We start from the raw sequence: 72,089 nt of genomic DNA on the forward strand, positions 1-72,089 counted from the left end.
CAGTCATTAAAAGTGAGCATCTTGGGTTTGGTGTGATCTGGTCTAATTGGAGTTATTTTGCGTGGGTGGAGAGGATCGTTTTAAGATTTTTCTTAACAGATGGAAGTTTCCTATCAAAAGGTTCTGTTTTTCCAGCAGGCACAGGGCCCAGGCCCACGTGCTGGAAAACACCCTTCCTGTGCACCTTCTCTGCCAGACTGGATCAATGACTTCCTCTCGGTGAGTTCCCCTTTTTGCTTATGCTGGTAGGGTACCCAGGGTGACCCATTCATTTTTGGGGCTTTCCACTGAACTTGCACATCCATGTTCACCGTGACTATACTCACAAAAGTTAAATGGAATCAAACTAGATTAGATGTTCATCAATAGTTAGATGAATAATCAAACTGAGATATATATGTATGTGTGTGTATGTATGTATGTATACACATATACGGGCGGGGGCGGGTTGAGAGAGAGATTTTATTCAGTTGTAAAGTAAGTATAAGATTTGCAGGACATGTTCAGTCACCCCAGTCAGGATATAGCTGAGGAACCCATCTTTTATATTTTCAAGTATGCACTTTTACAAAGAGCTTTGTAATTATCATCTTACATGTCACTTATTCTTCCTATATGCCAAGAACTGTGCTGAACACTTTACACAGATTATCTCATTAAAATTCTTAAATCAGCCCTGTGAGACATACAACAAATTGAGGCTAAGGGGAGGTTTCTTTCAAGGTCACACTGTTGGTAAGTGGAAAAGCTGAGATTAGAGACTAGGTAAAGCTCAGAATGTGAATGGTTCATTCATTCCTCTGACCACCCATTTATTATTTAATCCATTCAAGGATTCATTGAATCGATTTTATGGGACAGATACAGTCTAGGAATTAGTTTCAGCGTGGCTGTTTCTGGTGGTGGCTCTATGACTTCTTTCTTAATCAGCCTCCTTTTCCCCAGCATTCAGTTTAGTTTTCCCTTCCTAACTCTGCTCAAGACCCAGCAATACCATTTTTGGGTATATATCCAAAGGATGCTCAATCGTGCCACGAGGACATGTGCTCAACTATGTTCATAGCAGTATTTTTTTGTCATAGCCATATCCTGGGAACAGCCTAAATGCCCCTCAACCAAAGAATGGATAAGGGAAATGTGGTACATTTAAACAATGGAGTACTACACAGCAGAGAAAAATAATGACACCTTGAAATTTGTGGGCAAATAAACGGATCTAGAGACATCATATTGAGTGGGGCAACACAGATCCAGAAAGACAATTATCATATGTACTCACTTATAAGTGGTTTTTAAACATAAAGCAAAGAAAACCAACCTACAAATCACAATCCCAGAGAACCTAGACAACAATGAGGACCCAAAGAGAGACTTACATAGATCTAATCTACATGGGTAGTAGTAAAAGACAAGATTTCATGAGTAAATTGGGAGCAGAATAGGGTTGAACGTGAGGAAAGAGGGAGGGGGGTGGAAAAAATGTATAGCTCAATGAAATCGGTAAAAAAGGAAAAAAATTTGTTTGAGGCTACATTCTTAACCCAATTAAGATTGTTTACAAGATCACATATGGCAACAATACATTGTCCTTATTCTAAAATGGTTTCAGATATTGCCAAGTTTTTTAAAAGTAGTTATTGTTTTCATAGGATGTAAGCAATAATGTGAAAGATAAGAAGAGATTATAAAATGACCATCTGTGACTCAGAAATTGGGGGTTGTTAAGACTAAAATCTAAAAGTTTTTCTACTCAGATGATGACATTTATATGATACTCTAGACTGGGATATACCTTTTTATTTGGTGCCTTTAAAGCCTCCTTGGTCTGAAATATTCATGAGTCAATGAATAATGAACTTTTGAGTAATTTTTCTGTATAGAAGATCATCCCAAGGTTCATCATTGTGATAGCCCCTGATGGGTTCAGAATATAAAAACAACATATGCTTGTTGTTTGACTTTGGATACTTTCTTCTGTTTTGTGACAGGATCATTTGTCACCATATAATAGGCTGGCCCAGAACTCATGATCCTCTTGCCTCAGTTCCCTCACAGCTTTTGTTAGCATTATATATTATAAACCCTTTTCAGCACACCCAGAGGAAACAATAGGTCCTTAGTCAAATAATGATCTGAATTTTATTCCAACCTTAGACCTTACTTACTTTTTACATTATAGTAACCTATTTCTTTAAAATTTATTAATTCTGTAATTTAGTTTCTTCGTCTTTGTCCATATTCTGCTACCTTACTTCTACTTTTTACTTCTTAATATTGAGAATTGGACCCAGGACCTTGGACAGCATGAGCCCACAATCTTTCACTGAGACACAACCCTTTCCTGTCTTTCCAGTTTTTCAACTGACTCACTTGCTCCCAAGCATAGGTATATGACTTTCAGAAAAATCAACTAGAAAAGTCAGTAATTTTTAGTTTACTGTCATTTATGATCTTCTAAAACTGTGCCCACTAATAAATAAATTCTAAAACTTATATTAGAATGCTATTTTAGTATGGTAAAGACAGGTTACATTATGATCAAGAATTATGTTTTTGGTTCCAAGTTTTATTTTTTGTTAAGAATCATAAAAAATAAAAGGAAGAAAGAAAAACATAAGTCAAAAATAACAAAAAAAAAAAGAAAATGTCTAAGTAAGAGAGTGGCCTGTGTTGTGGATTCTCTGTTATTTAAAAAAAAAAGACTTTGTATTATTTAACCCTTTAATAAAGACAATTTGCCTTATTCGCATTTCCCACAATCCCACCAAGCTGTGGTTCCAGTTGCAGAAATGATTGTACTACTCAGAGCTGGAAACCTCAGGCTAGGCAATTCTGAGACCTGAGTCCTGAGCTTCTCTTCAAGAAAAAGGAAGCATTTGTGTAACTAACAAGATTTAAGATCCTTACGCATTTTTTGTTTATTTATTTATTTATTTGTTTATTTTGGTTTTTTTGAGACAGGGTTTCTCTGTGGCTTTGGAGCCTGTTCCTGGAACTAGCTCTGTAGACCAGGCTGGTCTCAAACTCACAGAGATCCGCCTGCCTCTGCCTCCCTAGTGCTGGGATTAAAGGCATGCGCCACCATCGCCCGGCTCGCATTTTTTATTTTGACGCAGGCTTTCACGCTGCAGCCCAGATATGCCTTGAACTCGTGCAATCTTTCTGCCTCATCCTCCCATAGTCTGATATTACAAACATGAGCCACCACACTTGGTTTAAGGTCAGGGACCATCTTAAATGCAGAATGCCTAGCATACCCAGTCTTTAATGGTGGTTCAATAAATTCTAGCAAGAAAAATTAACACAATAATGGTTATAAGAAATCCTTGATATGATATTCAATGTTAACAACTTGGGCCTTTGGTGTTATATATAGTTAGTCATCACAATGTTTCTTAAATTGTTAGCATAATTACTACCATTTTAGAAGTAAGAACACGGAGATTCAGAGAGGTTGAGTAACTTGCTCACAGTCACACTGCTGTGAAGTGGAAGGGCTGAGATTCAAATTCATGAAATCTGGCTTTAAAACCTGCCCTCTTAAGCTTGCTACCATAACCAGAGCAATGCAAAACTAAAATTATACCTCCACTGCTTCAGGTCTCAGTTACTATGTTCATCATATGTGAATAACAATGCTACATGCTTGCACAGCATTATGAGACATAGTAGCTAGCATGTAAGAAAGTATCTGTCACATAGTGGGCATTAATGTCATCTGCCTTTCCTTTCACACCAATCAGAACAGGGAGGAATGAGGGGACGTGGAATGAAGGCATAGTGGTAGTGGAGCTAAACACCAAAGTTTCAGGGTCAGATACTTCTGTTCCAGAAACTAGCCATGAACAGTCTGCAGATAGGTGGTCAGCATCGGGAAGACTTGAGTCATGGCCTCAGCCACCACATTCCTGAGTCTAAGGTCGGGAAGGTCCATAGGCAATGACCAGGACTCTTGAGTCAAATCAGAGGTTCCAACCCTCTATTCAATTTCTATATCGCTTGGAGCTGATCGTCTGACTCTGGATACAATTCCTATAGCTGAGGGGGTGGGTGCCTTGCCTGGTGTCCAGGAGCTTTCTTTAGCTGACTACATATGGCTCCCGGTCTCAGAGATAGACTTCAGCTCCTTTCAAGGAAGGATTTCCCAGTAGAAGGGAAGGAGTCTGAATCTGATGGGGAGCTCTCCATTTTTTTTTAAAGTGTGTTCAGGTACTGTTAAACACAGGCAGAGGCCCACTGCCCCGGCAACCTCCTAAATCCACCGCAGCTATTTATTCAGGATCCATTGGCTGAGGCAGAGTGGAGGGCAGTGGAAAGCACGGAGTATTGTCCTAGTCTCCAGAAAGGGCAGGAAAGGTTTGGAAGGGAAAGCCTCACTACAGGCCTAAGTCTGCATGGTACCAAGAGGAGGTATGTCTCCCATGTTCTGGAAATGATGCAGACTTGAATGTTGACGTCAGAGACCTAGTTACAGACAATTGAGAAGGGGATTAGCAGCACATTGCTCTGTTGAGGTTAGGTAGAGGAGAAAGAACACCAAGAGAAAGGTGCCACTCCTGCCACAGAAAACTCGGTGGAGAAGGGGCATTTAATCCAAGCAGATATATAACAAGTGCGGCCAAGAGGAGTTGGTAACATGGAAGACAGCACCTGGCATACAACAGGCACTTAGTAAGAATAAAGACTTAGCAGGGACTCCCCTCCCCAGTCTATGGAGCGCAAATGGAGGGCCTCACAAAAGAACCATGAGGCTGAGTACCGGAGCAGATACAACATGGCCCATATCTAGCGTGAGCAGACAGATCGGGGTAGAAGAATAACCTACTCATAAACAAAAGCATAGCCTGCTGAAAAGGGCACTGAGAGCCAAGATTAGAAGGCAGAGTCCCAGTATACAGATGGGCCAACTGAGTTCAGCTAATGGAAAAGGACTGGCCCTGGAAATCTCTGCACATGAAGCTAGAGGAAAATGTAGGCCTGGCTACAATGGAGCTAAAATCAAGAGTTAATACACTCAAAATATGCACCAACAACCCAGATAACCTCTTAGTCCCAAAGGGTTCCCAGGCTGTTTGGTGTGGTAAATTGACTCTAGCTGGAAGCCTGACTCTTCCCACTGTCTCCCTCTCCACACCCCCTTCTCTCTCTTTCTCCCTCCTTTCCCCCTTCTCCTCTTTCCCCTCCTTTGCTATCTTCCCAGAACCCTGCCCTGCTAAAGGGAGGAAAGCATCAAAAGTAAATGCCTTATTACAAAGCAGCCTCTGTTCATTGCCTTGGCTGTTGTTAGAGGGGCAGGGAAAGGTTCTGCCTCTGTGCATGCTTGCATGGGCTCAGGAGGGTACCGATGAGGCAAAGTTTGGGACTCAGCTACATATATCTGTCTTCTCTTTGTCTCTTCACATTCAGCATGAAACCTAGAAATTAGAAGTGCACAGTGAGATGCACCATGTTCACCAGCACTGTCAGATAAATAGCAACCGTATTTTCAGGTATGATATATTCCACATGTTGCATGAGATATAGATATATATTTATATGCACTTTATCATTTAGCACAGAAACTTAAATAAGTTTCCTCTAATTTGAAGTCCTACAATGATCTTCTCTTTTTAAAACTTTTCTCCACCCTTTTTATTGAAAACAGATTCTTTTCAAGTTCACTATAATCTGAATACAATTTCTCCTGACTCCCTTTCTCTACTCCCCCCAGCTCCACCCAGTCTCTTTCATCCAGGTCCACTTCCTTTCTTTCTCTCATTTTAAAAAAACAGGCTTCTAAGATATAACAAACCACAACAAAATAAAATATAATAAAACAAAAATAAAGAAAAATAAAAAATAATGTTTATTTTTGTATCTTGCATTCTATTTTCTCCACGTGCTAAGTGCTGAGATTGTAGGCATGAACCACCAGTCTTGGCTAAGAGGATTTGGGGGGTGGGTTCTATTGTTTTTTAAATTGATCAATTTGTTTTGTAAATTTCATTTTACATTCCAACCACAGTTCTCCCTCTGCTCACACTCCCCATGCCTCCCCACAGCAGCCCACACCTTCTCTACTTCTCCAGAGGGGTAAGGACACATTAATTTGGGGCAGTACCAAGTCCCTCTTTCCTGCATTAAGGATAGCATCACATCTCAACACAGAGAATGGGCACCAACAAACAAGGCTGAGCACCAAGGATAGATCCTGATCCCACTGCTGGGGGCCCCCACAGATAGTCCAAACTTCACAACTATCTCTCCACATACAGAAGGCCCATCTGAGTCCATCAATTACTGGAGAAGCCTCTATAATGATAGTTGGGGTAGTAACCAATCTGATAATAGGGGAAGGCTGGTTCAGGAACCCTTTCCACTACTGCTAGGAATCTTAGCTGGGATCATCCTTGTGGATTCTTGGGAATTTCCCTAGCACCAGGTTTCTCCCTAAAACCATAGTGACTCTCTCTATCAAGTTCCCTCTTTCATTGCTTTCCCACTCCATTCTCTATGACCATCCTGTTCCCTCATGTTCTCCTTCCCCATTGCCTCTCCTTCACCACGGCCTCACCCCCAGTTTACCCAGGGGATTTCATCTAATTCCCCTTCCCAGGGCGATCCATGCATCCCTCCTTGGGGCTTCCTTGTTACCTAGCTTCTCTGGAGCTCTGGATGGCAGCCTGGTTACCCTTTGCTTTACATCTAATATACACTTAGAAGTGAGTGCATACTATGTTTGTCTTTCTGAGTCTGGGTTACCTCACTCAGAATTTTTTTTCTAGTTCCATCATTTAAGCTGCAAATATCATGATGTCTTTTTTTCTGAAATAAGAATAATACTCTATTATATAAGTGGACAGCATTTTCTTTATCCATTATTATATTGTGAGACATCTAGGTTGTTTCTAATTTTGGGCTATTGGGAATAGAGTGGAAATGAACATGGAATGGCTAGTGACCTTCTGGGAGGTTGAAGTGTCCTTGGGGTATATGCCCCAAGTGCTATATGTGGAATATGAGGTAGTTTGAGTCCCATCTGGAGTACAAGTATTGAAGAGATCAGGATACAAGGAACCTATTTAAACACAATAAAAACAATTTACAGCAAGCCAACAGCCAGCATCAAATTACACGGAGAGAAACTCAAAGTGATTCCACTAAAATTAGGAAGAATACAAGGATGTCCACTCCCTCCGTATCTTTTCAATATAGTATTAGTTGACCTAGCTAGAGCAATAAGACAACAAAAGGAGATCAAGGGATACAAATTGGAAAGGAAGAAAAGTCAAACTTTCATTATTTGCAGATGATATGATAGTACATATAAGTGACCACAAAAACTCTACCAGAGAACTCCTACAGCAGATAAACACCTTCAGTAATGTGGCAGGATACAAGATCAACACAAAACAATCAGTAGCCCTCCTATATAGAAATGATAAAATAAAGAGAAAGAACTCAGAGAAACATCCCTTTTTGCAAGAGCCACAAATATAAATTATCTTGGGGTAGCTATAACTAAACAACTGAAACACCTATATGACAAGAACTTTAAGTCTCTAAAGAAAGAAACTGAAGAAGATATCAGAAAATGGAAAGATCTCCCACGCTCATGGATGCTCTTGCATAGGTAGGACCAACATAATATAAATGGCAATCTTACCAAAAACATTCTAGAGATTCAAAGAAATGCCCATCAAAATCCAAACACAATTTCTCACAGACTAATAGAACAATATTCAACTTCATGTGAAAAAAAATTACAATAGTTAAAACAATCCTGTACAATAAAGGAACTTCCAGAGGCATCACCATCCCTGAATTAAAACTTCACCATAGCGCTGTAGTGATGAAAACAGTTTGGTATTGGCATAAAAGCAGACACATGGACCAATGAATTAAATTAAAACCCCAGGTATTAATTCCTCTGGGCAATGTGCCTTGCCTTCTCTGAGGAGTAGATGAAGGTTGTGGGGACGGGTAAGAAGAGGGAATGGTCTGAGGAGAGGGAATAGAAACTTGGATGGTATGTAAATGAAAAAAATAGATTGTTTTCTTTTTAAAAATACTCACTTTTCTAACTCATCTGAACATACATGAAATATTTATTTAATGATTTTGTATATTGAGACATATACTAGGTGATGTATGAAAAGAGGACATATTTCAGAAAACCTCTCATTTTTGAAACTTACAAAGCATGCGGTGAGATACATAAACATGCAGAAAGTGACAGCACCTTAGGGTTTTGTGAACCAATAGCTACCGCACATTTAGTTATTGCCGTAAATGGAGTGATGGACAGTATTGGCAACGTTAAGAAACAAAATGAGCAGCCTGACCAAGATTATAAAAACTGCCTTTCAAGCCCGGAAACTAAGGCGTCTTTTAAAAGAGAAAGGAGGTATGCTAGAGAGGGTTTCAGGAAGCTACTCATACTCTCAAATATGACCGCATATCAGCAACATATTATTATTAATTCCCCATGATACTGGCATGTTGAACCACCTGCAGGTAAAGTTGAAGTAAAATTGATGGGACTGAGTAATTCAAAGTATCATTCATTGTTAGCTTACCATGCTTCAAAGAATATAAGGTTTGTTCTTATAATTGTTGTTGTTATTATTTTTATTGTTATTATTTTTCCTTTGATTGAAAATAGATTGTTTTCTCATGCAACAAATGTCCCAAGAATCCTATCAAAGCACTAAACTCAACCTGGAATCCAGTATGCTCAAAGGACCTGATGCAGACCCTTTGCAGAGACTCTGAACGTTGGCGCGGTTCCTCTGACTTCACAAGGGCTTTGATGAAGCTGTTACCAGGTGTGGGGATGTAGCTCAGAGGTAGAGCACATGTTTCGCATATATGAGGCCCCGGGTTCGAGCCCCAGCATCTCCAAAACAATACTTTCAACCTTTGATTTTCTTTTTTCAGGATGTTTCTGTACAAGGTGTCCCAGAATTTAAAGTCCCGTGATGAGGTTATATATGCATAGCTAATTATTGGATAAAATTGCTCATTTGTCACCGTGACAGCAATGTTCATCTTTGTGACGACATTTCCATAGATACCACCATGGTCTGGTGAGTACAATGTGGTCGGGCTTTTAGGGATATGCTTTGTTCACAGAGCGGAAAAAAAAAAGAAAAGCTCTGCATTCGTAGTGGGGACAGTTTCTCTAATGGGTATGCTTTCTTGGGTGAAAACAAGGGTGAAGAGTTCTTCCTTTGAGAGGAAGTAAGGGAGGGCTGGGCGGAGCCATTCCTGGTTACTAAGGGGGAGGCAGCATTGCGGTTGTCATAGAAACCGGGGTCATTATGGCGACTCTTTTCAAATGGCGACCGGACGATGTCCTGGAAAGGAGCATTCAGTTCCTGGTGTTTGGACTGAGTTGAGCTTATGGATTCCCGGAGGTGAGCACCAGAATCTTTCTGAGGGTTGGGAGGCAGATGCAGGGATTCAAGACCCAAGTAGGACCACTCCTACCTCGGGGTTTGCAGCCTGTGTTTCTCCGGAAGGAGAGAGACTTGGGACCATTCTGCCTCCTCCTGTGCTGTTCTGTACAGGGCTGTGCTGGAGCCATTGTCCAGGAGGGGAGTTGTCGGAGAGTGAGCAGGAGGGAAATGAGGCCAAATGAGCACTCTGTGATCCCGACTTCCCACTCTGTGCGTGAGATTGCTCGCTGACATTTGAGGTTTTCCGTATGTTTCATAGAAATGTTAGAAATGTTTTATCAGATATATGTATTTCTAACTTTTCTCCTAGCCTCAGACTTATCATCTCAATTCTCATCCATGTCTTTGGAAGAGCAGGAGATTTTAAATTGTAAGATCCCACCTTCTCTAGTTCTTCAATTACGGTTTTTATTCGGTGTCTTGTCTGCGATATCTTTGCCTGGCACTCAGTGACAGGGATTTTCTTCTTGTGTTCTGTTTGACATTTATAGGCTGATTTTTATATTTTTACATCTGTAATTTATTTTGAATGGTCTTCACATATGATACGATGTAGGTCCTAGTTTATATTTGTGGGTATGGATATACACTTGCCTCAGTATTGCTTCCTGAAAGGCCATCTTTATGCATCAAATTGCCTTGTTTATTTGTGAAACATCAGTTCTCCAATTATCCAATCATGGTACATATGCCAGTAATCCCAGTGCCTGGGAGGCTGCAGCAGGAGTATGGTCAGTTCTTCTCAGCACACACTACACACACTACACACAAGCTTGATGCCAGCATCAGGTACAGGAAAAATGTTGACTCGATATAGGCAGTGGTCTGTAAATGTGTGGATGTGAGCGTGGAATGTTGGTTTTGGACTTTTTCTTGCCAACTTTGATTCAATAGCATGCTGGTCCAATTACTGTAGGTTCAAACAGAGGTCTCCTATCAGGCAATGCTGTTCTCTAACATTTGTCTGTTTCTAAGGTTTACACAAGCTATATATTTAGTCTACAATGTTTAGAGTTATCCACTCAATTTTTAAAAAGAATAAGTGCTATTTTGTTGTTAGTGCATCGAATCTGTAGCTCAGTTTTGAATCAACAGACATCTTACTAATAATGAATTGTTTGAGCCGCGAACATAGTTGTCCTTCATTAAGACAGGTTGTCTCCAATTCAGCAATGTTTGGAAATCTCTCGGCCTATCAGCACTATGGATCTATCTGTCGGGATAATGCACAAATATTTGTACTTTTTGATTCATCTATAACTGCTATTATTTTTTAAACAAATTTATACATATTGTTTTTTCTGTGAACAAATTATTAAATCTTCTGTAAACTGTCAGGAAACAAGTGTCAATGAAACTTACAAAGGATATTTTTTGTTGAAAGCATGGATTATCCCATGATGAAAACGTTATTTGATGTGTAATGCAGTTTGTCGTTAAATTCTTATCGGCATTTACAGGTTATTATTGACAGTCTGAAACAAATGAGAGAAATGTCCCAGAGACAAATCCATGGCCATCGTCACAGGAATCTCATTCAGACCACATAATTTAGTAGCTCTCACCATCCTGTGTGTGGTCAGAGATGAGTCTGTTGTAACGTGATTGTAGCCCTTGAGCTCTCAGTAAATACCAGGAAGCTAGGAGAGTGAGAATGAGAGGTGTCTGTGTGTGTGTGTACAGGAATTCCTTGGCAGAGGCTGGTCTGCAAAGCCTGGTTGATTGACTCTTAGACCTGCAGTGATATGGAGATGGTGGAAGTCGCAGTCCCAATGCCTAATTACAGTTTCCTTTGTGTTCTCTTGAGCCCATGAGTAGCCACTCCTTGGGCCCCCTGTGTTGGACTTACCTAACACCTTGTCACTAACAGATGACGTTGGACCTGACATTTAAAATATCAGAATATGTCTCCTTAACAAAGCTCTAAGCTTCTGCGAGTCAAAGTACTGCGTGTCATCACATAGCAGCTAGAAGCTGAGGTTTCTCTGCTTTACCATAATAGTCTACTTAATATTATCTCCAATGCACTGAAGGAGAGTCTATAGTTTCTTCATTCTGTTATTATAAAAACTTCATGAAACTGTTTCCACATTGTAACATGCAATTTGTACTAACATAAACCTGTCTCAATCATGTTTATTCACAGATATTTGATTCCAGAATGAACTCACTTCTTCCTTCGAGGTGAGAGCTGTGTGTTTACATTGACAATTGTTAGTGTGTGTTGTGTATATGCTCATGCTTGTGCAGATATCTCCCTGGATATATATGTGTGAATGTTAGTTAATCACTTACTGCTGTGATAGGTTATGTGTTATAATTCTCCTGGTCCTCTTCAATGATGACCTGGTGTGTAGTACACTGCTTACTTATCTCCATATTTCTTTACTCATGTGCTGACTTATATCAGTATGGCTCAACACCCATTTTCCTAAACTGTTTTCATCTATTGCCGTTCTCTATTTCCATGCTCCATTTGTCCCAGTATTGGCTAGAGGAATCCATTTAAGATGGCATCAATGAATACTGCAAATTCACCTTAAGCTTAGGAGCTCACAGCCCTGCTTCAGGGAAAGTTTGCCCCAAATTAACAGGTCTGCTCTGGTAGGGGAGGGTTACCCCAACCAGGTTGTTACAGCTCTGCTTAGATCCTCAGAAGAGTAACAACTCTGCTCTGCTAAGAGAAACTTTTCCAGGTCTGCTCCCCTCTCCTCCGCTTGACTCCAGTTGAAGTCATTGCTTCTCTGTTCTTCTTAGGCAAAGAAGGTCTTACCCAAGCCTCATTCAAGAGATTCACTGGGAGGGAAGAGTCCAGGAGGTGGCTGACCCTGCAAGAGTGTGAAAGGCAGCTACCAACTGAACAGGTACAGGGTGGTTTCATGCTCAGTGATTAGCTTGTTTTCCTGCTCTGGGATTGGTTCCTTTTATGCTGAGAGATTGGTTAGTTTGTTTCGCTGAATTGGTAAGTGGAAGAGTGTGTTTCTGTGGCTTTGGTTTCAGGGGCAAAGTGTGTTTATTTCACTGGCCTTTTTAAAACGTTGGGCTCTGGTTTCAGGGCCAGTGAATTGATTCTAGTCTCAGGGTCAGTGTATGTTTCTTTTGCTCTGGTTTCAGGATCAGGGTGTGCTGCCTTGGACAGAAAGGGGTGTTGTTTCCCCTAGAAACAGATATGCAGTCCATTGTGGGCCAGCAAGTGAGTGCTGAGAACCCAGCCCAGGTCTTCTGTAAGAACAGCAAGTCCTGTTAACCATGGGGCAATCTCTGAAGTCCAAGTCACCAAATATAAAACGTAATTTGTATTTTTCCACTTTTCCCCATAATGACAATAGACATCTTCTTATACTCAGGTAGGTATAAGTTTCATTATTATTTACCAATCCATAAAGTTTCTTTATGTTACTTATGTTCTCATACCCAACCACTGCCATACCCTGTCTGCAGAAAACTACACAATCTGATATTATAGACAAATTTATATATGCTGGAATGTATTAGGATAGAACCAGAGTTTAGAGACATCTGGCCTTCATTTATCTTGAATATATGTTTAAATTTATCTCTTTTGTTTCCCATGATAATTGTTCATTCTTAATATTAAATAGTGTAGCATTGTATAGCTACACGGCAAGTTTTATAATTTAGTTTATTTCATGTGTATATATGCTTGCCTACATATAGGTATGAAGAGCGCATGCATGCCTGTTGCCCATGGAAGCCAAGAGAGGACATTGAATCCCTTGGCACTGGAGTTAACAGTTGAAAACTGCCATGCTGGTTTTGGGAAATGAGTCTTTGCCTGTTGTCTGTTGCTGAGGTTGTTTTCAATTTCAGTGCCTTGTATATAAAGCTGTTGTGAACTGAAATAAATTAGTCTTTAAAAGAAAATATGTCCTCTTTCTCCAGGTCATATATTTGGGTTGTGATGGCCAGATGACAATTAACATATGAAGAAACAGAAAAAGATTTTTCCAAGTTATCATCCTGTTTTCCATGGCCACCAGCAGTGGGTATGGGAGAGTCATCCTCCACAAACTTGCCAGGTCTTTGTATGACAAGTCTTTATTTCTGAGTATTTTATGGGGTTGTCTAGAGTCCCCTCAGAGTCACCTGTTGATGGAGGAAGGTCATTGGCTAATAAAGGAACTGCCTTGGCCCATTTTATTGGTTAGAAGATAGGTGGGAGGAGTAAACAGAACAGAACGCTGGGAGGAAGAGGAAGTGAGTTCAGACTCCACAGCTCTCCTCTCGGGGGCAGACGCCTCAGAGAGACGCCATGCCCCGCTCCTGGGCAGACACACGAGATGAAGCTCCGACCTAGAATCTTCCCGGTAAGACTGGTGCTCACAGATTATTAGAGATGGGTTGATCGGGATAACAGAATTAGCCAGTAAGGGCTAGGACTAAAGGGCCAAGCAGTGTTTAAATGAATACAGTTTCCGTGTAATTATTTTGGGTAAAGCTAGCCGTGGGGGCGGCCGGGTGCCGGGGATGCAGCCCCGCCGCCCTTATTACTACAACCTGTCTCTCTTCCCTAAGTGTTAAGGATGTTGCTGCTGTATGTTTCTCTTAGTGGAGCATCTACTCACCCTTCTGGTCAAGTTTTATTTCCTGAATTGTCTATTTTCTTAGTGTCTCCTTTAGAAGCTTTCTGTATTCTGGATACAAGAAGACTGTCATCTGATATACAATTTCCCACATTCATTTTCCCAGGTAAGAAAAATATGTTTCTATCATATATTTGGAAGAATAGATATTTTCTCACTTTATGGAATTCGTAACACTCCAGTTCTTCATTTAATGAAAGGGGGTTTGCCATATCTAAGAAGTTTGTTTGTAATTCATGAACCTGAACATCCAATTGTATTCTGCTACAAGATTCATGTTTAGGTTGTAATTTGGACTTCTTTTAGGTTTATTTTCCCTATTTACTGAGGGTCTGCCTGTATGTCTGTGTGTGCCAAATACACGTTTGAGTGCAGATGCCCACTGAGACCAGAAGAGACTGTCAGTTCCCCTGGATCTGGAGTTACAGACATCTGTCACCCACCATATGGGTGCTGGAAACTGAAGTCAGGTCCTCTGCAATAGCAAAAGGCACTCTTAACTTTTGAGATATCTCTCTAGTCCTGTGTAGATCATTTGTTCATTCTCGATTGACTTTTGTATCCTGCGATATACGATTGTCTATATTTATATTTGTGCATGGGGAGGTCTGCTTGTCCCAAAATAAGACAGAAAGACAGGGCATTGAAGGGGATATGAGAGGGAACACACAACCCCTCACCCTGTAATCATTTTTACATTTTTCTGACATTCAAGACACCTCAAGCCAACTGATAGAGCCAAAATTACCTGCAGATATGATGCAACTATTCCTAAAGACATCCCAAATAATGTTTAAAAATAACAACAAATAAACTAGAGTCTGAAGATAGGGTGTCAGGAGCTGTTTGCTCCTAAAGTCATTACAGGGACCATCACCCTGGGGAGTCTGCAGAGAACCCCACACCCCTAATTGTGTTAGGAATCGTTCTATTGACAGAGCCTACCCCATACCCAAATTGGCTGTTAATGGAGAGCTATCTGTTAGTGGAACCCGCCCCACATTCCAAACTATCTAGAGAACTAGGTGTGTCAACTCCTAGTTGTGAGTTCCCCGCCTATGTGACCTGACAGAATGTAACCTCCTGGCCTAGTGACCAACGTGAACTACGTGAACCATGCGACAAGAGTCCAGGCCCTTGTGCCCCCCCCCCAATTCCTTACCCTATATAAACTGTAATATAAACTGTCTCTAATAAGCGCAGGCTTCGACAAATCTACCTAGCCTTCTTCCTCTTTCCCCCCATATCTTCCAGATAGTGCCTCTCCGGGACCCTGGAATAGCTGAACTGCCAGGTGGGTTACAGACCCTAGACTGAGTAACCCACCCAAAGCGGTTTACAGTGGCGCCCGAACCAGTGACTCGGAGCATGGCCAACTATTGGATGAAGATGCGCGGTCCCGGGACAACAACAAGAAGATAAAAGAAGATTCTGTGGCTGTAGAACTCAGACACATCTGCAGAATGAGGTAGGCGCAGGATCACTGTCGTCCAAAAAGATATGGGACTTTCAAAGGAAGAGAAATTCATACAGGAATTTGCGCACGCCTTTAATCCCAGCACTCGGGAGGCAGAGGCAGGCGGATCTCTGGGAGTTCGAGACCAGCCTGGTCTACAGAGCGAGTTCCAGGACAGGCTCCAAAGCCAGAGAGAAACCCTGTCTCAAAAAAAAAAATCAATCAATCAGGGAGAGAGGAGTAAGAGTCAAAAAGAGAGATTTATGTGTTTGCTTTATGTGTTTGCTTGCGGACTCAAAAGGGAGTCCCTCGAGATGCGAGAAGTTAGGGTACAATCCACACAGCTATGCCTGCCAAGCAGGCTGGCTGCTAGGGCTAGAGAGCCTATGTCTTTAACCCCCTGCCATATGGAGCAAAAGCTGACAGGCAGGTTTGCTATAAAGGAATCTAGACTCAAAAAGCTGCAGCTTCATTTAGGACAGTAAATATGCTTCTTTTCCATTTTTAAAAATCTTGCTTCTTGGTCAAAAATCTTTAGTTTGTAGGTGTCTAAGTTTATATCTAAGGTAGATTAATTTCAGTACTGTGTTTCTGTAAAAAAGTTTTAAAATCAAAGATTGTAATACATTCAGAAAATTTTTAAAATTGTTTAGGCTATCCTGAGTTTTCATTTCTTTCTCATAAAGTTGAGGTTTGTTCTTTCGAGTTCCGTGAAAAGTTTTGCTATAATTTTAATGAACATTTACATTAAAATCTGTATGTGAGTTCTGTGAAAAATGTTGCTATAATTTTTTTTAATTTATTTATTTATTGTGTATACAACATTCTGCCTCCATGTATGCCCACACACTAGAAGAGGGCACCAGATCTCATTACAGATGGTTGTGAGCCACCATGTGGTTGCTGGGAATTGAACTCATGACCTCTGGGAGAGCAGCCGGTGCTCTTAACCACTGAGCCATCTATCCAGCCCGTTGCTATAATTTTTAATGGACATTTACACTGAATCTGTAGATTGCTTTCAGTAAAATTGTCATTTTTGCTGTGTTTCTTCTGCTTTCCCAAGAAAGTAGGGGATCTCTCAAGATTTAAAATTCTCATACAAGTTTTTCCATTTGTACGGCCCGCTCTTGGGTGGGAGTCGTATTGTTTCAGCTTGAGGTTCTTTCCTGCTGACAGGTGTTGCTTCAGGCTAAACTGCTGAGACTCCAGCCTCTCACTAAATTTATCAAGGGCAGGAGTTATACTCTACCAAGTGATAATGGTTAAAAATAAAAAACATTTCTGCCTTCACACGCAGAGATTACGGGACTCAAACTTCTGTCCTGCTTGCTTAAAGTTATTCCAAGATATTTTGTGGTATTCATGGATACTTAAAAGGATGATGTCTCATTTATCCTAGGTGTAAAAGAGGTACATTTGGGTTATTTTCAGATTCTGGCTATGATAAGTAACTCTGCTGTAAGCAAGTCTGAGCCCATGGTCTTATGGTTAAACAACTTTGTATTTAGGCCCAAAAGGGTTATTGCTAAGTTTTGAGGTAAATATTTGCCTAATTTTAAAAAAATAGACATAATGGGGGTCCCCCAGTGCTGGGGAGACTCTCACTCAGGTCTCCCCATGGCTCGCTGGAGGCCGGCCTTGCTGAGGTAGTGCACGTGGCTTTAGTTGGGGGGGGTGGGGGGAGGAGTTCAGCCTCTAGTGACCTAAAGAGAAAATTTTTGAAAAGGGGCCACAGCCCAGTGGTCCAGGAGGGTCATAAATTCCAAAAATACAGTGGTGGTCGCAGGAGGACAGCTGCCTGCCTTGGGACCACTCCCAGGGTCATAATCCACTAGTTCCTAAAACAGTACTGTGATAATTGCAGCTGGAAAACCCGTTTTTCGAGGTAAAGGTCTGGCTTTGTCTTCAGACAGTTCCTGGTACAGGGTCGCTGAACAGGCTAGTCCTGGATTTTTGATCCTTCTCTTCCTGATGAGGGAGTCTGGTTTATCCAGGTTTTTCAATACTATGTGTGATCCAAAGGTGACTGTCAGTTTGCACTTCCAGCAATGGAGTTTTTTCCCTACCCACATTTTCTTAAGCATAAATTGTTAGCAGTAATTTTTAATCTTGGTCATTTTTGCAAGGATAAAATAAAATCTCAGAGTTTTGGTTTGCATTTCTCTGAGGGCTAAAGGATGTTCTGCTTAAACATTTTTTAGGTGTCTCTCATTTTTAAGTTCGTCTGAGAGTTTTCAGATTAGGTCTGTAACAAATATTCTTATTGGATTAATTTTTAATAACTAATTTCCTGAGTTCTTCATATATTTTTGAAAGGGATTTATGGTAAGTAAAGATCTTTTCCCACTCTATAGCCTTGTTATACAAAAGTTTCTCAATTCAAGAGATCTAGTTTATGGTTTCTCACAATGTTTGTGCCACTGAGGCTGTGTTTGAGATGTGGCAAAGTGTACTTCAAAAAATTTTTTCTCTGTGAGGTTCAACATAATTTTTATATGCTGAGGCCTTTGGCTCATTTAAACTTAAGTTTTGTACATGGAGATGAATATGGATCTATTTTCATTCTTCTACATGTTGGTGTCTAATGAGGCCAGCATTATTAGTTAAAATGCTTCCTTTTTCCATTTTCCTATCTGTAAGGCAGACTTAAAACTTAAGAGGAGGATAGCTTGCAAACTTTTGGTTGGATGTCCAATGGTTAAAGCTCTAGTTATAATAGTCTTATGAGGGACCTTGAGCCAATAGATAAAATTCTTACAAAAAAAAAACAGTTTTCAATAGAAAGCTTAAGCAAGCTGCCTAACAGATACTCAAGAAGGTAAAATATAAATCAAAAGGTAAAGTATGCAATAATCAACAAATACAGTATATTAATTATAATTCAGCTATGGCAAGTGTGTATATTAAGTACAAACTTATTCTACAACAGTTTTATAAAAAAATGCTGTTTGTGGCTAAACCTTCCCAGTTTTGCCAGTTAAGATATTAAACTCTTAATTTAAAACAGTAGCCTGTCTGATACAAAAGGACAGGATAAAAGCTGAAAAATTGTTTGACAGAATATTGACTATGATCAGTGTTTCTTATACTAAACAATAGATTCATTGATAATTTTAAGACTGGTTCCTGGACAATTGTCTTTGCTCAATTCAAAGGCAAAAACAATAATCTTTTCCCAGATCATTGCTACAATTCACACAACTGTATTTTGCTAATGTTATAGCAAAAAATCCCTTAAAGAATTTTATGCTAATTTTTAGCACATTTCCCCAAATTTATTTTTGTTTTTATGCTTATATCAAATACAAAAACATTCATAATATTATAGAATATTATACACTCACTAGGAATGTTGATAAAGATATTTGTTTATTCATTCACTTGGAGTTCTTAAGTAAAACAGTATAATAGAAAATAAGTTAGAAAAGACTGTATATTCCAAAATCCTAAAAGTGATCACTTAGGGGCAGTATAAAAATACACAGAGCATTGCTATCATGAAAGTTAACTAAACCGAGGCGCTTGTGTGAGCCCCCATGCTCACATTCTCACTCAGGCTTCCCCCAACGCCTCAGCCACACCCCCTCCCACTACTCCCGCCCCACTCCAGGCCATGTGGGCTAGAAGTTACTTTCTCATACAATCCATTGGGTGTCCACAGTATTGGGGTGGTAGTCCGAGGCCAGCCTGAGACCCTTCCTGTGTACACACAGGACTCACAGACTCCCACTGTCCCACACAGGTCATCTGACTGTGACCTTGTCCAGCTCTTCCCTCTCAATAAGAGAACCAACTACAGAAGCCTGAAAGGTCTGTCAGCTATGAGGAATAGGTTCACAGCAGAGGTCTAAGTGTCACGGTTAGGCCACAGGAGATATCCATTTCAGGACCCTAAGAATATTTTATTAACAATTAACAAGTTTTCCTCTTTTTATGTGTGGTATTAGGGCAAGAACAGGTCTACGTGACTTCCTTCTAAGGGGCAAAAAAAACCCAGTCAAGAACAGCGAAGCTCACGGTCTCTGCCACCAGGTGGCGTCATAGAGCAGTCCACAAGAACCTGGATGGGTGGTGGCAGCCACTCTACCTATCTCCTCCCTCCTCCTGGCTCCACAGCTGTCAACAGCTGACCCAGAAGAGATGAGGTAGGGCAGGAGGGAGTTTTCTTAGCCCTGGCAAGACAGAATGAAGACCCAAACGCCTTTCTTCTTCTCTTTTAATCTCTTTTAATACCTAGATATAAAGATCCCAGAACCGACCACAGTAACAACAGCTGCATGTTGGCAGGTCCCTTCCAGGGCTGTCCTGAGCACCTGCCACGTGCCCAGCTCGCAGGCCCCGTTCTAGGAGGAGCTGGGGCTTGGGACTGCCTTCAGCCCACAGCCTCTCAGACCTCTGTTGGAAATGTGTGGTCCCAGTGGAGGAGGTCTTCCCTTGAACCAAGATGAGGGTTATTACTTGTGGAGAAACTTCATTTTATTGCCCAGACCCTTTAGGAACTTATTGACTCCGCTGTGTTCTCCGCTGGGCAAGGTTTCGAGGTATTCCTGGGCTCGGACCTCAAACAGACCTTTGGCATCCTGCCTGCGTAGTTCCCGCTCCTGGATGAAGCCACGGAAAGTCTGGGTCTCCATGAAGACCTGCAGGAAGCGGCGCAGGCTCTTGGAGGAGACAGCTTTTCTGAAGGCCTCTCGCTGCAGGCTCCTCTCCTCGTCCGAGGTCAGGAACGAGGAATAGTGGCCCACAATCTCCACGAAGAATCGGACAAAGGCTTCAGACGCCACCGCATTCAAGGGGCTGAACTCAGGGCCATGCACGCAGTCCAGTGGGCCTCCATCCTAGTCACAGGCCAGGTCATTCCTCTGCTCCAGAATGTGTTCCAGGGCTACCTGAAGCTTCCGGGGCAGAATGGAATCCTCGTCCTCCATCTGTCTGAGGAACCGATCATTGATGAGATGGACCACAAGGACCTCTTCCAGTGGCAGCTCCCTGAGCAGCGGCAGTGAGCTGGAGAGCAGCCCGATGAGGAAGGGCGTGGGTGAGCACACTATGTCAATCGTGGCGGGTGGCAGCACTGGGATGTAGGTGTGCTGCCAGCTGAAGGGGTAGATGAGCGCCACCACGGCATGGCAGCACTTGGACAGCGTGCTGAGTTTGTCCGCAATGAAGATGACCCTCCTTTCCAGGAGCAGGGAGGCAAAATCACTGATGAGGTGCCAGACGCTGAGGGAGGAGAACAGAGACTCAAAATCCACGTGCTCCAGCCGGGAGTCCAGGGGCCAACACAGCTCAATCACAACAGTCCCCGAGCTTGGCAGGAAGTTCTTGACAACGATGATTTTGCCCAGGACTGGGAAAGGGGCTTCCATGATGCTCCTCATGAGGGGCTGCACCAGAGCAGGGGAAATGCCTCTTCTCTTTTCCACCTCATCCAAGAACTTTGAAAAGAGGCTGAAACATCCCAGATGGCTCACAATGCAATAAACTTCAGGAAGCCTCTTCCCTTTGCCTCCAGGCAGCAATCTTTGGCAATAACCGAACCTTCTGCTCCCGTCTTCTCCAGTTAAGACAAATGAGAATGTTTCACTGGTAAACTCCTGGATGGAAGCCCAGTCCTTGGCGTCAGGAAAGCAGAACTGGGGCATTGCCTTCAGCTGGTCCTCAGCCTCCCTTATGAACTTGAATGACTTTTCTAACTTCAGAGGAAACTGCTGGGTGAGTTCTGGCACATAGGCAGCCCCTGCCTGCTTCTTGTGCAAAGACACGACCACAAAGTACTCGAAGAGTTGCCTCTACTGGTACTCGCTGAGATCCCGGTCAAGCGTGGAGTAGCGAGGGGCCTGCTTCAGGCGGGACTTCACATTGACCAGGCGCTGGCTGTGGGCTTTCAGCTTCTCCTCGGTGTCGCTGTCAGACTCGCTGTTCTTGTCTGTCACTTTTCCTGAGTTGCTCTCCGTGGACTGGGATAGCCTCTTCACCCGTTTCTTTCCTCTCCGGGCCTCATAAAAGGCATTGATCCGCAATACCAGCCTGGGGATCTTTTTCTTCTTCCTGCCATTCTGTAGGTCTCCGAGGTTAAAGAAAGTGTCATCCGGGTTGCTAGCTGTTTAGGGGGGGCTGGCTCTCACTGGGGACCCAGCTCCCTCCCGACTCAGCTTCTGGGTGTCCAGCAGTTTGAAGTTTCTTCTCTCTGAATTTTGCCTGAAAAATGCAGACTTGGACAAGGATTGCTTGGTGAAAGTGTCCGGGATGGAAGAGGTGGGAGATCCAGGGAAAGTCAAGACACACTTCTTGCCCAGGCAGCGGCCATGTAGCTTGATGTCCTCATACGGATTTTCCTTCATAGGTGGATCTAGAATGTCTTCGTAGACGTTCTCCGATAAAGTGCATGTGAGTCCCAGCTTGGTCTGTGCGTACCAGTCCACCCTGCTGCTCTCAGAGGAGGACTGCAGTAGGTCTTCAAACTCATAGGACTTCCTGTGGTCAGCACTGGGTCTCTGCTTCCCAGTCCACAGTCTTCTATTCACAGAAGTAGGAGGCGGGGAGGAGGGTAGCGGTGGGGGAGGGGGAGGTAAAGAGGGCAGGGGAGGCAGGTTTCTCTTCTCTTTCCTGAAGCCAATGCCTGAGCTCCCAGGACTGCTGTCCTTGTCCCCTTCTCCTGCATGTTTGAACGTTCTGCGGGGCTTGGGAAGGGGGTTGATGAAAGGCTTCGGGGACACTGCCTGGAGCCCGGGTATACACTCTCCTGGCCTTTACACTCCTCTGAAGCCTCAGGGCCTGGCTCCTTGTCCTCCAAGGGGTGGGCCCTGCGGCCAGCTGCAAAAGCACCCCCACTTCCAGGACTCTCGGGAATGTGCTGGTCCTCTTCTGCTTTGTCAGGCAGTGTGGGGAATAACGAGTCCCCAGCAACTGGGGGTCCAAGCCAGCAGAGCCATCCTTCAAGGCCTTCTCCAGTCTCCTGACCTGTTTGAGCGCGGAGAGGTGGTCACTCTGAAAACGCAAGTCACTGGGCTTCAGCTCGACACCTCGGCGCTGGCTGGGCTCCGGCTGCCCATCACTCTGCCTCAGGCCTGGCCACCGGTCTGTGTCCTGACACGTGGTCTTTGCTGTCCTTCTGCTGTCATTTTCCAAGCTCTCTGTTTCAAGCCTCAACCCATTCTTTGTTCTGGTGACCTCGCTGCCTCTCCGCTCTACCCCGCAGGGTGGCAAGTAGTTCTCTTGGCCCTCCGTTGGCCTGGCAGGCTCAGGAGTAGGTGGCTCCTTCTTGCCTTCCCACTTGGATATCTTGTCCTTTATGCTGAGGGGCTCGGTCTCGGGTGGATGGCCCAGGCTTCTGGACGCTGCCAGGCTGCTTCTTCGAGGGCCTGCTGGCCTCTTTAGCACCGAGGTCTGCAGCCGGGCCATTGATGATCATACTGGAGCCGAGCATGTCCACTCTTGCCTCCAGCATGAGGTTGTGGGGGTTCCTTGGGGAGCTCCTTCCCAAGGGCAGTGCTGGATTAGACTCTCGAGAAGGAACAGATCTCCCAAGTGGCCGCCTTCCAAGAACTTCCCCAGCCTTTGAACCCTCTGCCTTGATCCTCCCCGCAGGCGGGTTCCTGGGCTCATATTGCTGATGCCCATGGCGGCGGCGGGTGGGGGGGGGCTGGGGCGCCAAGGTCTGCTGCCCTCAGCGCCTTTGTCCTCATGGCCTCCCCCGCTGCCACTAGCCCCTCGGGTCCCTTGCGGGCGTGCCTTTTATGCTAAATTTTACAAATGGCTCTTCCAATGGAAGAACTGCATATAGGGCTAATAAAAAAATTGTGGAGCATAACAAGGTTCCTTCAAAGCAAATCATAAAAGTTGCAAGCACATCCTGATGCAAACAGATCTGGCATGATAACACCAAGCTGATCTTTGCTAGGGAATGGTGGAAAAAGCCCTTACAATGCATTATGAAAAAACCCGACCTATATATATTTTGGGTCGATGATATGTTTATGCTTTTTTCACAGAAAGAAAATAAAATCTGGATCTGGATGATGTCGAGGCTGCAGCCGCCCCACAAAGGAGTTCCAGAGGCAACTGGGGAGAGGTCCTTGGTCCGGCCTTTCCTGCCCCCAAGGAGAGGAGCACCTGATAACAGAACCTGCTGCTCCACTCTGCAGGGTGTCATACTGCCTCTAGAGAGTCAGGGAGACGCGGCTGAGATAAGTGCCAGGATGTGCTCCAGATAGCTGAATCCAGCTCACCTCACTCAGAAATCCCACCTGCCCTGGAGCACAAATGCTAAACTGCTTCTGCAGCTTGAATTCTGGTTTGCTTTGGAGCTAAGGTGCAGACTAAACAATTGTTTTAAACTTTGGGACACAAAACTCATTTTAATTAAAATGTTAACCCTTCTTCACTTAAGAAGGGGGGAAGATTGGGGTTCCTGTCACTGTTGCTCAGAGACTGGAACTGGGTGCTGGAAACTGAAGTCAGGTCCTCTGCAATAGCAAAAGGCACTCTTAACTTCTGAGATGTCTCCCTAGTCCTGTGTAGATCATTTGTTCATTCTAGATTGACTTTTGTATCCTGCGATATATGATTGTCTATATTTATATTTGTGCATGGGGAGGTCTGTTTGTCCCAAAATAGGACAGAAAGACAGGGCATTGAAATGGATATGAGAGGGAACACACAGCCCCTCACCCTGTAATCATTTTTACATTTTTCTGACATTCAAGAAACCTCAAGCCAACTGACAGAGCCAAAATTACCTGCAGATATGATGCAACTATTCCTAAAGACATCCCAAATAATGTTTAAAAATAACAACAAATAAACTAGGGTCTGAAGATAGGGTTCATCCTTTAATATCACTGGATGTCTTCCAGAGGATCCAGGGTTGATACCCAACACCTACCCGATGGTTCACAACTGTCTGTAACTCCAGTTCCGAGAGATCTCATAAAGTCTGGTACTGTCTGTGGGCATTAGGTACTCATGTGGTGCACAGACTTCCCTGAAAAAAGCATTCAAAAGCAGAAAATGAAAAACGCAATTATGCTTACTTAGGGGCAGAGTACTTGTAGCCTTGAGATGGATGATGATAGCACTCTATTCTCTCGCCTAAGTCACATAATACCCTTACAATTTAATTTACTGAAAGAAATTTTAAAAGGAATAAGCACATTTAAAAGCATTGCTTTTTATTTTCATTTTTTACTTTTTAATAACCTATTGAATATTTTTTCCTAATGGAAAAATAGAACCCATTTAAAGAGTAAAAATATTCTTATAGTTAATTTAAAAACCTGAATATAGGCTTTAATGTAATTTAATCTTGAAATTTTCTGAATTACATTCTTTCAGCAATGTAACTTGAGAGCCATAAAAATCCTCCCATGTCTCCCTCTCCCACTGTACCTCCCTCCCTGCCCACCTCACATACCCTTTGCAATGACACCTAATCTCAAGTCTCTCTCCAGTCCACTCTCAGGCCATCATGCAGGAGCCATCCTTATTCTGTGTGAGCTTCTATCCACAGGATTAATAAGCTCACAACCTTTGCTTCATCCTGGCTGTTTCTGAAATTCTTTACTGCATCCTAGATTCATCTTTACCAGGGTCAAGGTCATCAAAGGGACAGGGTGATCCTCAGGCTGCTGGTCACTGTACTGGGCTGTTCCCCCCAACCACCACAGGGAGTCCCAGAAAAACTCGGTGAAGAGCATATGCCTGCTTCACTGAAGTGTCTTTGAGTCTTTGCTAAAGGTGTTCCCTCACACATGTGTGACTCTTCTGTCCCCTTCATATTCTTTTCTGTCTTATTGTCATTTCCAATCAGGCACGCTGTTTACATTTCTCTAGGTTTACAAGGAGTTTGGATGTCAGGTGTTCATCCTCCGAGTTTGTTCCTTTACAAGGTTGTTTCAAGCTGGGGTTTTTCATATTCACTGTGAGTTTCAGATTAAGCCCATTAGTTTATGAAAAGTCTGTTAGAGTTCTGTTGGTATTGCACTGGATCTATAGGACTGTATGAGGAGAACAGACACCTGTATATTCCATCACATGAAGATGATTGTAGCGTGAGTTCTAATTGGTCTTAATAATAAAATCTGGAGTCAGATATTAAGTGGTTGGAGCTATAAGATCAGAACAGCAGAGCAGCCAGACACTAGTTCTTTCCTCGACAAAATCCTCAGACCAAATGGAGCATCCTGTCTCTACAAGACCTCAGACTGACTGCCTGGATCTCCTATCTCCTCCCACCTTATATTCCTCTATTTTCCCAGCCACATTCCTTTCATTCTCCATCTCCCTCGTGCTGAGATTAAAGGTGTGTGACACCAAAGCACTTTGATGAAAGATGTGAGTCACCACTGCCTGAATCTGTTTCTTTTTTAGACTGTATCAATCTAATGTAGCCCAGGATGGCCTTGACTCAGAGTTCTGTTTCTTAAGTGTTGGGAAAGGTGAGTGACAACACTGCCTGTCCTCTCTGGCTAACTAGTGGCTATCTGCACACACTGATTCTCAGGCAAGCTTTATTGTCATGGAAGAAACAAAATATCACCACAGTCAATGAATCTATAGATCTTTACTCTCAGCAATGAGTTGTCCCATTCAGTGTCTAGGCACTACAGAGAAGTGGGCAGAGTTTTCCTAATTATTTCATATTTCCTGATGCTATCTCCAGTGACAGGGATTTTAAATTACAGCTTCCACACATTCATTTCACTGTGGTCAGCTGTCTGTGTTAAATTTAGACAGAGTTATTGATGAATCTTTTAGGTTAAAATATTTAATTACATTCTCTATGATGAAAATGTCTTTGATGCTAACATATATTTGCTGTGTTCAAAATTCAGTACTTTGAAGTTGCAAGTGAATTATGAGAAAAGAAACAAATGTCCAACACCCAGTTTGGGGGAAAATTTCTAAGGCAGCCACAGGTCAAAGGTTTGCCCCAATGGCATCTTTGGAATCATAGAGATAGTCCTTTACCTCCCAGCTAGCTCCATCAGGGAGGTGCTGAGATCACGGTGGAGAGAAAGAAGGGGATACATGTGAAGAATTAGGTATGTATGTGTAACTCCAGAAAGGTTTGTATTATGAAGAATACTTAGGTAATTATTTTCAAAATATCTAATATTATTTTTCCCAACACAAAAAAGAAAAGGTTAGTACTCGTGTGTTTTCCCTCTTGTTTTCCCATCCAGTCATGCAGATTTAGCAGTGTTGCTGTGGACTTGTACAGAGGGGTGTTTTATGTATGGTTCTTTCCATGTTTATTATAACCATGACGCCTGCTAAGTGTTGCTCTGATACCTACTTCCCTGTGCAGTTACTAGTATACAAGCATTGCTTGTCTTTGAGTAAATTTTCCCTTTTATCTTGTTTATTAATGGATTTACTCATGCGTTTGTGTCTACTAAGAAACACCCATTTCTTAAAGGAGTACTCCTTTGTCATCATTATATACTGTGATGCTTAAATTATCCCATAACATGCCCGTGGGAGTACATTCAAGTGGACCTGCTCTTCATTTGTTATCTGTCTAGAATTCTGGATTATCTGACCACCCCTGGGAAGAAAGCCAAAAGCAAATGCTTCTTGTCAGTGATACTTTGTGTCCTCTGTCTATCAATGTCAGGTCTCTTCTATGAGAAGGACAGCAGGACTGCAGAGAGAACACGCAGAATGTTGACAAGAAGCTGACATGAGCCCTTGTTTCCAGTATGTGATTCATCATTGCCACCAATGTCAGTGTGTGTGTGTGTGTGTGTGTGTGTGTGATGTGTTCATGGCTGTGTATAAAGGGTCTGTGAAATGAACAAAGAAGAGGAAGATGTCACTGCACATCTTTGACTTGACTGGATGCAGACAGACTACTCCATCCTTATATTCAGTACAGTAGAGTGACAAGATCATGTGGGACTCACCAGGTCAGTCATTTCCTTTTCTCTTCCCATCTGTGTGACCAGCAGCTGGTCTGTGATGCCTTGTAGGAACACACCCTGTTGAGCAGGTCGCAGCAAACAGCAGCACACTGTGAAACAATGGCATTCATAGTCTCCCCAGATGACTGAACCCTGTAGGGGTCCCTTTAAATGACCAGGACTGAAATGGAAGCAACCCCCATCAGACCATTTCCCCGAATGGGCCATGCATGACTGCATCACATTTGGAGGGATTGCTTATTAAAATGGTAGAAATCTGGGTCCACAACAGACACTGAATCATGCTTATTAAAATGGTAGATATCTGGGTCCACAGCAGACACTGAATCAATACCTGTGATGTGGGGTGTGGCATAGCCACTTCTTTCTGATGGCTGTCCATGTTAAAACGTATTGCTAGTGTGTTTGATATTCTGTCTTCCAGGATATGAAGTCACAGACTGCTTAAGTCCATGCCATGTTCTCTTGTTACTGCCTTAAATACCACTGTGTTGCATGGCATATCAAATAGACAAATCAATTCCTTCGTGTACATTTATCCAGATATTCACATACTGGCCTCTTTTGTGAACACCTTGTTCCTGCACTGTGAAGACTAGCACGGGTCCTTGTATATCGTGTTAGATAGGTAAACTGTCAGGAAGCAGAAGAAATCAGTAATCACAGCAATTCCGTGTAATACTGGCGCTTTAAAGATCATAAAGGGGACAGGAAATAGTTGTGATGGGGATTGTCGTATGTGATGTTACCCCCAAAGGTTTCAGAAGTTAGCATGTGATCTGAGTCCTGAATGGCAAATAGAAGCAAGACCATGCACAAACCAAGTTGTGGGCGTGCTTGCTTCCATGGAGAACAGTGGATCTAAGAGCAGAGAACAAGGCTAGTTGCCAGAACCTTGAAGACAACGTGGACACTGCTTGGGGATAGGACAGAAAGGAAAATGTTGTCATTGTCAGCTGTGTATGACATTTGGATTATATGATCTGTGTGGAAGGTGAGTTATGGAATTGTCATGATATGTTTCCTTTTGGTAGAAGGTGACTTGGCACTGCACAGAGAAAGGCCTGGGGAGGGCGGGATGAGGTAGTGTGTGGAGACAGTGGAGATGGTTCCGAAGACAGGGGAGGGATGGAGGTATGAAAGAGGGATGAAACCATGCTGCAGTGATCAGCAGGAGAGCTGCCCTGTGCAGCCTTGTCTGGGAGAGGGCAGATAGCACCTGGATGCGCTGTGCATTTTCCTTGTGGAGACGTTGCTCTAACATCTCTGGATTTGTCTGACCACATGGAGACACGGTGCTTCCATTTACTGACATCAGTTATTCCACGTGTATTGACACAGGATAGTTTGAATACCCAATATAGTCATTGTAAAACTTATCAATTTGATAACGAGTTGCTGATGAATAATTTTCAGATGTAAAGTTTTCTAAGTACAGCTAACTGTAGCATAATTTCCAAAAGAATAAGAATCTAACATTTGTCTCATAAAAAGTGAACCCAAAATTCAGTTTATTTTTGAAAATGGCTGTTCTACAGCATGTACTGCTCTTGGCAGGTTTACAGATGAAGGAAGTGAGTAGGTTTTAGGCAGAGTTGAAGTGAAATCAGTCTCTAAATTCTGCAGCAACTGCTTGTCCCTATTCTTTCTCCAGAAGAAGACTGCCTTTAGAAATGCGTATTTTTGACAGCTGGGCACGGAGCAAACATTCACAAGACAGAGGCAGTTGGATGTCTGAGTTCAAGGCCAGCCTGTAATTCCAATTGCATATATCAACATTAGTCTGTCACACATGCAGGAACTTGTGACTGGTATTTAAAGCAGGTATTATCACTAAAGACCCACAAATTAGCACATGAGCAGTGTGATGCTCTCAATTCACAGAGTGGGAAGCACAGCTCAGAGCAGAGGGTCTCACTCTGTTTTCTCCTCACAGAAATTCCCAGCCTGTGTTTGGAGAATGGGTCCAGGACATCCTGGCTCAGGGAACCAAAGTTGCTGGGGCTAGGAAGGTCCCACATCTCTCTGACTCTAGAAAAGTGGTTCAACCTGTGACTTGACCCCTTCAGCAAACGTCTATCTCCAAAACTATTTCCATTGTGATTCTTACCTGTAACAACTTTACAGCGATGATGAAGCAACAGAAATAATTTTCTGGTTGGGATCACCACGCATGAGGGACTGTATTAAGAGTCACGTCACAGCATAGGAAGGCTGAGAACCATTGCTGTACAGACATCCAAACGCAGAATCCGGCTTCTCAGATATCTCTGGGATCCCTTCATCATTGTCCCCATACTCCTAGAGAGGCACAGCCCCACATCAGGACACATACACTCACATCTCCGTGCAAGGGAAATCCTGTTCTTCTTTCTCCGTCATTTCTATTTCCACACACTATGCTATATTTCCAAATTTTCTTTTTTTATGTCTTCAGCACTGAGCTTAAGGATGTGTCTGATTCTTTGACCAACCTTTTTCCTGTTTTGTGATTCTTCTGCAGGGTCTGGGTCATTGGCTGTGCACACACATCCACAGACAGTACAACAACAGCCTTTAGTCCCTTGTTGCTGACCTTTGGGAAGCTGGTCATGTAAGGTAGGTTTGCTGGCAGGAGACTTGCTCTCGGGAACAGGATGTCCTTGCCAGAGGCTGGACTCTAGGATGCTACAGCACTTAGATCTGCCCAGCATCTGACGGCCCGGTCCCAAGCTCTTCACAAATGTGGTGGGAGCACATTTGGGGATTTTTAAAAGTGGTCCCTAGACACTGCTATTGCTCCCCTGGCTGTGCACACATTCCCAGCTATATTCTTGATTTCTCTGGTAGCTGTTCAATGAGAATGCTATACCATGAAAAGAAATCACTGGTGAATTTAAAAAGCCACAGTATGGGGACTGGCGACATAGCTCTCGTGGCAGAATGATTGCCTAGAATGGAAATTGCTCTGTGTTCTTTGACCCTCTCGGCATGTTCACCCTCACCTGTAATACCAGCACTCAAGGCGTAGAGGGAGGAGGAAAGAGACAAGAGAGTCATTACTGTTTATGAGAGTATGGCTCCCAGCCCCCATGGCAGATAGCTCACAACTGCCTTTAACTCTAGCCCCATCAGGAGTCAATGCCTCTGCCAATCATGTGCATACCACAGACAGACAGACAGACATAATTAAAAGTATAACTAAAATCTAAACAAGAAAAAAAAAAGAAGCATCAACTCCAGGTCATTGACCAAGGGGAAAGCACAGTGGAATTTAAAATATGAACATTATAAAGGCTAACGGAATCTAACAGTCTACAGTCTGGCAGGGGAGATGACTCAGTGGTTCAGAGTGCATTCTATTGTTGCTGAGGATCCAAGGTAGTTTCCAGCATCCATTTCCAACATCCTTGAAGGACCATACCTCAGCTCCAGGAAGGTATGACCTCTCCTGAACATTGGAGGCACAGGAATTCATGTGTACATACACATAGGAATATACACAACGTAATTATTATTAAGTTATGTACATTTTAAAATTATGTACAAATTAAAATAATTGTTGTGAAACAATGAAGAAAAATGGTCAAATGCCAGGCAGTAATGAGAACAGTTTTCATCAGCGTTAGGTGGCAAATGCGTGCACTTCCAGCTATTTGAACACTGGGGTTACACGATCGATCATTAGTGCTAAAAAGTTTCAGAACATCCTGAATAGCATAGAGGCCCTAACTAACAATGAAAACCAAACAAAAACTTAAAATATCTCGTCAATGCTAAATTTCCTAAAATAGCAATCTTAGAATTCATGTTTTTTCAAGAGATGTGGATCATTATAAAATAAATTTTTGCAGGGAAATCAATGATAAAATTACTTATTTCTTGGGAATTCAACAATATACATGTAGAAATGGAATGAAAATGTTACTGGGCCGAGAAGAAAACAGTAGCATTAAGAATGTGTTTACATTAAAATGAATACTTGAGCTGGGGCAGTGTGGTAAGTTGGGAGGACCAGCAGAACTCTGAAGGCTGAGGGAGGAAGGGGAAGAGTCCCAGGCTGGGCTGGGCTGCTCTGAGACTGTGCACAAAACACACAAAATAGTTAGCAGGACTATTATCATTCCATTCACTGTGGGAAAGTTTCAGCTTAGTTCTGTCATGGGAAACCATCCTCTTTTCACTGGATGCGAGGCAGAGCCCTGTGTGTCCCTGGCAGACACATTAAAGATTACCATCCCCTAAATGGGGAAGTGACTTCCTCACCACCACATACAGCAAGGCGCACAGAAAATGGCGGCTGGCACTCTACTCAGATAGCTCACTCTCTGGAGATTTCCCTGCAGACAGCCCTGTGCCTTAGGGGTAGGAATAAGCCCAGCGAAAGACACAGATTTCCTTATGGTAGTATATGTGCTTTCCTGTGGTGTTTGAAATTTCGTATCCAGGAAGGAAAGTACTTTAAAGTGTAAACTGAGAAAAATGCTTGTGCTCGGGTGGTAAAAGTGGGGCTGGGGAGACAGCTAAATCAATAAATTGCTGGCCTTGTGGGCATGAGGCCCTGAGTGTCATTCACAGAGAGCATCATCAAGAAAATGAAGTTAAACTACAGCAGGAAAAGTAGTAGGTGTGGTGGGAGATGCTTGTGTGTGAAGGTGGAGGCAAGCCTATTCCTGGAGTGTGCTGCCCAGCCAACCCAGCCTGCCTTGCGTGTTCCAGGCCAGTGAGAAAACTTGTCTAAGAAAAACTTCAGGGGGATGGCGCCTGAGGTACAACACCGGAGGCTGTCTTCTGTCCCCTGACCACATGCATGTATGCATACAATTGCAGAAGCACACACATGCACACGGGCACACAACCACACACTGGATAAACGATATTTATACCTTCTGTACTTTAGAAGTAATCATTGTGTTCCGTTTCTGGGCAATGAAGTAGATGGACAAATGGAATCTATTCTCATGCTCTGTGCATGCCTGTGTGCATATGTGTGTGTGTGTTTGCACACAGAGCTCCACCATCTCTATCTAATGAGGCTGCTTTATCTTAGCCTTAGACTGGGATTGGTCTCCAATCTCGGGTTTACATTTGATATACCTAAAATGTCAAGGTTTATGTGCCAGGAAAATATACTGAAGTGAAAAAACACTGCTTTATCTCCAGAGGTAAGGTCCCTTCAAGTCCAGGTCACAGGCAATGTTCCCTCCCACCCAAACATAGACGCCACTGGGCCCAAGACTCTCACTGATGTAGTCCCCATTATGGCCAGGAGGTGGCATTCAAACTACATGCCTACATTTATTTTCTTCAAAAGGGCTGATGTTTTATGGAATACAATGCGTTTTCAGTGTGTTTGGAAAGCTGGCACACATATAGAGCAGTTCCATTTATGGATTGCAGCAACTGTAGTGCTCCACAACTCACTTCATCCTCCCTGAGTGTAAAGTGGGCAGTGCACACGGGATACAGAGTGGTGCTCTGTAGAGAATATGAATGTGGTGGTCACCTTGAATCCCCTGACTCTGGAATGGATGGATTTCCTAGACATTCCATCTCCTCTCCAGGAGGCTGTGGTACAGTCCCCAGATCGCTGCCTGCCAGGCAAGTTGTATCCTGATCAGTCACTGCAATTGTGTTGCACCATGCCTGCTGGGGACTTCCAAGAGCAACCTGGTGTTTGTGGTGTGGTTGCCAAGTATGTTTCCATGGTGTTTGTGGTGTGGTTGCCATGTACTTTTCTATGAATATGGTCTGCATATGGTTTAGATGTAATATGTATTCACCCTTACGATGTAGAACGAACTTGGGGTCCCTTCTCTATTGCAGGAAGATCTCCAAAGTATTTCCTTTACCTCACCGTCATTTTGGAGCCACTAATTTGATATTGAAATAGAAATTATCCCCTGTGCCCTACAAGAAGAGATAACACAGAAGAAAAGAGGCAGGAACTGCAAGTCCCTTGACAGCCACAGGACATTGACTGAGCTACTGTTCTATTGCTGGGAAAAGGCGCTGTGCTGAACGGAATTTACAGAACAAAGCATTGAATTGGGAGCTTGCTTTCAGTGTCAGAGGGTTAGTCCAGTACCATCACTGTGGGCAGCATGGCAGCTGGCAGCCTGGCAGGGTACTGAAGCAGTAAATGAGAGTTTACATCCTGATCAAAGGCAGGAGGCAGAGGTCTTTTGAGTCATCAGAACTCACACCCAGTGACACGCCTTGTCCAAAAAGGACACACATCCTAATCTTTCTTAAATTATTCACCATTGAAACTTTAACCATAGGAGCTTACGGGGACCATCCTCATTCAAACTACCACTGTCATGTAAGGGATTTCCTCTGCCCCATCAGCAGCTGCAGAGGGAGAATTGGGGCTGGTTGAATACTCATAAGTGCATTGACTAGAATCTGTTCCAAGATGTCAGTCATTAATACAAGAGACTACTGTGGGACATTTGGGCAGAGCAGGAGGCCATTCCAGTTACTTGTCTGAAATACTGTGCTCTTCAGAAGACAGTAGTCCCCTTTTGGCCCTCTTCATGGACAAACCTGTGTATACTAAAACTGTAAAGACCTTGAGCACACAGGAATTTATGAAACAACATCTGTCTTGGTCACTGTTCTATTGCTGTGAAGAGACACCATGAGCAAGGCCACTCTTATCAAAGAAAGCATTCACGTGCCTTGCTTATAGTTTCTGAGGTTGGTCTGTTACCATCACGGCAGGGAGCATGGTGGCACACAGGCAGACATGGTGTTGGAGAAGTAGCTGAGAGTTCTATTACCTGATCCACAGGGAGAGAGAGGCTGACACTGGGCCTGACATGGAATTTTGAAATTCAAAGCCCACCCCCAGTGGCACACTTCCTCCAATGATGCCACTTCTACTCCAACAAGGACACCACATCATCTAAGCCTTCTCAAAGAGTGCCCCTCCCTGGAGACGAAGCATTCAGATACATGAGCCTATGGGGACCATTCTTATTCAAACCTCCACACCACCTCCAGACTCCAAGAGATTTGAGCTCTGTGTTTGCCAGGCGCATATCCCTGGGATGGTCTATGCTGTAAAGCTTCCCTTTTATCCCACATTGATGCTTCCCCAATTTTCTGCAAAGAGGATGTGGGAAATTTCTCTCTTTTTTTAGCATAAGGTGACCTTCTCCCAACTTTGTGCTCTTATAGGGGTAGCATGAACACAACTTGGCCAGTAAGGTTTCCCTTCCAATTCTGCAGTTGCTTCTAAGATACAGTCTGAGTCATTATACCAGGATATCAGATGTGCACATAGCTAGAGTTTTGTGGAACTCATCAATTTCTCAGACATGCACAGACAGGTATTCTCTTCGGGTGCTTAGCTGACTTGGGGCAAATGAAAACATCGTGCAACTTACTAAAATGGGAAACTCAGAGATTTGAATTGTCAAGATGCTTGAAGAAGCAGGCCCAGTGGTAAAAGGAAGTGTCCTTTAGTCATTTCTTGTGAGTGGGCACAAATATCCACAGGGGAATTTCCTTTTATAAGAAGCAGCTATAGAATGAGATGGTGGCGCATGCAGACAGGATACCTACCACCATAATAAATTCCTAATTCACTGATGTAAGTTAACTATGTACGCCACCGTTGGGAAGCTGGAGAGATAGATGGTCCATGGCGAGAAAAATAATCTGTTAAAATTGGAGGCAGGTGGCCAGGCGGTGGTGGCGCACACCTTTAATCCCAACACTCGGGAGGTAGAGGCAGGTGGATCTCTGTGAGCTCAAGGCCAGCCTGGTCTACAAGAGCTAGTTCCAGGAGGGCTCCAAAACTACAGAGACACCCTGTCTCAACCCCACCCTCCAGTGGAGGCAGGTAACATCTGATGATTCATGTCAGAATGGCAGGATCACAAGCCGTCTAGACAGTTGGTCTATAGCCATGAGAACTGGGGCGGCTGTCGGGGATTCAAGGATCCATGCATTCGGGGTAACAGAAAAATCAGTAGGCTCTGGTTGGTGGCATCTTCTGGACATAATAGGAAAGCTTTTGAGAAATTACATTTCCAGTGATTATCTCTCAAATGAGCCGAGGGATTTTTACAGAATTGCAATCCTTCACATACTATATGGTACATAGAAGGACCTAACCCTAACCCTAACCTTAACCCTTGGGGAGCTGAGGCAGTAGATGGTTCATTGGTTAGGAGCGATACTTGCTTCCCCAGAGGACCTGAGTTCAAATCCCAGCACCAATGACAGGAAGCTCAAACCATGTGCAACTCCAGCCTCCGGGATCCAACACTGCTGGACACTGACATTCACATACATAGCCCTCCTCCCCAGGATTAAAGTAAATCTAAAGGCAAAGACAACCAATGAAAATTGGGAAAAGTTTTTCCCTGTCCTGTTATATTTTGAGGAAAAGTTTTGTTTCTGTTCATTAACAACAACAAAAAAGCATTTAAAAAACTTTAAAAGATGCCATTTCATGGTGATAAAATAATCTGTTAAAAATGGAGTCAGGAGACATCTCCTGATCCATGTAGGAACAGCAGGACTGTTTCCTATCACATACCCCAATCCAGAGCCCCTGCACATACAAACTCACTATCTCTATTACGCTCCCACATGACTGGCGGGGATTTTCCACTGTAAACATAGTGAGGCCTGCTACCACATAGCTCAGGGAAGTACATGATTTCCAGAGCTTTCTGACATTTTTTAGAGGGCTGGACTCCAAGCACGCCTGTCACCTGGTGTGGAAGGAATACTGAAGGTTCCTCCCACGTTTTCCCCCTGTTTTTTCTTAATCTCATCTGCTGCTTCCTCTTGTGGAGGTTGTGTGGCAAGAGAGGCTGCTCATCTCAGCAACTGGGAGGACCAGACTCTTCCCATTTCTGCGGCCACCTGGACACTTACCTCACCCTGCAAGAGCAGGGATGGAAGGAACATTGTGAAACACCGCCTCAGGGTCAGGGTTCCCGAAGGAAAGGCTCTAGGGAAACTGGGAACATGGTCACCTCTGCCCTGAGCAGTGTGGACAGCGGGAGAAGAGGGACTGCTTCCTTAAGCAGTAGAAAAATTCATAGCTTTAACAAGAATTTATTGTATATATTTATTGTGCTGGGATGTAGTGTGTTCAAGATCAGAGGACAATTTACAGGAGTTGGCTCTTTTCTTCCACCAAGTAGCTTCCAGGCCTCAAACTCGTTGGGCTGGGCTGTAAGCACCTTTGCCTGGTGAGCCAACAGATGGGCCAAGAATTCCACAGTCTTGGTTCTTCCGTGTGCATGTACCAACCCTGCCATAAAAGAATGCATGTATGTTTCCAATTGGACAAAATATGCAAGTCACACAATTTTAGTAGATGTTGTCTATATTCTTCTAGTGTTAGAAAGTAGAATTGCTTTTTATTTTCTCTAATTTCCATGTGTGTGCAATAGTTTACATTCATGCCCCAACATATGTCTTGGGGTAATTCTGGACTTCATACTCTAGAAGGGAAAGCTTAATGACTAAGATGTCTCTATGCTACACCCATTTAAATGGAAAATGTGACAGAAGAAAAGCCCATACATTGCTGGAGGAGAAATTCCATGTACTCCCTATGTAGAAAAACTAGGCAGTGTTGACCAACAGTCAGATGTGAAGCTTCCACAGCTACCGCAGTCCCAGGTACTAAGGAGAGAGTCAGACATGATGTACACACGAGAGAACATGCACAAGAATGGTCCCACAGCACAGCTACACATGTCCAAGTGATCCCAGATGACCTGACCCCAGAAACCTCAGAAATCCTCTCTGGAATGGAAAGTTGCAGTCTGTATATTAATCTACGTGTTCTTTGGTAGCTACGTACACGCTAACACTCAGTTGTATTGCATAATTGTCTAACCATCCCCAGATGTCGGGATCTTAAGGGCACTGAACTCCCTGAGTTCTCTGAGTGAGTGGTCCCCCACACTGCCCTCTGATGCCCCAACCTTGCCTATAGGGAAACTCCATAGTTGCCTTGAAGTCCTGCAACTCTCATTTTGATCACCAGATGGCGCGCCTGGCTCTATATTCTAAAGGCTAGTTTTCACTGAATAAATTAATATTTTTAATGAAAGAAAAAAATACTTCTCAAAATAGGTAACAAAATAATAAGTACCAATATGCCATGATTCTCTTTGTGTATTGTGAATTATACAAGATTGAGTGAAGGTACACACACAAACACACACACACATATACACACACATATATTTCTTCAGCCATGTCATCAATTTATTTCTGTGAATTAGTAGTTTATTGTGTGCCAGGCATCATCATTCTAACCCCACACTTACATGTCTCACACAATTCCTTTTTCCCACTTTTGATCGGCTCAAGTGGATTACCATGGAAACCATTTAAAGAGACTGCCTTAAACTGCCTGGTCCACAAAGAAAAACATGTGCTGCCTTGGAAACCAAGGAAAATTTGGCCCAACCTTCCCATAGTGATAGCTATCAGGCCCCACCCTGCTCCTGGCTATATCGTCCTTACCGAGGGGAGGGAGGATAAACCTTGTGTGGTGTCTGTCTTGGAAGTTATCCTGGGTGCGGAGTAGATTTTTTTCTGATTCTGCTTCTATTTGATAGTGCAGTTAACATGTATGGATGATCTATAAGAAAGCAATTTGTTTAAGGAGAACATTGAGGTTACACTAAGCACGTGACTTCCCTTTCCCACACCGTGGGCCTAGAACCAGACCCACAGGACTCAGAGAGGAAAAGGAACCACGTCTTCAAAGACAAACACAGGCAGAGGGTCTAGTCTGAGCATGTAACTCCCCTGATTTTAGGAAATGCTCACCGCAGGTTTCTCACATAGCAGTCACCTCCTCTCAGCTCTCCCCATCGGTAATCTGGGAGCAAAGAGACACTCTTCTCCATTGCTGGAGAGAATGCAACTGTTCTCCAAGTCTATGGATGGATCTTATGCTAGTGAAAACCACAAGCGTGCATTCTGGGACCAGGGGTCTTTCTTCTAAGGATTCATCCCAAAGAACACGGAATGAGACACAAAAACTCTGACAGAGCAACAATGTAGAACACCAAAAGCAGAACTATAAAAATCGTCTGTGGGAAGGAAAGAGGGACAGCATGATCTCAGGTGTATCTATGACCCAAATGATGAGGTACGCATGTGCTTAGCCAGGTATGATGGTATGCATCTGTGATGCCAACAGGCTGATGGTAAAGACAAGAGAATAGTCGTTTTGAGGCTATCCGGACCTACATAGTGAGCTCAAGTTTTACCTGACTTATATACTGAGATTCTATCTCAAAACAAACAAAATAATTTTTAAGAAGGCAACATGAAGTTCATGATTATAATTATAGAGTGATCTCCAGGATATATTGTGAATACACAACACAAGGTGAAGAAATGAGGCCAGGGTTAACTGCCTAATGTTTTCCTCAGTTACATGTGGCACATGGAGGTTAATAAATTATATAACCCTATTTAAAATAAATAAAGTCAGCTTTAACAAACGATATTTAACCATACTTATAAATGTCACCCTCAGCACTGCTCAGATTTCCAGTGGCCAACAGCCACAGACAGCTAGTGCTTCCTGGGCTGGGCAGTGCAGACCCAGAGCATTTTCATCAATTCAGAAAGGTGCATTGGGAACAGAGAGTGCACACCTTTATTGTGAGTGGGAGAATTGATAAAATATGTATGCTTGTGCTTTGAAACACTGGATAGTTGAGCGCCCCCCAAGAAAAGAAAATGATCTCCTATAGAGTGCCCTGGAAGAAACCAGGACAGAGGCTGACATTTATGCTCTCGAAGATGCAGAAGTACTCATTCCATGCACTGATTCCAATCAACTACTTATCACCAACAACTCCATTGCTCAGACTGAGTCCACTAAAAACACTGCCCCCTCAAAGATGCCTGGGGAAAATGGCTGATTCCAGATTTGGGGCCAGGAATGCAACAGAAAAGTGCACAGTGACCTATCGCATCAGGAAGAATTTGGAAAAGACTAAGAAGTCCGTGTTAAAATGGAGATCTTCACTTGAGTGCAGCAAGTCAGACTTATCAGGGAGATGTGGAATATTTTCTCTTACAGACTGAATTAAAGACCAGACGTGATAGTAGTAGCCAAACCTACTATTTTATAATATATATGAATTTAATTGGAGTTACCTGACGAAAGGGATGATGCTTCTCCCAGAAGCCATGGATTATTAAAAAGCCCAGTGCCAAGTGTGGAACACCCCCTCCAGCTGTTGGTCAGGGCTGTTCCAGTGATCCCCCAAAACAATACAGGTATTGTTTTGATCTTGATTCCTATTGTCATTGCTCTTGATTCCTATTGCTTAAAACACCACACACGTTGGCCACAGGGTATGGAGAAATCAAGTTGACACTGACCAGAAACCTTCCTTCCTACTACCTAGTTTTCCTATTACCAGAAGATACTACCAGGCTATTGAGGGGAGGAAAGTTGTCAATGTTCTTATTCCTCTGTGAACTACAATAATGGCCAACATGGCAAGATATACCCATGGGTCAACAGTGGCATGAATATCACAGAGGTAACCAAGTAACTTTATGTTTCAATTTAAGGCCCACTCCACAGGAGGAAACACTTCCCTAGTACTATAAATCTCATCATGATCCCATGGTTTGCGAGTTCAGATGTCCCAGAGGTGAAACTACTACCACTCACACCACCACCACCACCACCACCATCACCATCACCACTAACACCATCACCACCACTAACACCACCACCACCACCACCACCACCACCACCACCACCACCATCACCACCATCACTACCATCACCACCACCACTAACACCATCACCACCACTAACACCATCAAAACCACTAACACCACCACAACCACCACCATCACCACCACCACCACTAACACCACCACCATTACCACCACCACCACCATTACCACAACCACCATCACCACCACCACCATCACCACCACCGTTACCATCACCACCACTACCACAATCACCACCACCACCATTACCACTACCACCACCACCACCACCATAATCACCACCACCACCACCACCACTAACACCACCACCAAAATTACCACCACCACCACCACCACCATCACCACCACCACCATCATTACCACAACCATCACCACCATCACCACAATCAATACCACCACCACCACCACCACCACCACCACCACCATCATCACCATCACCACCATCACCACCACCACCACCACCACCACCACCACCATCACCACCATCACCACCATCACCACCACCATCACCACCACCACCAATACCACCACCACTATCACTACTACTACCTTTACCACTAGTGCCATTACTACTACTCCTCTGGGAGGTGAACGTTGTATGACACTTCCAGGTGTCACTAAGGTGAGCAAGTATTGCTGCAGAGATGAGAGAAGCTTCTTCATCAACTGATGTGTGTCATTAAATCACCAAGTTTCACGATAAGGGTCATTGGGTTTCCAAACCATCCAGGGAATGACTCAAAAGCACAAGAAACAACTGATATCAGAAAACAGCACCACTATGTGGACATGGAGCCAGAAAAGCCCAGGAATTTTTGCCCCGCCTCTTCCCGATAAGCCCCATGCACAGTCACTGCCCTGCCAACAGCAGCCATGGCCAAAGGTTCCACTCTCTACACACTGCAGCTGCATGGCTCCCGTTGACCATAATGGCTGTTCCAACCCACTCTCGCAACAGTTTCTACTCAGTTCATTCTACACACAATAGCATAACAACAACAAGAGTGAAATTGTGACTCTCCCCAAATCTTCCTTTCATAGTCATAATACAACTGAAAGACTATGAGAGTCATCTACCCTTTCCACCTCACACCGACATGACTACACTGTCCGCCAGCCTCTAGGCTTGTCCTCTGCTCGTAGACCAAATGAGGTCCATGTGGACAAGCCCACCAACAAGGCTTGTATATCCCTTGTTCTTCTTGTCAATCAGGACTCGAGTCAAATGCTACCTGATGAAACCGACCTTTGGGGGAAACCCCACCTACAATTCCCATCACAGCAATTTTATGTCCACCTTGAGTTCTTTAAAGCACAAATAACATATGGAGTTGCTCCAATTACTGCTTTCCTCTACTTACTGACAATTTAGCCATCTAACTCTGCTAGTCTTCTCAGTGTGGGAACCCGGTGCTCATAAAAGAGGCCACTATGTGAATATCTGGATAAACATACATGAAGGAATTGATTTATCTATTTGATATGCCATGTAACACACTGGTATTTATGGGAGTAACAAGAGGACATTGTATGGAATTAAGCAGTCTGTGACTCCATATCCTGAAAGACAGAATGTCAAACCCACTAGCAATACTTTTTAACATTGACAGCCATCAGAAAGAAGTGGCTATGCCACAGCCCACTTCTCAGGTATTGATTCAGTGTCTGTTGTGGACCCAGATATCTAACATTTTAATAAGCATGATTTAGTGTCTGTCGTGGACCCAGATATCTACCATTTTAATAAGCACTCCCTGCAAATGTGATGCAGTAATGCATGGCCCTTTCGGGGAAATGGTCTGATGGGGATGGCGTCCATTTCAGTCCTGGTCATTTAAAGGAACCCATGCAGACTTCTGTCATCTGGGGAGTCTATGAATGTCATTGTTCGACAGTGTGCTGCTCTTTGCTGCTACCTGCTCAACAGGATGTGTTCCTACAAGGCATCACAGATCCCCTGCTGGTCACACGGATGGGAAGAGAAAAGGAAATGACTGACCTGGTAAGTCTCACATGATCTTGCCACTCTTGCTCAGGTAACAGGCTGACCAGACCACACCACACTTGGTTCTTCTCCAGGAGCTGGTTCTTCATGGAGAGTTCACAGTTTCCCCCTGTTCTACTAGAAGGCAGAGAAGGAGGAGAGAAAGCTCATGGAGAGGGGAGGAAGGCAGATGAGAACGCTGATGCACTCTACTGTAGTGAATAAAGGGATGGAGTAGTCTGTCTGCATCCAGTCAAGTCAAAGATGTGCAGTGACATCTTCCTCTTCTTTGTTCATCTCACAGACCCTTCCTATACAGGCACACACACACACACACACACACACACACACAAACACACACACACTCACACACACACACACACTCACACACTGGTGGCACTGATGACTCACATACTGGAAACAAGGGCTCATGTCAGCTTCTTGTCAACCTTCTGTGTGTACTCTCTACAGTCTTGTTGTTCTTCTCATAGAAGAGACCTGACATTGACAACCTTGAAAAGGAACAAACTTGGAGGATGAACACCTGACTCCCAAACTCCTTATAAACGTAGAGAAATGAAGACAGTGTGCCTGATTGGAAATGACAATAAGACAGAAAAGAATATGAAGGGGACAGAAGAGTCACACATGTGTAGGGGACACCTTTAGCAAAGACACAAAGACACTTTAGTGAAGCAGGCATATGCTGGTCACCGAGTTTTTCTGGGACTGTTGGTGGTTATAGGAGGTACAGCCCAGCATCGTGATCAGCTGCCTAAGGATAACCCTGTCCCTTTGATGACCTTGACCTTGGTAAAGCTGGATCTATGATTAGGATGCAGAAAAGAATTTCAGGAAAAGCCAGAATGAAGCAAAGCTTGTGAGCTTATTAATGCTATGGAAGAAGCTCACATAGTATAGGGATGGCTCAGGAATGAAGGCCTGAGTGAGGACTAGAGAGACTTGAGATTAGGGTGTGTGAGGAGGGCAGGAGAGTGAGAAATGTGAAGATTTTTATGGCTCTCAAAGTTACATTGTTACATTGTTTTAAAATTACATACTTTGAGTCTTTGAAATGGTTCTGTTTTTCCACTAGAAAAAAAATACAATAGGTTATTAAAAAGTATAAAAATGCTTTTTTTTGCATCTGTAATGCCTTTAAGAAGCCAAGGGGGATACATCATTTTATTTATTTATTTGTATAGGAGACTTATTTTAGAATCTACACAAAACTGTTGTAGCCTCCCCTCCATACCTACCACCTTATCTCTGGATGCATACAGTGCAGAGCCTAGTGCTGGTTGGAGACCTCCACTTGGACGTCAGCTATACAATTCATGCTGTCCTTGAACTCTTTTTTTTAAGTAATTTTTTTTATTGAGAAAAGGAAAAAAAAACAAGTTTCCACCTCCTCCCAGCCTCCCATTTCCCTCCCCCTCCTCCCACCCTTCTCTCCCTCCTCCCATCCTTCTCCCCCTCCCCTATTCCTCTCCCCCTCCCTCTCCAGTCCAAAGAGCAGTCAGGGTTCCCTGCTCTGTGGAAAGTCCAAAGTCCTCCCCCCTCCGTCCATGTCTAGGAAGGTGAACATCCAAACTGGCTAGGCTCTCACAAAGCCAGCACATTACGTAGGATCAAAACCCCGTGCCATTGTCCTTGGCTTCTCATCAGCCCTCATTGTTCGCCATGTTCAGAGAGTCCAGTTTTATCCCATGCTTTTTCAGTCACAGTCCAGCTGGCCTTGGTGAGCTCCCAATAGATCAACTCCACTGTCTCAGTGGGTGGGTGCACGCCTCGTGGTCCCGACTTCTTTGCTCATGTTCTCCCTCCTTCTGCTCCTCATTGGGACCTTGGGAGCTCAGTCCAGTGTTCCAGTGTGGGTCTCTGTCTCTATCTCCATCCATCACTAGATGAAGGTTCTATGGTGATATACAAGATATTCGTCAGTATTGCTATAGGATATGTTCTTATCCCTTTTAAAATTTCTTTTAGTAAATTAAATTGTAAGGTGAATATGTGATTCTACAAAGTAGAATCCTAAGTAAGCATAATTAATTAATTTGTTTAATGTTTTTCACAGGGAAGTCTATGCACCACATGAGTGAGTACCTAATGCCCACAGAGGACACCAGAGTTTGAGATCTCTCAGAACTGGAGTACAGACAGTTCTGAACCATCAGGTAGGTGCTGGGTATCAACCCTGGATCCTCTGGAAGACATCCAGTGATATAAAAGAATGAACCATATCTTCGGATCCTAATTTATTTGCTGTAATTTTTAAACTTTCTTTGAGATGTCTTTAGTAATACTTGCATTATATCTGCAGGTAATTTCGACTCTATCAGTTGGGTGGAGGCTTCTTGAATGTCAGAAAAATATAAAAATGATCACAGGGTGAGGGGCTGTGTATTCCCCTCTCGTGTCACCTTCAATGCCCTGTCTTTCTGTCTTATTATGAGACAAGTGGACATCCTCATAGACAGATATAAATATAGACAAGTTGTATATCACAGGACACAAAAGTCAATCAAAATTAACAGATGATCTACACAGGACTAGAGAGACATCTCTGAGGTTAAGAGTGCCTTTGGCTATTGCAGAGGACCTGACTTCAGTTTCCAGCACCCATATGGTGGCCCACATATGCCTATAACTCCAGATCCAGGATAACTGACAGTCTTTTCTGGCCTCAGTAAGCATCTGCACTCAAACATGCATATGGCACACAAAGACGTACAGGCAGATACTCAGTAAATAGTGGAAGCAGATCTAAAAGGTAATTGATCCAAAATACAACCTAAACATGAATCTTTTAACAGAAACATTTGAATGTTCATGATCATGGATTAGGAATAAACATCTTAGTTATAACAAACCCCTTTCATGAAAAGAAGAACTGGACTGTTAGGACTTCCATAAAGTGAAAAATGTACACTGTGATATAAAAGATATTTTTCCTGCCTGGGAAAATGAATGTTGGAAATTGTGTATCAGATGACAGTCTTCTTGTTTGCAGAATATAGAAAGTCTCAAAAAGAGCCACTAAGAAAATAGACAATTCAGGAACTAAAACTTGACCAGAAGGGTGAGTAGATACTCCACTAAGCGGAACATACAGCATCAACATCCTTAACACTTAGGGAGGAGAAACAGGTAACTCTAGGGGACTCTTGACACCCCTACAAAATATTCATAAATAAAGACTTATACAAAGACCTGGCAAGGTTGTGGAGGATGAAACTCTCATACCCACTGTTTGTGGTCATGGAAAACAGGACAGAGACTTGGAAAAGTATTTCTCAGTTTCTTGATATGTTAATTGTCGTCTGACCAAAGCTGTAACAACTTCCCTGATGGAGCAGTGCTGTTACTTTGAGGAAAGCTTTCCCTGAAGCAGATCTGTAAGCTGCTAAGACTTTGTGGTATTCCTTGCCTCTGGAATATCCAGGATCCCTTTACATTTGAGCTGAAATGTTTACACTACACATATATGTTTTTAACTGTACTTATTGTCTGGCAGTTAGACATCCCCAGCCTGCCTGATGGCATTCCACTCCAGAAGGTGCCATCCACTCACAGTCCAGCCTGAGTCCTCAAAGCCTGGGCTGGCTGGCAGACAACCATAGGCCTGCCCAGAGCTACAAGGCTTCCATTACAATGAGCAAAATGTGTGATGGAGAAACAGGAGAGAAAGAGTAGTGGGATGGTTCATGTGCTGTGAAAAGAGGAGGAATAGAAAATGTGAAGGCAGTGAGGAACAGGCTGAGGGGTGGTCTTCTTGTCATTCATGGCCATGGGGTCATCAGGACCGAGGTTGCTACCAAAGGTAATTTCTGGGTCTCCGGTCTTATTGCAGCTTGGGTCTATGTTAACATCCATGGTCCAAGCTGCCACCAAAGGGCACACAGGAGCCTGGAGTCTGTGCTGCATCCTGTGGCCTTATTGGCATCTGAGAGCTGTTCTGCCACTGGAGTGACACTGATCTGAGTGACCTGAGCTGCCAACCGGGACCATGGTTTTGGCTGGTATAAGAGGTTCTTCTGTCTATGTCTTGCTTTCATTGGTTGAATAAAGAAACTGCCTTGGCCTTTAGATAGGGCAGCACTTATATGGAGTAGACTGAACTGAATGCTGGGAAGAAGGGCTGTGTGGCAGATGCCATGAAGCTCCTGCTTGAGACTGACGCTGGTTAGAATATTTTCCGGTAAGCCATGACCTTGTGGTGTTACACAGATTGGTAGAAATGGGTTGAATTAAGATGCAAGAGTTGACCAATAGGAAATTAGAGCTAATGGGCCAGGCAGTAATTTAACTAATACAATTTCTGTGTGATTGTTTCAGGTGTAAGCTAACTGGGCAGCTGGGACCAAAAGCAGGCATTTTCTCCTTCAACAATTGGTGCTCAAGGTGGCGTACAAAGCCTCAATTTTAAGTCTGATATAATCTTTTTTGTTAAAAGCATGGATTACTCCATGATGGAAACTTTATTTGATGCATAATGCAGTTTGTTGCCATTTCCTTATCAGATTTATAGGTTTTTGAGAGTCTGAAATAAATGAGAGTTTTTATAAAATTTCATGAACCTGTTTCCACATTATAACATGGAATTTGTACTAAACTAAACCTGTCTCACTCATGTTTACTCACAGATATTTGACTCCAGAATGAACTCTCTCTTCTTCCTTCGAGGTGAGAGCTGCGTGTTTACATTGACAATTGTTAGTGTGTGTTGTGTATATGCTCATGCTTGTGCAGATATGTCCCTGGATATATATGTGTGAAAGTTAGTTAATCACTTACTGCTGTGATAGGTTATGTGTTATAATTCTCCTGGTCCTCTTCAATGATGACCTGGTGTGTAGTACACTGCTTACTTATCTCCATAGTTCTTTACTCATGTGCTGACGTATATCAGTATGGCTCAACACCCATTTTCCTAAACTGTTTTCATCTATTGCTGTTCTCTATTTCCATGCTCCATTTGTCCCAGTATTGGCCAGAGGAATCCATTTAAGATGGCATCAATGTTCATCTCGTGCCTCTGGAGAATTTCCTGGGTCTAAGCATTGCGCTCTCTGAGCCCCTGTATGGAAAGGAAGTAATGATGCCCACCTCAAAGAATAATTTTCAGGGCCTGAATGGAGAGGAAACAAAACCTGTGTATTTTTGTGGTTGGCTGATTTCCCTTGCCCCCTTTGTGCTGCCCATGGAAGGCTGTGGCATGAAAGTAGGGGCCTGAGTGCACACAGAGAGGGGGAGGTCTTGCCACGGGAATGGGAAATGCACAAGCTCACATTCCCAGTATGTGTCTGCAGTCACAGTTATCACTGTATATGCCCAGGGTGGTGAGATGACCTGGGAGGAGGAAAAACATCATTGTGTACCTTCCATTGATGTCGTCTGCACAGACACCATCATTCCATCTCCTGGGTTTTATGTGCTTTCTCATCCTGGTTTCCTCTATTTCATGAGTTTTCTTTTCCCTTCTGCTACCTTCTAGTGTAAAGCAAAGGGTTTAATCTCTGCAACCCAGAAGCAGGAGTTCATAGGGAAGAACCCAGTGTGCTGTGATGTCTGCCAGACAGGAAAGGTGAACAGACATTGGGACATCAAAGGTGAGTCAATTCCCTTACCTATCCTTATCCATTCAATATGATAACAATACCTCATCTTCTGTTCATTAGCAATCTTTTGAGGTTAAATATGATCCTGTGTGTATGAATCTCAGATGGGTAGAAGGACCAAGGCACTTTGGAGTAAGTATGTTACAGCAGCTATCCCTGATCTCCCTGGTAGGTATTAGATAGTGGTACTCAAATATAGTGAGTGCCTGTGAGATGTTATTGCAAATATAGCTCTTTCACAATCATCCCTTGTAAGAACAGAATCTACAATATATTACTCTATGTCTATAGAGGACCACATTACATCACTCCTCCTCCAACTCTATTCGGAAAGGTGAAGGCCTCCCATAGGTTTGAGGAAAGCATGGCCCTTCAAGTTGAAGCAGGACCTAGCTCCTCCCCTTGATCAATGCTGGCCAGGTAATCCAGCTAAGCATCAGGGACAGATCTTGCTCTCACTGCTAGGAGCTTTACAAAGAGACCAAGCTGCACTGGCAGAGGGCCTAGGCAGGCCCCATGCAGACTCCCTAGCTGTTGGTCCAGAGTCCATCAGCTCTCATAAGTTCAGGTCAGCTGTCTCTCTGGGTTCCCCTGCCGTGACCCCCCTGGCTCGTACAATCCCTCCTCGCTTTCTGCCACAAGACCCTCTGGAGCTCACTGCAGAGCTTGTCTGCAGATCTCTACCTCTGCTTCCCATTGGTTACTGGATAGAGTATCTCTGGTGACAACTGAGGTAGTCACCAATCTGATTACAGTAGATGGCCAGTTCAGGCACGCTCTCCACTAAGAGTCTTAGTTTGGGTCATCCTTGCACAATGATTATTGATATGGAGCATTATTTTTTGTTTTTTTTTAATTAAGAATTTTTTAATTCAATATTTTCTCATTTTATATATCTATCCCCATTCCCACTCCCTCTCCTCCTCCCACTTCACCGTTCTCTCCCCACTCCCCATCCACTCCTCAGAAAAGGTAAGGCTTCCCATGGGGAATCAATGAAGTCTGATCCTTCACTTGAAGGCAAGACCAAGGCCCTCTCCCCTATATCTAGGCAGAGCAAGGTATCCCACTAAAGAGAATGTGCTCCAAGACGCCAGTTCAGTGTGTGTATTTGAACGAATCCAGGACCCTGCGTGTACGAAGCACGTGTCTTAGAATGCAATAACAATCACAGCCAGCATTTTATTGAATCTCGAGGGTTCATCTTTTAGAGATTATCTTAGGTCATGTCACATGAATATGGAGAGTTTTCTTTTCCAGGTCAAATGATTTTGATTTTGATTTTGCTTGCCCAAAGGAAGTGGCTATAACTGTCAGTACAATCCTGAATGAAAATGTCTTCTTTCTAATCTTAAAGAAAAACCTTTCAGGCTTTCCCCAACTGTGTGAATGAGCCTGGAATTTTTCACACTGGGTTTTGGAAAGATTCTATTTGTTGACCCTAACACTAAGAAATCAAGCCAAAACAATTTCCTAAGTGGTTTGTATAGTTTATGGCAATCCTTACTTCTTAATGTTTATAAACAATCTCCTAGTTTCCATCCTATCAACAATGAGCTTCTATTATATTTGCTGGAGTCCCATAAGCTAGGTCCCAAGTCAGTTTTCCACACTGTCAACCTTCATTTGCTAACTGTGGCCACTCACACCTGATTAAGTAAGAAACTTTCTGAAGTATTATATTTTAGGCAAACACAAATTGCCAATCACACACAAATAAAAATAAGTCCAGGCTGTTAGGAGAGGATTTACAGGTAATCCTGTGTGCATGAAAATGAAAATACTCAATTTAAATTTGTATGTTCAACAGAGTGGGAAAGGATATTATTTTCAAATTCTCATTCTCCAGGGACTAGGGAGTTGGCTCAGTGCGTAGCAGTGCTTACTGAGCCAGCATGAGAACCTGACTATGAATCCCTAGCAACCACATAAAAAGGGCAGGCATGGCCGCACATGCCTATCATCCCAGCATTGTGCAGCAGAGACGTATGAATCCTTGGTGCTTACTCAGCCAGTTTAGCTGAAGAAGCAAGCTTGTGAGACTAGACCTTACCTTAAAGGAATAATGAAGAGAGCAATAGGAGTTAACAACCAATGTCCTTCCTTGACCACTACACACACGCATGTGTTACCCTGTACACCTGTGTTGTTGGTTTTCCTTTTACTCTAGTTCCACATCGGGTGACACAATGTTGTTGGATGTTTTATTCTTTTCTCTTTTGGGTGGCCAGTCATTCAGCTCCCAAACAAATCCCACACACAGGAGCTTATTCTTACTTATAAATGCCCAGCCTTAGCTTGACTTATTTCTAGCTAGCTTTTCTTAACTTAAATTAACCTGTCTACCTTTTGCCTCTGGGCTCTTACCTTTGTCTATTCTTTGTATCCCTTTCTTTACCTCTTTCTCTGTGGCATACAGTGTAGCTGGGTGGCTTGTCCCTGATGTCCTCCTCCCTCATTCTTTCATTGCTCCTTCTGTTTATACTCTCTGCCTGCCAGCCCCTCCTAGCCTTTCTCCTGCCTTGCTAGTTGGCAATCAGCTCTTTATTAGACCATCAGTTTTAGACAGGCAAAGTAACACAGCTTCACAGAGTTCAACAAATGCAGCATAAACAAAATCAACACAACTTAAACTAATATGCCTGCCCCACACTTACACCATACACTTCCCTCCCCACATGTCCATTTTACAGTACCGAATGCCCGTAATTGCTGCGAGCTTGGCAGAGTATAAGTAAGACATGACAGGTGCATACGAATACTGTGGTTACTGTGGTAAGTAAGCCTGGAGTGGGGGACTTGTGGGTGGTTCTGGACAGGCTTTGGGAAAACAAAGCCATTGGTTTCAACATGTTCTCACAACAGATGAAAACATGACCTGGAGAAATCCACATTAGTAGTTTAGAGTCAATTGAATACAGACACAAAGACACACACACACACACACACACACACAAGATAGAGGTAGACTCAGTAAGAAGTTGCTGGCTACTTTTATGTCAACTTGACACAAGGTAGTCATTTTGGAAGAGGAAACCTCAATAGAGAAAGTCTCCACCTGATTGGCTTTAAGTAGTAACTGATCCGGGGGAGCTGTGCCACCTCTGAGCTGGTGGTCCTGGGTGCTATAAGAAAGAAAGCCATGAAGAGGAAGCCAGTAAGAAGCGCCCCTCCATTGCTTCTGCTTTAATTCTTTTTTTTTTTTTATTTTTGAGGCAGGGTTTCTCCATAGCTTTTTGGTTCCTGTCCTGAAACTAGCTCTCTCTTGTAGACCAGGCTGGCCTCGAACTCACAGAGATCCACCTGTCTTTGCCTCCCGAGTACTGGGATTAAAGGCGTGCGCCACCACCGCCCAGCTTCTGCTTTAATTCTTGCACCCAGGTTCCTGCCCTGCTTAAATTCTTGCCCTGACTTTCCTCAATGGTGGACTGTTACCTGGATATTTTAGAAAAAATAAATTATTTCCATTTCATCTACTTTTTGGTTTTGGTATTTTATTACAGAAAAAAACACTAAGACAAACACATTTTAAAAATGACTGACTCTCTTTAGAATTACAGTCAATATTTCTACTTCATAGTGACTATTAAAATAAGGACTGATAATGCTAAATTAGCATATTGAAACCCTTTATATAATGAGAAAATAACGCAATATTGACTTTAAACTTATATTTTAAAAACTAACCCGCAGCACATGTCATTTTGGGAACAGCTGCTCTCTCGCACGTAAACAACTCCCTGCACATCCAGACGGGCCCTAGAGGCAAGCACTAAAGCACTGCTCATCCACATCTCTGGAGAATGCCTCCTGGTTCTCCCAGACTATGAGGCCACAGTGCTCTTCTGGGCAGCTGTTAGCAGACCACGCCCCCTTCCTGTTCCTAAGACTCTGGAGCTGCTTCCTGGCTCCTGTTGACTTTGTGCTTTTGCCTCACTCCTTTGGGGCAGAGACGTGGGGTAGAGAACTGTTCTGCTGCACGACAGCCTTGACCCATGGTGAAGAAATTGACCTCTTGTTTTTCCCAAAGAGAAGAGCAAAGGGAACTCTTGCGTTCTGTCTATTTACCCCCGTTAATGCCTTTGTAAGACTTAAAATGTCAGGATGTGAGCCTCTTTCCTTCTTTCTTGACATAGTCTACCTCCCCACCACTGTGCTGACATCCATTTCCTTGGGCTTACAGGCTTCCCGCCATGGAGACACACATTCTGACCTTTAGCCAATCATGCAAACATTAGCCAAGTGTGACAATAAAGAAAAAATTGTGTGTATGGGAGAGGGGCTTAAAATGGCTGTGGTTAGTTTAGCAATGGTAATTTTCTAATGTAAAATTAGAGCGGCATCTGTAATCAAAATAGCACAGCTGATGAGATTTGCTTGTTTTTATGGCAACAAGTGTAACAATGTCAATCCCTAAAATTATAGAATAAACATGCATATTGCTAATTTTCATACCTTCATTTGTAACAATGAATGTTACATCTAATTCACCAAAACTGATGGATCTAATACTTGTAAAGAAAACATCTTGAGATTAAACATGTGATTATTCCCCAGGACATAGCATGTCACCAGTGTATAAAGCAGCAATCATAAATACTAAAAGAACATCAAATTAAGAGACTCAGTATGTCTGGGGTAGGCTCCAAACACCCACATTTAGCAAAACTGTACAGAAAACTTTTTTTTTTTTTGGATTTTTCGAGACAGGGTTTCTCCATAGCTTTTGGTTCCTGTCCTGGAACTAGCTCTTGTAGACCAGGCTGGCCTCGAACTCACAGAGATCCACCTGCCTTCGCCTCCCGAGTGCTGGGATTAAAGGCGTGCGCCACCACCGCCCGGCTTACAGAAAACTTTTTAACCGGTACAGGGTCACAGGTTTAACTGAGTGCTATTATGTAAGTAGCAGTTTTCACCATGCGCTGTGTTTCTGAATTCCATCCACACCCTATCTACCCCAGTTCTCTCATTATTACTGGTATATTACATGGCACTCTGTGTCTGTACAATGAAGTTTAGTACTGTTTTAAAACGTGGCCCAGGGCCAGTGTGTGGATAACGCATTTTTGAAAAGACCGATGATCTAATTCAATCCTTGGGACCCACATGATGGAAGGAGAGAACCTATTCCTTCATGCTCTCAGTGCTTTCCTCTGACCTCCATGCACATGCTAAGGCACACATATACATACACACACGCGCACATAGAAAATACGGAGTATACAGCACTGGGGAGGCAGAGGCAGACGGATCTCTGTGAGTTCGAGGCCAGCCTGGTCTACAAGAGGTAATTCCAGGACAGGCTCTAAACCTACACAGAGTAACCCAGTCTCGAGACACCTCCAAAAACATTTTTAAAAAATAAATGAACATAAACTTACTGTATGACATAGCTATACCACTCTTGGGTACATACACAATGGACTCGAATTCAATATACCACAGAGATACCTGCTAGTCTATGTTTACTGCTGCACTCTTGACAATAGTTAAGTGGAACCAGCGCAGAGGTCCACAAACATGAATGGATAAAGAATACATGGTAAAGGGCCTCGGTGATGGCTCAGTGAGTAAAGGCGTGTGACACCGAGCCTGACAATCTAAGATCAATCCTCAGGACCCTCAAGACGAAAGGAGAGAACAAACTTCCCACAGTCCTCTGATCTCCATACACACTCTCTATGACACAGGCATGAAAATATATGCACACATATATACAAAGGAAAGGTGAAAGCATTTGTGGGAAATGCATACAACTGGAAATTATCGTAAGTAAAATTAACATAAACTCAGAAAAGCAAATACTCGCCATTTATTCACACATGCAGGGTCTAAATTTACAAAACTGGATGTGGAGGCTGCCATGTGTCGGGGGGTGGGGTTGTGTAATGAAAGTGGAAAGGGGACCATGGGAGGGGAATGACGGAAAAGGAGTCTTAGTGGAATACACGTGGCATGAAGTCAAACGGATGAATATTTGGGATCATGAAGGTGATGAGCAACAGAGGAGCAGGGGTGGGCGAGGGAGAAGGCAGTGGGAGAAGAGGAATTGATAACAATGTAATTGACAGATAAGGATTAAAAGGCCATAACAAAATCCACCATTTTCATAACTTAAAAATTCATTTAAAAAACAAAAATAGGAAGACATTGTTTTGCGTTTTAGACACCATTTTGAAATGTTCAAAGAGAGGAACGAAAGATACTCACACACAGTACAGGACATATTTAAGGTCATTTCTGTGGCAAAGAATGCTACAGTGAGGGTGGACAGTGTGTTCAATGTCACTGTTCTACCGCTGTTCCACTGTACAGAGGGGCAATATGGTGTTTAAAACCGCATCGTATATTTCTAAATAGCTAGGAGAGGATTGTTGGTGTTTTCACTAGACAGAAATGATGCATATATCATGTATCTGATATGCCAGTCATTACCTGCTATATGCATGTACTGAAATAGCACATGGTACCTTATAATTCTGTACTTATGTGTCAAATAAAGATAAAATAATTTAGAGTTTAAAAAGAGAATTGATAGAACGAGCTGTATAATGCAAGGCATGGTTTTGCCTTCTTTGTAGTCTCTCGAGGTTCAGTAGGTTTATTTCTGATACATCCACTCCATCACAATTATGACTATGACCTATATTCTTACACCCTAAATATTGATAGCTATGAATGTTCATTTTATTGCTGTTCTCTGTGTTTTTCTTTAGCTTGACGCATTGTCTTTTATGCATGAGTGTCTATATAGTTGAATGCTTTCTTGTTGCTTTGTGGATTACTAGTTGTATTCATTATTGCCAAATAACCCAATTTTTGTTACCTCAGCTTCTTCAACTTCTTGTATTTGTGCATGTGTGTGACCCAGGATGATTTTTAACGAATGACACACACCTGTTTGAAGAGTGGAATTCATTGTTTGTAGACAGAATGCACTGTGCATACCCAATAGATCCACTGGGCAAGGGCGTTCAGCTCATCTGAACCTTGTTACTTTTTGTTCTCCCAATTCCGTGTGTTACTGAACAAGGAATGGTGAAGACTCCAGTTTAGCTGTGGGTTTGTCTGTTTTCCCGTCAGTCTTCTCGGCTCTGCTCCACAGCTTGTGATGTGCCCTGGCTTTATGGGCATCTGTTTTCAGAACTTTTATATCTTCTTGCTTAACGAACACAAAGATTCTTCTCCTGAGTTGTCAGGTTTAACAAATCTGAATGCATGTAGGTCATGCACTTTCACTAGCATTTCAGATAAAGAAATTATATTGCACATTTGTATAAGTATTCCCTCTGACCTGAAATTCAAATTTAGCTGGATTAAATTCAGTCTGGCAACTCTGCACCTGGAATATTCTGTGGAGTTGAGCCCAAGTGCTCTGAACAAAGTCTTAATGAGGTTTACTCAGTATCTGCCATGCCAGGGGTCACCCATGTGAGGGAGGTTTCCTGATGTTCAGGGGAGTGGAACCTCTGGGTGACGACAACACGAGTGATATACAATGCAGGGGACACAAAACACCCAGGTGAGTCCTTTGTCACTAATTGAAATCTTAGAATTTTGCTCAACACATGAATTTCTTTTTTATTTTTATGGTTTATTTAACTTTATTTTATGTGCATTGGTGTGAAGTGTCAGATCCCCTGGAACTGATTCAGGCAGTTGTGAGCTGCCATGTGGGTGCTGAGAATTGAACCCGGGTCCTCTGGAAGAGCAGTCAGTGCTCTTAACCACTGAGCCATCTCTCCAGCCCCATGAATTTCTTATTGAGTTCAAGAGAACAAATTATGTGGGAGTCCCCTTTGTGTGCTGTGATTACCATTAATGAATAAAGAAACTGCTTTGGACCTATAGCAAGGCAGAACTTGGGTAGGCAGGGAAAGCTGGGCTGAATGCTGGGAGAAAGAAGGGCAGAGTCAGAGAGAAGCAATGGAGCCACTGGAGACAGACACTGGGAACTTTAGCCACTGTCACATGGCGATATACAGAAATGGGTTAAATGAATATATAAGAGATTAGCCAATAAGAAGCTAGAGCTAATGGGCCAAGCAGTGATTTAAATAATACAGCTTCTGTGTGATTGTTTTGTGGCTAAGTGGCCAGGAACCAACGGACAGCTCTCTCCTTCTTCAACAACCAAAGAAACTTATTACCCTTAGACAAGAATGTCACTGAGTTTCTGCTTTGGGTCTGCCACCTGCCAATGGAAGCTATCACTCCAGTGTCCAGTCCAGCCGAAGATGCATAAGGATCCCATCTCACCCTTCTGGAGCTCAAAGGAAGCACATTTCTCTCTGGTAAAATAGGGAAAGGAGCAAAAGTAAAATGAGGGAACAGGAAAACTCAACAACCACATCAAGTGGAGTTGGTGGTAACTTTAGTTGAATGGAAATGTGATCTCATTGTCCCTCCCCCTAAACAAATGAGGACACCCAGTCCGCCACATGAACTTACAGAGAAAAGAAAAACATTCCAGAATTTTTCCTCCTTCTCTGTCTTGACTCCCCTTAGATGGCATAAGTCACGGTACACTGTGGATAGGTAATGAATCCAACCTGAAGATTGGGAAAATGGCCAGTTATTACCCATAATGTCACATCAGCACCACAAACTCCCAGAGGTGATGTGATGAGAAGAGCCCCTCAACTCTATGGTATTCTTTCCACACACCCTGAAGAATGGTCTAATTTCAAGAAAGACAGCTAATGAAACCTGTGCTCCTTGTGGGTATCAGGGACCCTAGAGCCTTGTAGTAATTCATCAAATGGATAAGCATGGACTGACAATGTAGCCAGCAATTCCACTTCTAAGTACACAGCCAAGAAATAGCAAGAGCTAAGTCTATATAAACACTTGTGCACAAAAGTGTACAGCAACATTACTCATTATATCTCCAAAGTGGAAATCACCTAAAGACCACCAAGTGATTACCAGATAAATAACAATAAACTATTACTCAGCCTTTAAAAAGCAAAGGAATAAATCCTCCTGCATTCTAGAATATGGATGAACCTTGAAAATATCACAAAATAGAAGGAAGCCTGCTACAAAACAAAAATAGCATGAATCTCTTTCTATCAACTGCCCCAGAAGAGAAAAGGAGCATCCAGAGAGACAGAGAATGTCTGGGGTTAGACAGGCCACTACACCCTTATAATCCCAGCTTTCAGGAAGCAGGCTGAAGGCAGAGGAATGGAAATTTAAGGTTAGGCCTAACTACAGAGTGAATTCAAAGTCAGCCTAGACTACATAACTCAGAACCTGTCTCACGGGACTATTCCAGATTCAACTAGGGCATGAGGGTCTAACTACACCAAAACCATAATGAGAGGTTTCAATGCAAGAGAAATATCTGAAAATTATTACAGTGATGCACAATAATATATGTTTACTGAAAATTATCCTTAGCATATAGGGGCATGTTTTGTTGTTTGAGATAAGATTTCCTTCTGCAACCCACACTGGCCTCAAACTTACTGTAATCCTCCTACCCCATTTTTCCAAATACCAGGGCAGAAGGAATCAGAGGAAAATATGGTTGTCATCACAAGCGCTCTGACTCATTCCCTCTTTCTTACACACACATGCGCACACGAGAGCACGCACGCACACACAACAGACAGATTCTAGTATCATACCAATTTTTCCAAGATAGTTTTCTTGATTCAGTCAGTACGACATTTCATTTTTGGATTAACCATGTCTACCCTGCCCCAAACTATAAGAAAATCACACACACACACACACACACACACACACACACACACACGCATGCACGCACCTACACACACACCTTGTTCATAATAAAAGGTATCAGAAAGGAGTCAGGCAGTGGTGGCGCACGCCTTTAATCCCAGTACTCAGGAGGCAGAGGCAGGTGGTTCTCTGTGAGTTCAAGACCAGCCTGGTCTACAGAGTGAGTTCCAGGACAGGCTACAAAGCAACAGAGAAATCCTGTCTCGAAAACCCAAAAACAAACAAACAAAAAAAAGGATATCAGAATACCCCCTCTCTCTCTCTCTCTCTCTCTCTCTCTCTCTCTCTCACACACACACACACACACACACACACACACACACCTAGTTTTTAATAAAAGATGCCAAAATACATAAGATGAATTGGTAAAAGAAAATTATTTAATGGGTACAAGATGAAAAATTCTAGGAGGAAGTAAAAATAACTATAATAAACAATACAATGATGAAGGGTGGCTATATTGCCTGTCGCATTAGCAACAGTTCAAATTATTACCAACATTCAAAGAAGCTAGACATTTCCATACCATATTGATAACAAAAACATTAGTAATACTACACTGAATATATTTTGTCAATGTATACATATTACCCATTTCATAGTTTCCAAGGACATTTTGAAAAAATTAATGTAGAAAAATGATTTAGAATACATTTGCTTATGTATGTACATGGGTATCGAAAGTGAAGCTTAATTTTAAAAATGTTAAGAAATTAAATTTTATCATAAAGCTACAGGTAAAATAAACTTGGCATCCATTCTAAAGAAACAACAATTTGAAATAAAATTTAAAACAAAATTGTATTTGGGAGGTATTTCAAATCCATTTTTTTTTTTTTTTGCCAGAAACAGTTTCTCCTTGAACTCGCTTTGTAGACCAGGCTGTCTCAATCTCACAGAGATCCGTCTGCCTCTGTCTCCCTGAGTGCTGGGATTAAAGGTGTGTGCTACCACCGCCCGGCTTCAAATGTATTTCTATATAAATACGGTCACAATATAGGCAAAAGGAGGTTACAAAGAACACAATGGGTCAGTATTCACTTGTCTTCATATGTCTCTTAGCTATCTACCAAGCAAACCTACACACAAAAAATGAAAGTAAATCATTTTGTGCCTCTCGCATGGTTTTCTAGTCAGCATGGTGTTAGGCAGTACTCTCTGTCCAGCGGCCTTAGTGGCCTTAAACTCTCGAAAGGTCCCCCTTTGTCTCTTCAGATTTCCAGAAAGCTCTACGGCACAATTAGCGTCGGCCCCTCCCTCTTACCTAGCTCAGTGGGCTTCAAGATGCAATTCATGTTTTGACCACCAGGTGGCAAAAGTGCGCCATCCATATAGCAAATGGCTACAAAGATGGTTCTACAAAAAGGAAAAAAAAATACCATAGCTCTTAAAATAAGCTTATGAAAATCATTCTAATTCCCTCGAGGGTAGAAATTTCATGTGTAAAAGAATATCATAAACTCATATACATGAAAATCAGCGGTTAGTTCCAACATTCTGTCACAATCGGCAGCAAGCACGGTGGTGGGGGCCCTAGGGAGTAGGTCGATGAAAAAGGTGCTGGCTACAGCTGTGTCTGTAGTGTCCTAGCGAACGGGTGGCAGAGAGGTATTGGAAAGGGGCCAAGGAAGACTGTAGAAGGGTGGGATAATGGAAGATGAACGCAGTGGCCTTTGAGTGAGTCTTCAACCTACAATGAATACCAGGTAGATCTGAAGACAAACAGGAAACAGAAAATGGAGCTACGAATTTCCCACACATGCGCAGGTTGCAAATATCTGCAATCATAGGCAGTGATTTGTTTCAGCACACTTGTTAGGTTTTATAAAATGCTTTCCTTAGGGGACTGAAACAGGGATTGACAGAGCTCAGCCTGGGAAAGCACTGGAAATTCCAATCCAGCCTGGCTGGACGCTCAAATAAAAATAAAGAACAAATAAATTAAAATATAAAAATTAATAAAATACAATTAGATATGGGTGCCAACAGTTGAGCAGAAGGTTTGCAGCTTTGTCAGACCAGGGAGCCGAGAAAAAAAAGGACACAGATTCAGATTCTGCCTTGCAACTCCAGAATTTTCTGGAATTGCTGAACTAATGGGAGGAATCCTACTGAATCACAGGAACATCTGAAACCGAGATTGCCTCCTCTGTCCCACACGTACTGAGAGAAGAGTGCGCCTGGATGTGCTCAGGCTCCCCCGGGGGTTAAGGAATGGACTCCGTCCAGCCCTGCCGGACATCTGGAGATGAGCCTGAGCTTGTTCACCTGTGAAAAAGGCCAGGGCAGGCTTTTCCTACAGAGATGGCCCCAGGGTAACTGCGAAAATGTTCCCAGGGTGCATGCACGTCGCCACAGAGTGGGACGTTGATGGCTTTTAACTATCTGGACGCAGCAGCAGAAGGATCCAGCTGAGCTTTAGATCTAAGGCAGGCACCGTAAAAATGATTCCTCTGTTCCTTGCCGAAAGAGAACACAGACGTCCAGAGTAATGAAGAAAGACTTCTCTGGCATCCTTTGTGTCCCCAGCTTTAGAGTCACGAAGTGCTTTCTCTCCCTGCGTCTTCATAATTTGATGAGAGATGTCTTCACTCACGTCTCCAAGCAAACCCACATCAGGCCCAGACCTGGGAAGACAGGGCTCATCTATGCTCCATCTGAGGTGCTCACTGGTGCTGGGTGGGCCTAGTGGCTGCCCCAGAATTGTAGGCCTGTGAGTTACTAGCTATGTAGGAAATGCTGGACCTGTCCCACTATCACCGGTCTTTGCATCAATCCAGACACTCACACCACTCGAGAATTTCACCCAAGTCCTGACTGTGCTGGAACAAAAATCCAAGACTAACAGGAATTTATTTGACACACAATAGTCTGTTTTTTTTTCATTTCCCAGAAACCAAGTATTTCTTGAGTACAAGACCTACCCTGTTCTATTAGAGGTGCTTCATTAATTCTCTGGTGGATACAAGACAAGAGGGATTAATGTGTGGGTTTTCAGTCTGAGAAGAGCGCTCTCTCTCTCTCTCCCTCTCTCTCTCTCTCTCTCTCTCTCTCTCTCTCTCTCCTGCAGTAAATATTCTCTCTCCAAGGTTAGAAATTTTCTTTTTAACACTAGGTACTGTCAATTGTCTATATAAATATGTGAATATATTAAATACTATTTTAGCGGCATTCTGATATATGCTCAATTGTACCGACCATTTCTCTCCCTTAACAACACGTCTTTGACACTTCCTCAGGCGCTGGAGCACGATGTTCTCGCTGTAAATGCAAGCTTCCTGCTCTGTAACTCTGCAGCACTGAGCAGCATCCTTATCCTCATCAATGCTGTACGCTGATGTTCAGCAGCGTTGTCCATCTTGGAAGTGTGCTCTGAGCACTGAATGACATCATTTTAAAGGGGTATGGTACAAAAGAAATGTTTGTCAATTTTTAAATTTGGCTTTATGTATCATTCTTATTATTTTTCTTACAACCAGGATAAAAACACGTCGCAATCAGTTCCATTTGAGATATGCTATTATCAAGCCGCCCGGGTGCTTAGGGCAACCCCATCAAATCGCCACACACCTCAGGCACAAGCCAGCAGGAATTTCTTTTCCTGCTCAGCCTCCAGAAGAGATACCTTCTTTGCCTCTTGCAGCTTTTATGGTGCATGCTGCTCTCCTGGTTTTTCAGCACTATCACTGTGAGCTCAATGTTCTTCGAGCTCGCCTTTGTATGTCGGATTTCTCTGTTTCTGTTAGGAAGGCAACAGTTCTTAGATGCTAACTCCAGGATAATCTCTTCTCAAGATCCTAAATTGTACAGTCACAGATTCCTTTTCCAGAAGTGTTGCACTCATGAGGCGATTGTGGGGAAGGGGCTAAGTCTTGGACACATCTCATTTGATGATGCAATTAAGACTGCTCTGGTTACAAGAAAGAGTGTAGTTTAAACTAAAATGAGATTATACATTTTGAGCCTAAATTAAGAAAATAACTCAAAGGAAAGCTTGTGAAGGGCTGGAGAGATATCTCAGTGGTTAGAACACTGACTGCTCTTCCAGAGGTCCTGAGTTCAATTCCCAGCAACCACATAGTGGTCTACAACCATCTGTAATGAGATCTGGTGCCCTGTTCGGACCTGTAGGAACACATACAGGCAGAACACTGTATACATAATAAACAAATAAACAAATAAAAACCGTAAAGAAAGCTTGTGAAGTGACATGAAAAGATGACAACATTAGCAGGGCTTACTTTGGGTGTTATTTTGGGGGGATTTTTTTATATTATTTCACATATGTTCTAGTAACACATATCACTCATGTAAATAAATTATTGAAGTTGTTGATCACACTTACTTCACAGTGATAACACAGGAAGGGAGAAAGGATTCCAAGTAGTGTTCTATAAAATGCTGTAGACCTATTTCCCAACATCACAAACCATGATTGTTGTTTGTTTTGTTTTCCTTTCAGTACTTTGCCCCTGTGCCCACTCAACTGAGAAAACCAGATTCACTTCTTTGTGCCTTGATTAAGGAAACTGCTAGTCTTGTGTCTGAGACACAGTAAGTATCACGAATGGTTAGAGGTACTGACCCTGGCCCCATATGCCTGGTGTTCATTTCTGACCCTCAGCGCTTGCTGGCCATTCCCTTTCTGTTTTAGTTCTCATACATTTTTAAGAAATATTTTCAATGTAGCCTTCTCCTTTTTAGAAGTATATTTATTTATATATTTTATGTATGTGCTTTGTCTTCAGGTATTCCTACACACCAGAAGAAGGTTTCAGACCCCTTTATAGATGGTTGTGAACTGCCATGTGGATAGTGGGAATTGAACTCTGAACCTCTAGAAGCACAGGCAGTGCTTTCAAGCACTAAGCCATCTATCCACCTCCTAGTTCTGGTATGTTTAAAGTCATGAAAATATTAACTCCTCGGTTACCAGCTGTGGGAAGTCTTAAATTAGCAAGCATAGTCCTGGCATTGACAATAATGTTGGGGCATTGAGGAAGTCAGGAATACATATTAATTACTATTTTCATACTGTTTGAGTCACTGTCCTATTGCTGTGAAGAGATATCATGGCCAAAGCAACTCTTATGAAAGAAAGCATGTAACTGGGGGCTTGCTTACAGTTTTAGAGATTCCATCTATTATCATCATAGCAGAGAGCATGCCAGCATGCGGGCAAGCACCCGAGGAGCAGCTGAGAGCTACAGCCAGATCTACAAGCAGAAAGAACAGAAAAAGCCTAGGCCTGGCATAGGGTTTTTGCTATCTCAAAGCCCACCCTCAGGGACACACTTCCTCCAACAAGGCCACACCTCCCAATCCTTCTAATCCCTTCAAATCATACCACTCTCTAGCGATTATTCAAGCACATTAGCCTATACAGGCCATTCTTATGCAAACCACCGCACACACTTAATCTGGTTGCTATGTGGATTTCTAGTGATGAGTATGGACTGGCCTTCATCATTTGGACATTAGAAAAAGGTAACATGGGAGCTGTAGAGCTTAACAGGTAAGAGCATTTGTTGCTCTTGCAAAGGACCCAAATTCAGTTTCCAGCACTCATATGGTGGTTCCCAACCACAATAAACTCCAGTTTCAGAATGTTTAGCACTGGCTTCTAAACTCCACAGTCACCATGGACACATATGGTTCACAAACATACTTGCAGGCATAGCATTCATACATATAAAGGAAATACATTCTTTTTAAGATCTAAAATTAAAATGAATATGAGTAATGTTATTTGATTCATGTTCTTAATTAGTTATATTTGCATCAACTTCAGCAAAACTGTTTGACTCTATAGTCCAAAAATTAGAGCAAAAATTTTAATGTTCATTCATAAATAGGAGAATTTTAAGTGTGCGTGAAGAACTAGGGCTATGGCTGGGTGTCACAGTGTTGTCTAGCAAACGTGAGGCACTAGGTTCAATCCCTCCTATAAAAAAAAGAGAGGGGGGGGAAGATCCCTAAGGTGTATTCCTGGCAATTAAGGGGCAGAAGTAGATGAGTTGCCACAAGTTTAAGGTAAGATTTTTGTCTCAAAAAATTTAAGGTTTTTTTTTAAAATGATGTTTTACATTTCTGTAGTCTTCATTTTATTAACATCAATAAAAATGTTGTAGAAATAAAAAATAAATAAGGATAAATACTTGAAGCCCTTCCCATACAAAAATATAACATGAAGGAAAACCCTATCCCAGGTAATTTAGTTTAGAATAGATTAGAACTATATATGCCTCTGCCCATTTTGGCCGTTCCAAACAAGAATCTTCAGGAACATGATAGATGCCTACAGGAAGGGCAGGAACAGTCTTCAGAAGAATTTTACATTCAACAGTCTCCACTCAAGGAAGTCTCCACTTCCCCAGCTAAAAGTGAAGCCTGTGAAATAAAAAATCTTCCAACATGCTTCTCCTTGGCCTATCTTGGATGAAACCCCTGAGTAGTCAGTCCTGTTTACCCACCCAGCTAGCTACCCCTTCGAATCCTATCACCCCCAGTTAGCCTCAAGGGACTCCATAGGGGAGGAAAGGATGAGGAACTACACTAAATCACATCATGCTCAACTCCACCGACTCCTCAGAGGGATCAAAGTTGAGTCACAGTCTCATTCAGCCCAAGGCCCCGGGAGTAATAAACACAGGGGAATGAGCAAACCTTCCTATTAGTTTAGCCCAGGTTTCCTATCTGCCCTTCCCTGTCTGCTCCCAGAAATAAGGCCACAATCGCCTCAGTTTGCTTCTAGAATCCCTGAACAATGTCCCCTTTTACCAGGATCCCCAGCTAGAAAGATACTATGATAATAATGGAAGGAGGAAAGGTGCAAGTCAAAGATGGAAAATTAGACCTAGGATAATGGGAAGAGAGTTCATGTTCATTATTTTTAGCAAGCTAGCTCCTAGAAGCCTAAGACTCAAAATATTAACTGTTGGTTCCATTAGAATTCTCTACATCACAAGTGGAGAAAATAGATGTCTCTTTTAGTAAGTCTGGAAGAGGCTACATGTGGCTACATCTGGAAGGGTATATATGACAGGCTTGGAAAGAATTACTTCTTTCCAAGAGGCAATCTGGGATCTACAGGCAAAACCATGCAACAGAGTTGTAGGGTTAAGCCAGCCCCTTGAGGAGGCGGGTTTGCCTAGGGTGAATGCATACCGATAAATGGGCGCGCAGGAGGCGGCTCCTCCCTTTTTCCTTTCCTACCTCCTGGGCAACGCGGGAACCTAGGTTCTGTAAGTTTATCATTAAAGTTGTAAATATTCTTTAATATCTGCATTGCATTTATTTACTCCGATACATGTGGCGCCCACCCCGTGGGGCTTTGCGGTTACCCGCCCCAAATTGGGCTACTGCTCCCAGTGGCACCTCGCCCTGGAGGTCTCCCTGGACACGCAAACTGGCTGCAGAAGCAGCTGAGATTCTGAGCGACTGGATCTTTCCTGGTGCTTGCTAGAGAATCAAGCGGGACAGGAGAGCTAGCACTCCCTGGCGGTTTGGAATCTACAGCACCTCTGTAACAGCGTGATCAGTCTCTGTTCCCCTCTCACCTCCGCCTGCGCTCGGGTCACGTGACAGCAGCCCTGCAAGCCAGCTCAAACACGCAGGCATCCCTTTGATTTGTTCACTTTGGCGGCTTTTCTCTCTGTTCCCTTTCTGGCCCAATTGCTATTTATCAGTCTGGTCTCTGTTTCAATTTTGTTTTTGAGTCATTTATTTCAGACTTAGGCCACGTGGACTCAAGTGGACTCTTTCGCCACCACTGAGAGGAACCGGTCATTGCAGGTAAAAGAATTTTTTCTTTTATAAATAAAATGTCTGAGAACGTGACTATTTCAAATTTCAACAGCTTTTTTGAGTGTACCATGTGGGAGATTTTACAAGAGGTGTCTATCAGCCCACATCTATGGATATTTCTGGGATTCTTAATTTTCCTTAGTACTATTTGGTTTGATAATAGGAAAATGATCAAATCTCTTAAGGCAGAGGTTGAACGTTTAAAAACTATTGAGAATGACAACAATCTTCTCAAGAATCAGTTTGAAGTTCTCCAGGAAGAAAACAGATCTTTGTTTAACATGACTCGGTTAATTGAGCAAAATTTAGAAAAGGTACAGGCTAATGTTAAGGAGAAATTCATTACTATGAAAGTAGGAACAGCTGAATTAGATCGTAAGTTCCAGCAGTCCCTTTCTGTAGGCACTGAAACATTAACTGAGAGAATCAAAACTGCTGAATGTGACAATCGAATTTTGTCTAAAGCTTATGACAGATTGGCGGAAAGATTATCAATACAAGAAGGCACGGTTTATGCCATAAAAATTATGTTCAAAGATGACAAGTTATCTCTAATGGACAAATTTCATACTTTAGAATCCTCAATGAAGGCTTTGGAACATAATTCTGGGCAGGAGATTCAGACATTACAAAAAGCAATGGTGAATAGAAATGAAAAGATTGAGGAATTTCTAAATTCTGATGAAGAAGAGCAAAGGGTAGAAAGGCAAATTTTAACTACATCTGTGGATAAATCCCTCCAGGACAATTTCCACAAAGCTCTACCTACAGCTCTACATGCCTTTCCAGTAATAACAACAGAAAAGGTGATTGGTTCCAGAAACCCTAGGGTCATCAAGGAAGATACGTGGGAGCCTGTCCGTATGAATGATCTCAAAGAAATTAAACAGGCTGTCATGACTTTTGGGATGCATGCCTCTTTTGTTAAAGAGATGCTAAAATCTTGGGCCACAACAAGCAGAGCAACCCCCTCCGACTGGCTCCAGCTGAGCTCTGCGGTACTTGAGAGTGGACCGCAATTGAAATGGAAATGCTTATTCAGGCAAGAGGCTAGACTTTTAGAACAGCAGGAAAAGGCAAAGGGAATTGACATTTCCCTAGATAAAATTCTATCTGAACAGTCCCAGAGAATTAACAGCTGAAGCAGAAAAAGAACTGACAATGATTGAGGAGAAATTACAACAGGCACATGTGGACAGGGTGAATCCAGAGCTCGACTGTATTCTCGTCATATTACCATCAAAAATTTCTCCTACAGGAATTTTAATGCAGAGAGATGATATTATCTTGGAATGGATCTTTTTACCACATAAACCAAGTAAGAAACTGAAAACTTATGTGGAAAAAGTCTCTGAGTTAATTATAAAAGGCAAGCTGAGACTTCGTCAACTAGCAGGCATAGACCCAGCAGAAATTATAGTGCCTTTCACTGCTGATGAACTAAAGAAATTATGGGAAGATAATGAACCATGGCAAAGAGCTTGTGCTAATTTTTTGGGAGACATTAATAACAACTATCCAAAAAGCAAGCGGCTTAACTTCATAAAGAGAACTTCTTGGATCCTTCCTCGAATCGTCCGTACAGTCTATACTGATACCAATAAATCAGGGAAGGCAGGTTACAAATCAGAAGACTTGGGTAAGGTGGAACAAAGTCCTTATGATTCTGTCCAGAAGGCGGAATTATATGCCATTCTTATGGTACTAAGAGATTTTAAAGAACCTATTAATATAGTTACTGATTCACAATATGCAGAAAGAGTTATTTTACATATTGAAACTGCTGAATTTATACCTGATGATACTGGACTAACCTCATTGTTTATCCAGGTTCAAGATTTGATCAGGAACAGGCTTTGCCCTATGTACATAACACACATCCAATCCCATACGGGTCTGCCAGGTCCTCTAGCACAAGGTAATGCAGAAATTGATCAATTATTGATTGGTAGTGTGCTACAAGCTTCTGAATTTCATAAAAAACATCATGTTAATAGCAAAGGTTTAAAGAAAGAGTTTTCTATTACATGGCAACAAGCTAAGGAAATTGTGAAGAAATGCCCTACTTGCTCTTTCTATAACCAAACGCCACTGCCTGCAGGGGCTAATCCAAAGGGCACCCATAGGAATGAAATCTGGCAGATGGATGTGTTCCACTTTGCAGAATTTGGCAAATTGAAGTATGTTCATCACACCATTGACACTTATTCAGGCTTTCAGTGGGCAACTGCTTTAAGTTCAGAAAAAGCTGATTCAGTAATCACTCATTTATTAGAAGTCATGGCTATCATGGGTATACCTACACAAATAAAGACGGATAATGGTCCTGCTTATGTCTCTAGGAAAATGAAACGGTTTTTTGATTATTACAATATCAAGCATGTTACAGGTATACCATACAATCCTACAGGTCAAGCAGTCATAGAAAGATCAAATCGAACTATAAAGGATATGTTGAGCAAACAGAAAGGGGTGGAAAATACTTTGTTAACCTTGAATTTTCTCAACGCTAATGAGAAGGGAACGACGGCTGCAGAAAGACATTGGATAATGGAAAAGTCTGCTGAACTAAATCAACCAGTTTATTTCAAGGATGTGCTGACCTCACAATGGAAGCCAGGAGATGTGCTGCGTTGGGGAAGGGGTTTTGCTCTTATCTCCACAGGTGAGGAAAAATTATGGATACCGTCAAAATTAATAAAGGTTCGGTTTGAAGAAGAGAAGTCACTTGGAAAAGATAAATAACAATTCATTCACAAGGATGGCGAGCATACTGAGGGTAAGGTTTACAGATCGGTTGGGGGCAGGGTTCTTTTCTTATCTCCACAGGAAAATACTCATCTTCAAAGAATTTAAGGGACCCTGAATATTTAATTACTAATGGATGGAAAATAGTTATGATGCACTAAGTATCAACAATAAAATTCTATACATACTGTAAGTATTGATTTTTTTATATATATTTATATGTTTTATTGAACACTTCTTTATAAATGTGTAGAGCTGGTTTTGGAGTTGGACTATGGCTCAGTCCCTCTTCAATTCCAAGCCTGTTGATAAGAGATATTTCAGAGTTTCTGTCTCAGGTCAGGAGCCATGAAATGGGACAGAATAAGAATAATTTTATACTTGATAAACTTTCTTTGCCTTTCCTCATATCTGTGTCTTTCTTTATATGTCAGTATATGTCCTTGTTGTTAATGTTTTATTTTCCCATAACAAGCAACATATTTTCCTACAGTAATCTTTGAAGTTTCCAGGATGAAGATGGGGCCCCACAACATCAACTCAATCTGGTTTTTATGATGTCATGGATTTTTTTTAAGCGCTAATATTAGACCTGTTTTTTGGTACCAACTGCAGAAGACAATTTCGAATGATGCACATTTTTGACAACACTCTAGCCGGACCTTCTCAAAACGCTCAGAAACTAGTTATAATTTTCTTAGGTCAAAGTTTAATTTGGGAATTTTACCATCCTTTGCTTTCACAGGGGCCCCTAAGAAGAACGTCGCTCCCATGTCAGCTAGAAGCAATCTAAGAGGACGGCGTCCCCTCTCCAAACAGAGTTTGCCCACAGGGTTAGGGACATCTTTTAGTGGTTGGTTTAGGGTTGAGGGGATGGGAAGATATTGTATGGAATTAGGGGTATATTAAAAAAAGGCATTAACTGGTTTGATGGGATGATTGGTATTTGTGATTTACTGTTTTTAGAAAATTATATTGGTACTGTTTCTTGTATATTGATATATTGAATATTGAATGTGAGTGTTCCTACCTCTATTTTTGTATAAGAGTATGCTTATATTGTATAGATACATCTATCATATTACAATGTACATTTCTACCTCTGGTACTATTTATGTAATAGCATTGTTTACATTTTGATATGTAATGACATGTTTACAGGTGAAGATCATTGTCTTCATATATTGCACAGTTGTTTATTCTCTTAGTTTTCAAATTAGATAGGTATTGAGAATTATATGTTTGTCATATTTATTTTTAGGTTAATCAGGTCTTTTAGATACATAGAGATTATTTTTAGTATAGATAGTATAATCTTCAGCCTCTTTGAAGAGCTGTAGAGAATGGCCTTTAATCTAACCTAGAATTCTGTGCCAATGAGACACAATTACTCCTGGCAACACCACTCTACTCCCAAGAGAACGTTGAGCACCAAAGACACTCCACTGGGAGCTTGTCTTCTTGGCAGAACTGGCCTTTGGGTTAAGAAAAGCCCATACCTCAACTACTGACTAAGATATGAAACAGGATTGTCTTATCTTGCCAAGACAGTGTAGGATAATTCTAAGAAAGTTCCTTGCATTTGATAATGTTATGTCAGTTATGTTAGGCCTTAGCCAAAGTTGGTTGACTCAACATTGCAAACGAGATTTTGGGTGATTGCCCAGGTAGTCAGTTGTCTCTGTCATTTGTTGCACATTTTGGATATCTCTCATTTGTTAAGTAATATTTATTCCCTTCTCAGATCTTTGATGGAGTTGAAGATTATTTAATTGTAGTTACTCTCTACATTATTTAGACTCCTTGAGATAGAATGTCTAGCAAAACTTTTGTTCTCAATATTGTTTGTTATATTTATTATTTGTTATTATTGTTTATAGTTATATTTGGTTTAGTTCTGTCTTATTTAGACAAAAGGGGGAGATGTAGGGTTAAGCCAGCCTTGGAAAGAATTACTTCTTTCCATGAGGCAATCTGGGATCTACAGGCAAAACCATGCAACAGAGTAACACAGTATTTCACTTAAAGAGGAACTACTTAAAAGATCTCATGAGTAAAATGTCCATTAAAAGATAGCAGAGCAGGAGATACCAATCTCCATTATCAACAACGACAACAAAAACACAGAGGCACCCATTCGTAAAGCAGACATGTCCACAGAGATCTCAGAGGACCACAAAAATTCCACTGTCACCCAATGGAGCAAAATCCAGGTAATATCCCCCGTTGAGATTAGCAAACCTGAGAGGTCCCTGGAACTAGCTAGGAGTAACAGAAATCCAAAGTCATCATCATCAATCACATGGTAGAAGCACCATGATCCCCAGAGGCCAGCTCCACAGGGGAATCTGAGCATCTTTTGCTTTCAGCCAAGGCCATTCTCAATTGGGAAATTCAGGAAGAATTAAGCTGTATTGGGAAAGATACTGGCAGATCTCCCAGCTCTAAAATTCCCAGGTTCAGGGTTACAGCATTTCCATGGGTATCTGCACTCTAAATTCAAGTTCTATGAGAGCACTATGACCACCCACACCTCTGACACACACACACAAAAATTAGAAAATTGATCTATTCCATACTCTGAGCCGGAGCACTGGGCCCTCATTATGCAGGGCTATGCTTTTAGCAGTAGCTCAGTCACAGCTAAGGAGATCACCACCATGATGTCAGAGCCACTCTATCTCTGCTCATATCTATGCTCCCGTCCTATGGTGCCCGGATACATCACAAGTACATGTATCCCCTGTACTGCCACCAATGTCAGCAATGCACCCTAGGTATCACTTTGAATCCCAGAGATGAAAGTTCTTCAGGTTTGCTTCATGGACAAAATTCACTGACACTGCACATGACTGCAGGAAGGATGCACACACACACCTTCCTCCCCACCATGCACACAACATTCTCTATGCCAAACCATATCTTAGTCCATAAGTCTTAAAAATATTTAGGAAGACAGAAATCATATAAAATTTCTCTCTCCTTCCCCTCTCCTTAGATCTCTTTCTTTCTTTCTTTTTGGAAACAGGATTTCGCTATGTAGCCGAGCCTGGCCTTGAATTCCCAATCCCTCTACCTCAGTCTTCTGAGCTCTGGCACTATAGGCATGTGCCATGACACCCAGTGTCAGTGTGTTTTATGAGCAAATGGAACAGTGCAAAACTAAAAACCAGGAACAGAAGGAATTTCAGAAAATTCACATAGGTGTGGAAATTGACCATGTTTGTATTCAACCAAAGAGACAAAGAAACATTTTAAAGATATATATATATATATATATATATATATATATATATATATATAGACACAAAAATGGAATGATAAATTTATGCAGTGCAGAGGAAGTCATTCTATAAAGGAAAGTCATAGCAATTAATGCTGCTGTCAAAGAATACAAAAATCTCGAATGATTTTTAAAAAGTAACACTATATTTCAAGGAGCTAGGAAAAAAAGAATACTTATAATCTCAGCAGAGGCAGGAGTCCAAAGTCAACCTGCCAACCTGAGCTACACAGAGTTTCATGTCAGTCTGCATGGCAAGAACTTATCTCAAAAAAAGTCACAAGGACACTAAGACCAACATTAGGGGACTCTTGATATACAGTGCTCATAAAAAAATTGAGAAATAAAACATATAATTACAATAATACATGATAATTCTTTGAGCAAAATAATAACCTATAAGCCATATTAGCATAAAGATAGCTCTATTCAGCAGTCAAATGTCAATATATGCAGAAGGAAAGGCAGAATTATAAAAGAAAACCATGCTTGACAACTAGCATCATAAAAAGTGATTCAGAAAAGCTTCATAAAATGGATGCTCAGTCTGTACCAAATCCCACAGCATTCACTGAGTTACCATGGTAACCGTGATAGCCAAGGAAAGCTGAGAAAAATCAAGCACCACAGTTCTCCATTTGCTTCCTTATATGTACGAGGAACTGAATGCAACTGACATAATACACAATAATTAACCTCAAATGTTTCTTATGATAAATACTC

The 72,089-nt window shown here is 42.5% G+C and overlaps 1 long non-coding RNA gene, 1 other non-coding gene and 1 pseudogene across 2 annotated transcripts; 2 read left to right on the forward strand and 1 right to left on the reverse strand.

Moving 5' to 3' along the window:
- The first annotated feature begins 8,811 nt into the window (after positions 1–8,811).
- Positions 8,812–8,883, forward strand: Trnaa-cgc. Its single transcript has one exon. It is a non-coding gene; the product is annotated as a tRNA-Ala (tRNA).
- Positions 8,884–14,088: 5,205 nt separating this feature from the next.
- On the forward strand, positions 14,089–19,861 carry LOC121437027. The gene is made up of 3 exons (XR_005972919.1): positions 14,089–14,150; positions 15,299–15,512; positions 19,741–19,861. It is a non-coding gene; the product is annotated as an uncharacterized LOC121437027 (long non-coding RNA).
- Positions 19,862–19,878: 17 nt separating this feature from the next.
- On the reverse strand, positions 19,879–23,098 carry LOC121437028 (annotated as a pseudogene).
- Positions 23,099–72,089: the final 48,991 nt, after the last annotated feature.

Source organism: Microtus oregoni, unplaced genomic scaffold (genome assembly GCF_018167655.1).
Source record: "Microtus oregoni isolate MIOR12 unplaced genomic scaffold, Mior012 000050F_ref0000143, whole genome shotgun sequence".
In the NCBI taxonomy this organism is placed as follows: domain Eukaryota; kingdom Metazoa; phylum Chordata; class Mammalia; order Rodentia; family Cricetidae; genus Microtus; species Microtus oregoni.